The sequence below is a fragment of the Furipterus horrens genome, unplaced genomic scaffold (genome assembly GCF_987537825.1).
Source record: "Furipterus horrens unplaced genomic scaffold, mFurHor1.1.pri manual_scaffold_9, whole genome shotgun sequence".
Classification (NCBI taxonomy): domain Eukaryota; kingdom Metazoa; phylum Chordata; class Mammalia; order Chiroptera; family Furipteridae; genus Furipterus; species Furipterus horrens.
In genome coordinates, this window is record NW_028327179.1 from 17421697 (window position 1) to 17493785 (window position 72089).

At 37.3% G+C, this 72089-nt stretch overlaps 2 protein-coding genes across 3 annotated transcripts in view; both read left to right on the forward strand.

Annotated features, from left to right (window-relative positions):
- Positions 1 to 6145: 6145 nt before the first annotated feature.
- Positions 6146 to 49433, forward strand: TMEM196 (transmembrane protein 196). 2 transcript variants are annotated; one of them, XM_090287810.1, is made up of 5 exons: positions 6146 to 6292; positions 43390 to 43446; positions 44678 to 44932; positions 46093 to 46166; positions 49159 to 49213. In XM_090287810.1, exons 1-5 carry the CDS (start codon positions 6146 to 6148, stop codon positions 49163 to 49165), a joined length of 540 nt encoding a protein of 179 aa, XP_090143936.1. In that variant the 3' UTR covers positions 49166 to 49213. The 2 variants fall into 2 exon arrangements, with proteins under 2 accessions (XP_090143936.1, XP_090143937.1); XM_090287811.1 differs by lacking the exon at positions 46093 to 46166 and having other exon boundaries at positions 49159 to 49433.
- Positions 49434 to 65813: 16380 nt separating this feature from the next.
- Positions 65814 to 72089, forward strand: part of POLR1F (RNA polymerase I subunit F) — a 12680-nt gene continuing 6404 nt past the window's right edge. Inside the window, 1 exon segment of the mRNA XM_090287812.1 lies at positions 65814 to 66125. Coding sequence (XP_090143938.1) covers positions 65872 to 66125 — 254 coding nt within the window. The 5' untranslated portion in view covers positions 65814 to 65871.

Below are 72089 nucleotides of genomic sequence, written 5' to 3' on the forward strand. Positions count from 1 at the left end.
TGTATTCAACATATAGTTGGGTCTTTTGTTTTCCTTCAATTCTTTCTTTTTCTTTTTTGATTTTTTTTTTTTATCCCTACCTAAGGATATTTTTATTTGCTTTTCGAGATAGAGAGAGAGGAAGGGAAATAGAGAAGAACATAAATGTGAGAGAAGTATCGATCAGTTGCCTTTGTGGGTACCCAGACCTAGGATCTGCTTCGGGATGGGGTCCTACACCTATGGACCTGGCTTGCATGAGCCCACTCTCTGGCTGGGGGTTGAACTGGCAACCTATGCATGTGCCCCCACCAGCAATGCTCCAACCACTGAGCCATACTGGCCAGGGCTCCTTCTATTCTTTCTGATAATATTTGCCTTTTAGCTGTAATGTTTATTTCATCAATGTCAAATACATTTAATTTAATTATTAATATTGTATGTTGGCATGCCATTTTATTATTTGTTTCTTACATGTCTCCTCTATATTTTGTTCCTGGGTTTCACTTTTCTTGCCTTTTTTTGAATTTTAAAATATTTTTTAGGCCCTGGCTGGTGTGGCTCAGTGGATTGAGTGCCAGCCTATGAACCACAGGGTAGCCAGTCTGATTCCCAGTCAAAGCACCTGCCTGGGTTGCAGGCCAGATCCCCAGCTGGCGGCATGTGAGAGGCAACTACACATTGATGTTTCTCTCCCTCTCTTTCTCTCTCCTTTCCCATGTCTCTAAAAAATAAAATAAATTAAAAATCTTTTTAAAATATTTTAAAAAGTTCTAATAAATTTTCTGTTTTAAATATGTGTGCTTAGTTATAAATTTTGTGTTTTCTTTTTGTTACTTAAGAAAATACAATACATCCTTAACTTTCATAGTCCACTTATCGTCAATTATATATTATTTTATACAAATATAAAAATCGTACAAACATATATTTCCCATCCTTTTCATTATAGTGTGTTATATACACTGTATCTATATACATTATAAATCCTACAAGATGATATTATGATTTTTGCTTTAAACAGTTACATAGTTTATGAAGATATTAGGAAGACAAAGGCAAAAATATATACCTTTTGTATTAACCCATATATTAACTATTTCTGATATTCTTTATTCCTTTCTTAGGATCTGAGTATCGTTTTCCTCAGTTTGAAGAACTTGTAATTTCTTGTAGTTCATGTCTGAAGGACATGCATTTTTAGTCTTTTATTTAAAAAGATCTTTATTTGACCTTTATTTTTAAAGGATATTTTAGCTCTATGTAGAATTTTGGGTTGCTTTTTTAAAGCACTTAGTATGTTATTCCACTGTTCTAGTTTCCATGGTTTCTGATGAGGAGCCGCTGATTCTGAAACATAATATTACATTTTTTGTTATTTTAAGAGATGGTTTTTAGTTCTGGATTTCAAAAATTTAACTTTGCTTTGTTGTACCTTATTGTTAGCTTCTTTATTTTTTTCTGCTTATTATTGATTTAGCATCTCAAATATATGAATTTCTCTCTTTTGTAAGTTTTTAAATTTCAGCCATTACATTTTCAAATATTTTTCTCTACAATTATCTTTCCCATTCTTTTTCATCTATTCCAATTGTACTTATATTTGACCAGTTGATGTCAATTAACAGGTCCCTGGGCCTGCATTCATCTTTAAAACAATTACCTTGTTTATTACAATTATTAATTTTTATTGATCTGTCTTCTAATTAACTTACTCTTTCTTTGACATATTCACTTACCTAAGTCCTTCCAATATTATTTTATTTCAAAATTGTATTTTTACTTCTAGAATTTTATTTTTTATTTTCACTAAAATTTCCTGTTTTTCTGCTGATATAAATATTCATTTATTGAAAAATATCTTTTCCTTTAGTTCACTAGGAGTAATTATAATTGCTGTCTTAAAATATTTATCTGTTAGTTCCAACATCTGGTTTATTTTGTTAGCAGACTGACTTGGTTTTGTTCTTACTTTTTTTTTTTTTTTTTTTTTGTCACTGGAAAATATTCTCCAGTAGGTGTTATATTTTTTGTTTTATCTGATCATTTTCCTGGCAGTGCTGGAACTGCAAACTCTGTTCCTGCATGGCCGCTCTGGTCTCAGTGTTGAGTCTGTTTAAGACTAAAATGGACTATAATTTCTCTAACTCATAAGCACTGATGTTACTATTAGGTAATAACTTCTGAATGATATTATTACTATAAGAAAAAAACAGGCAAAAACTAAATTCAGGTTTAGTTACCTGTGCTTCTTGATCTTTAAATTGTATTTTATTTTTTAAAAGATTTTATTATTTGTATTCAGAGAACAGGAAAGAGAGGGAGAGAAACATCGATGTGCAAGAGAAACATTGATCAGTTGCCTCTCACATGCCCCTAGGTGGGGACCTGGCCCACAACCCAGGCATGTGCCCTGGCCAGGAATCGAACTGGTGACCCTTTGGTTCACAGGCCAATGCTCAATTCACTGAGCCACACCAGCCAAGGATGATCTTTAAATTTTAAAAATCCTCAAAATGTTTTTGTTCTTTCCCCTTTTAGTTGAATCACTTTATTAAAGCCTAGCTAAGTCTTCAGGTACAATTGTTTTTAACCGCATTGATAATAAGTATTAAAACATTAAATAGACTTGTAGCACTTAAGAACTTCTAAATTATTTGTAACAACTTTGTGAATTTTCTTTTTCTTAATCTTCAATACTATATTGGTCCTTCAGTCTAGTGCCTAGGCTCAACATACAAATTTAGTGTATAATAGCTTGAACACTGAGATCTCAAAATTACTCAGTTTAAAGTGCTGACCTTTCCACTTACTAACCCTATATGTGTGAGTGAATGAATTATTTCATCAACTTACTTCATTATATTAAGACAGCTGGTATTTGTTTACCAACTCCTAGATTTTCCTTCATTCATATATTACAATGTCTATAAATCTTATTCGGGTAAATACTTATTGGCAGAATTTAGGTCCTTAAAGACAGCCATTGTGAGGAATTTCATTCTGGTTAGCTGACATGTTTCATAACAATCCCTTTGAGGTTATCCACACATGTATATCCACAGTGTCATATACAAGGCAGCAGGTGGCAAACTTGAGGTTTTTGTTTGCTTGTTTTTTGTTTTTGTACTATTGCTCTTGTTGAAGACGTATTAAACAATGGATCAATGGATCTCATAAATAGCTCTTTTGGTACATTGTGGCATAAGAAAAATTAAACCCTCTAATTGGAGAGCCACTGGTATTTGGATAGCAATGTACTCATTTAGTTTAATCTTGAGTTACTATTTTATCCTCTAACTATTTCTCTAACAAATGGTTTTGAGAGATATAGGATGCCAGTTTGACCTGTTTTTTGCTGTGATTTCCCTGATTAAGAGTAAATATTAGCTGTCCTTACATTTACTTTGGGGGAGACCTTTACATCATTAAAAAGATCATGCAATATATATTTTGTCTCCCAGAACAGTTAATGTAATATTCTTTTGAAGATTTAATAACACTGATCCTCATGTTTAAAACACAAAACAGTAATTTCTTCTGTGGATAATACTTATTTTAATTTTATTCCTACAAATATTTATGTTGTAGCATAACTTATTGGTAGTCATTGATAGATGAAAATGAATTTAACTTCTTTCATGTACATTTGATATCAAAAATTTTAGATTTTGTAACAATAATAAAAGATCAAGCTAGAGTGCTTATATTGAGGTGTATAATTAGGTTTTGGGGTATTTAAGTAAACATAGTTCTATCTATTGCATTCAGAGATAAAAATTCAACCATAATACATTTTTTTCTCTCTGTGGAGTCCATCTGTTTTTAACACTACCTCTTGTTCTCTACAAAATTCCGTTCCCTTCCTGTAAGTTACATTCCTTCCTATATGTCTGCAGTCTATTTTAACAATAACTATAGTTTGTTATTCTCTTCTTAGTGGGAAATAATTTTTTCATAAAAGAATAGCAATGACTGAAGACAAACCCAAATTAGGTAGTGAGATGCTTCATGATTTCTGCATATATTGGATTGTTTAGATGACTTCTACAGGATTTAAATTTTTTAAAAAAACTGTGCTTCGTTAAAGCCAAAAACTATTTGAAGGATTCTAACATTGGCTTAGTGGACTGAGTTTTTAAGAGGTATAAAGTGAATCCACTAATTATTCAACATAGGTGTTTTAGTTGTTCTCCAAATATCACAGTGACTGAAGATCCTTTAAGGCTTAATAAGTTAAAATTTCCCCTTTCTTGCTTTTTAACTTCTAAGGGAAGAAGACTCAAATTTTTTTAAAAGGTAACATAGATATATCATAAGGAAAGCAAGTTATAGTGTAAATTGAATTTAACTATGCAATAAGCCCTGAGTCACTTATGCTATAGATTGTATATCAGTCAGCTTAGCATTCTCATCATTGGGGCTTTAAAAAAAGAAGCTTCTAAGTCAGAAAGGTGCACGCACTGCACTAGTTTGTGTGTATTCAGAGGTCAAGATACCCTGGTCTTGTTAATGTGTCCTAATTCAATCCCCCTTTCTTCTACTTTCCTTCAATCCACGTCCACCTAGGGAACCCAGTTTTTGAGAAAGATGATCCACACCCAACCACCTTCTCATTCCCCTCCTTCCCGAGTCTCCTTGATGGAATGCCTCGTGACTTTTCACGGGGTATAATCAGTCATGAAAACAGGGTCCTGCCACAAAGATTTGCAGGCATTTAGAGTCCAATATGAATCAGACTACAACACAAAAATTACCAACTCAAGGGTGGTTCCTGCTGTAATGAATCTGATGAGGGCAGACTGTCATAATTTGGCAATGTGCAAATTCTTGTTTTAGTAGTGTCCTTCCCAATGTAGTAAATGTACACATCTTTTGGAATACGAGTGAGAACACATGGTCCCACTCCTGCTTGGTCTGGCGACGCATCGCAGAATGTGCAGCAGTGTTTCTATGGGACAGCAATTGTCTGCCGGCCACATCCCCACCGAAGTGTGGCCGCAACTAATTGCATGTCCCCCACCACCCAACAAGGAAGGAAACGGGGGGGGGGGGCGGTTGGACGCTCCTTATGAGTAGTCTTGAGTCTAGCTCTTCAGAGAGAGGAGTTCCTTGGTGAATTTAGGAGTCTGGCCTTTCCCATCCCCTGGGCTCTCTCTGCCTTTCTTTGCCCACTGCGCCCCCCCACCCCCCCGTACACGCAGATAAGGTTCACACAGAATGAGCCCCGAGTTGACTTAGGTATCACTTTCCCTCCCACCTGGAAGAAGCCCAGGAGAGAGCGATTAGGGGAGATGCGGAGGTGGGGATCGCTTGCCTCACAGAGGTTAGGGTCCCTGGGGGAGACCAGTTAAGGGCCAGCCAGGAGTATTGGTTCTAGACCCACAAATAGACCAACCTTTTCCCTCCTCCACCAGCCACTTAAACCCCAATGAGGTCACTGCGATGAGAGAGAATCAGATCAAGAGAGAGGGGGAGGAAGAGGACAACGACGAGGGAGAAGAAGCCCAGACGGGAAAAGGCCATCAGACAAGGTCACTTCTTCTGGCGACCCAGCAACTGCGAGGAGCGTGGTGCTGAATATCATCCGCCCGCTCAGTCTGGGGACCGAGGGACTCGCAGAAGCACTTCGTTGTTACCACGCAGACAAAGGAGAGGAGACGAGCGGGAGAGGGCGAGAGGGGCTCGGAGCAGTTTGACTCTGCGTCTCCGGGAAGCAACGCTCGTCTCCTGGGCAAGGAAAGGAAGGGGCGCCTGGCGGTGGGAGGCGGGGGGAGCGGGGTTTCCCTGCGGAGACTCGGGACGCGGCAGAACTCTGGACAGCGCCTCGCGAGCGGGACGAGCCCCGGCTCGTGCAGTTTTCTGGCTCCTTTTTGGAAGCCCTGCGCCTGGGTTCCTGCGCTCTCCTGGACTCCGACCCCCGATCCTTCTACGAGCCCTGTCTGAACGTGCCAGGGGGCTGGAGCGGCTCTTTTGCCTCTGGCCCGGTCAGGGAAGAGGGTCTCCGGTTCTGGAAATCCGGTCCTTGTGGATAATGCTTCACTGGTGAAGAAAGAAAAGTTTGGGGGCCTGGTAGGGGGAGGAAGGGGTAAGGAGGATAGTGGAAGAAAGAAGGTGGATGGTTGGTTTCCCACGCTGACCTGGAAGGAATGATGACCAAGGAAGGATGTGCACCAGCGGCCAGATTATTGGGAGCCTCTTGGTGCTCTCGGTGCTGGAGATAGGGCTGGGGGTGTCCAGCGTGGCCGTGGGGGCAGTCAGCTTCAGCCTGGCCCTCCGACAGCACAAGCCGCAGCTCGGAGACTCGTCCCCGGTATGGAGCGGGGTGTGTGTACGTTGAGCCATTTCACTCTCTTTACCTCTTTAAGGTGATGGTCAGGGCGTGTGCGTTAGCCTAGTCACCCCTCCCTCCCCCGGGAAGAACATCGTAAATCTCCTCTGGCTTGCATGTAGCTGTGTGTTGGCCGCGTATATGCCTCTTGGCGTTGTCTTTTCATTTAGCACTGTAATTGTTTTCTTTTTCTTTTTAATACCTTGGCTGAAGACCAAATTAAATGCCTTTGTTTAGAGTTGGGGAGGGGACCGTTGTCACCAGCTGAATTTGCAAAAGACTGACCAGGAGTGCTGATTAGGCGTCACACCTGTCAAGGGCAGACTCAGCCTTCTTTCTTTGGCCAGGGAAATCAAAATGAAAGTGTTACATCATTTTCTTGTACCAGGAACAAGCAAGGACGGACTTAGGCATGTATTGTTGAGTACACTAAAGGAAACACCAGTATGACGAAAAGGGAACCGTGGTGTGGGTGTGAAAGGAGCCTTTTATCCCAGACAACACTGCTCTTGATTGTTCCTTGCTCGCTTTCTGTACTTCGCGTCTAAAAACTATTCTGTGAGTTCTAGGCAATAAGAGAACGACAAATGGTATGGTATTTAACATTCTCACTGGAGAATAACGCAGCTCAAGGAGTGCCTAATGCTCAGAGAAGATGTCATACTTTTCTCTAGGTCAGATGGCTGACCCAAGGAGTTTCTTGTTCATTTACTTTAGGTGAATCTCCAGGAAAGCCTTAGAGATCCATTCCATCCTCCAAGAGTCAATAAAATAACTCAGCACTATTCCTAGTAGGGACCTAATTGTGAAAATAAACTTTTCTTCTCCTTTAAGTTATATAGCTGCTATGTCCTTCTGGGTCTCTAGTTAGATCTTTCTTTAGAGAATTGAATAGGATGTTGTTCTATCCCTGATAATTGATAGGTGTAATTAACAATCATGACTTAGTTACTTGTGCTTTAAGTTACTGAGGGAAAAATGAACATTTTTTCAAGAAAAAGTATTCCAAAGTAATTTATTTTTAAGAGAAATTCTAGCATTCATAAACCAGTATAATTCTGTTTTAGAAGTTTTGTTTTAATATTTTAATTTTTCAAAGTGAAGTGAATGTTTTTAAATTGCAGAAGTTAAAATGAAAAAGAAAAATGGTGTTCAATTTTAACATTGAATTCTTCCAAGAATCCTTGCTCTAAATTCAATAAGTTACTACAACTTCTGAATAATAATTTTTTATTTATTATGTAACTTTGTCAATGAATATTTTAAATTTATATATGAAAGTCTAAAAGGTAAAGCTTAAATCTAATTTTACATCATATATGTAGTAGTGATTATTTTGAGAGTTGTAGTTATTATTAACAGAAATAGTCTGACACTAAAATGTTTATTAGACAATTGTCAAAATGAAATGCAATGTCAACATGTAAAACAAGGGGAAGAAAATGTGTTCTTTTGATGGCTTATGAGGGGAAAGCCATTTCCTCTCTGGAATTTAAGGGATTGAGTGAGGGAACTTAGGTTGTCCCTAAATAGTCTTAAAGTATCCAATTTATAGTCAAGAATTAAAAAAGAGTTAATTTGCTTGACATCAAGAAAAATAATTAAATGATTTTCTCACTTTTCCCAAACTACTTACTATTATCTAGATGAGCTGACATATGTGTATATAAAGAAAATAAAAAACTTGAATCTTACTGAAAAGCAAATAAAACAGTAATACACACACGCACATATACACATATCTCATCATTATCATAAATAATTATTTCCATTTAAAATGGTCCTTTAGAGTAACCAAAATTTGCCTATAACTTTAGAACAACAGTTTTGAATTCTATTTAATTCAGTAAAAAAAAAATTATTTTTAACTGCATGTGGTTGAATGAATGGATTTGAAACAAGAATGCCAAAAGAGTTGGTCAGTTTTATAATTTCAAGTTAAAAAAGCAAATTTGTGAAGCAATCAATATCAAGTTGTGATAATTTTTTATCAAATTCTAGCCTTGCTGAATTGATTTTTTACAATTATTTTTCAGAAGTCAGTTGTGATACAGTTTGGATTCTCTCAATTCTGCCAATGATGAATTCATATAACCAACATTTATAGAGGGATTACCATGTGCAAGGCATTTTACTATTTTACACAAAGACTCGAAATGAATCAGGATGACTAGTGGAGGAAATGTGATGGGTACATCAGTAACTTTATCAGAGACAGATTAGAGTTTGGCCTCAAAGAGAGAGGGGGACAGATAAAGGGAAGAGAAGTTGGGTTGGCCAATGAAAACATCCATGTCAGAACTATTATTTTTCTCTTGATCTTGCAAGTTGAATGGGATTTGGAATTAATGTATCACAGTGTTAAGTAATATATCACAGTGTGAAATCTGGAGTCTATCTGGGTATGAATCCAAGATCTGCCATTTGCTATCTGGATGACTAGCCAAAGTTTCTGCCTACGTTGTAAATAGTGTTATTAGAAGGCACAAACAAGGCTCTTAGTTAAAAGCACAGCATGTAACAAGCACTGAATAAATGTAAGCAGGTAATGTTGGGTGTACAGACTGGCAAAAAGGGCTGAGAAAAGAAAATCTTCCAGGCAGCATGGATGAAGGAAAAAACCTGGGGCAGGGTGGGTTATCTTCCAGGAAGAATAGGCTTTGCTATTTTTCTGGGGCTTAGGTGTGTGAGGGAGAGAGGAGGTTTGGAAGAGTGGTTAGGGCCAGATCACAGGAGGCTGTGTGTCAGTTCAAGGTGATAGATTTATTCCCTCATATTTTTAAAATTAATAATAATAATGACTATTATTAGTTTCCAAAAAGACTCCAGAGAGATGCAGAGGAAAAATAGACAGAAAATTATGAATCTCTCTGGCATTTTATCAATTAAAAATTGGTATTATTTATGAACACAGGATGGTATTTTATAATAACCTGTCAGAATAACCATAGTCTATAATCAGAGTGTGTTTTGATTGGTGCCATGAAGGGTTTTAAACACATTAATATCATTATTACAAATTTCTAAATTAAATTTTAGAAATCAAGGGAAATAAAAATTATACTATGAAAAGATTGCTTTTTATATGTGGAACCCAATATCATACGCTCTTTTATCTAGGTCAAATGCACTAAGAATTCACATAAGTATTTTGATTACATGGACCCAAAATATTTTTAAAAATTTAGAAGATAGTTTAAAAATAAAATAGTATCAAGATAAAGGACTTCAAATCCATGAGATGGCTGTTTATACAGATTATTTCCAGTCATTATTTCATAATCGGGCAAAGGGTGCTTCTACAGTCAGTTTAAAAGATGTGGGCATTTAGAATGAAAAAAATATTTTAACTAAAATTTTTTAGAGATAGAAAGCTATAAATGCCTTTGTAGTATTTTGCCTCATCTTGATTCTTTGTTATAGCTGACATAGTCACCTCATTAAAAGCATAAAAGAAGATAAAACTGTTAGATAACAATGAATGAACCATTGAGTAAACTGCCCTGGAAAAGACATAGTCATGTGAAATATAATTGATGTGTAAGATTTATTAGCAGGGAGTTAAATAGACAAGGCTATGTTTTCAAGTTGCTATGTGATAGTCACTTTTCTGAGCCTCCAGTGCTACTTGTTATCTGTTGGGGCTAGATTAGGTCAGTTAGATAGTTAGCAATTAGATAAGTTAGCCAAGCTAAACTATTTTGGTCACCTTCAGTCACCTATTTGTTGACAATTTGCTTGATACAATCTGAATAAAATCAAAGTCATTCATTTGGAAGCTTTTGCCTAAAATGTTCAAGGTGGCTTTCTGCATTGACTTAATTATTAGTCAGACCATCCAACATGTGCTTTGAATATGGCCAAGCAATTTAACTTCTTGTATATTTAATTAGCCCTCAGGTAAAATTTAATTTTATTGGTAGATAGGGACATAGCCTAGCTATCCCAACTAAAATTCTTGGTTTTAAAATTCAATAAAAACTAAAATATATTTGATTCATATGCATACACCCACCAAAAGAGGGAAAACCCAACAGTTTTCTGTTCAAATGATTTTGACTCATTAACTTATGAAGTGAATAAATTTTCATTCTATTATATATATAATAAAATATATATAGTAAAAATATATATGAAATGTTATTCACTTAAATAGCATTTTTATACCTAAATAACTGAGTCCAAATTTGTTCGAAATACTTCATCGTCTCAATAGTTTAGTCAAATTACCAGATGGTCATTCTGCGGATAGATGTTTATTTTAACATGCCAAATGGACAATGCCGTATAATTAGATGACAGTATACAAAGACTCTGATTGTCCTTCCAAGAGGAAAAGAGAGACAAAGAGAGGAAACTATGTGACTACTTTCATCTGTGATGTTCAATGTCATGCAGTCCTTCTCACGAATGCAGAGCTAATGGGTATATACTTTATTCAAATTGAATGATAGCTCTGATTCATACATCTCACTCAATATAACTATGGCACTAGGTAATTTGTGCATCTTCACTAAGTCAAGGAGAGAAATACCAGTACCTATTTCATGGGCTGCTGTGAAATTGCAGTGAAGCTAAGACAATGTGTACAAAGCTGTCAGGACCAAGCCTGGCACAGAGTAACTGCTCAGTGGGTGCCAGGTGCTCTCTTTCTCTGCTGTCCTACTGCTGCTCCATGACTGTCTGGGACCTACAGCACACCAGCGGTGTACTACCGCTCAGCATTTCTCCAACGCCTTTAATAGACTCCAGTATGGTGTATCTTTTTTTTTTTTTTTCATTGTAGTATGTGTCTACTTAGCTTTTGATTTAATTCAGGTAAATACCTCAGCAACTACAAAAATGTACCCAAATATCTACATTAGATAAAACTGAATGGAGAAACAGTTGCTGCTGTGAAACATCTCTCTCTCTTTGTTTTCTTTTGCAAGTGGAGAGGATGATAGAAACTCTGTCATAAAAACATTTGGTAATCAGATAAATTAGACAGTTATCTAAGTTAAGCAACTCAAACAGTGGGGATGTCATAACTACTATTTATGTCATTAAGTCCTCAAAAATATATAAAACCATGTAACTTTTGTTAAAAAGTCCAACTAAAAGTACAAATGAATACTCTAATAAAGTCATGAAGGGGACAGCAAAACAGAGTTTGTGGAAGGTTGAGGAGACTGGGCTGGTTAGATTGAGGACGTGGTCACATAGTAAGTAAAGATCTACACCATTGAAATAGGATGGGACCTGCCTTAAAAGTGTCCAGAAAAAAAAAAAAGAAAGAACCAGCAAGATTAGTCTGCTTTTGATTCTCGACTAAGCTTGATAATCATGAGGCAAAAGCAGTTGAACCAGACATTGCTGCTCAATAACAAGCCAAAATACCAGCCCCCAGTTCCAAGATGTGTATCCTGGATCAAAAGAAATACTTGAGGAAAATCTTGAGACCTGAGGGAAGCGTAAATCTACCATCACAAAACTAACCCTGACTTCAAATGACTTTCTTGTTGATGGTGGATTTGGAAGATCATAAGTTCCTTTTGTTCAGTTATTCTTACAGCTGCCTGGCATATAAAAATAAGAGACATTTATTTCATTGGACATGTCAGAATGATACAAAGAGATGAAAACAGGTTTTGAAGGTATTAAGACGGGTTCAAATTTTAGCTCTGGCATTTTCTAGTTCTTTAGGTTTGAGTGAGTGATATTATCTCACTGAGCAACCAGCTAAGTCATCTGTGAAATAGCACTACTATTACAGATCTCATGGAGTTATTCTAAAAATTAAATGTAATACTTATATAAAGGACTTCATACATATTAGGTATTCAATAGCTGTGTTTGGCTCACAACAATGGCTGCCTGCTTTTGTCATACTTCGAGAAAATTCGTTTTCCATATGTGGTTTTTATTTGTGTATTATAGACATTTTATTTTTTTACATTTCTGAAAAGTAGCACATTGTGAGACCATTGATGAAGTTGACCTTAGACTCAAGGCTTGGGTACATTCAGGTCATGTACCCTCTCTTAGAAAATACATGCTTTTTATAACCAGTTTGGGGCATTAGCGGTTAATTGTCATTAGTATGCATGTCCCAGGGTCCCAGGAATATTTTCCAGGTTGATATTGGGATAAAGAAGAATAACTGTTGTTTACTAAATAGAGATGTGTGCTTGATTTTCTCATTATTTTTGGCTGGGCTGCTGGATACCTTTAATTCCTGAGGAATTAAAATAACAATGGTAATTGTGACATAAGTTATAACAGCAATGGCAGCTTATGTTTATAGGATACTACATTGTCTATGAATTTCAACTGTTTTCATTATATCATTTATTTCAGCAGATGAGTTTCTTCACTGAGGGATGAGAACCTAAAGGATTTAGGATTCAGGGACTTAAAATCTGAAAGTGAAATCTGTTAACAGGAGTAGGATAAAAACCTAAATCACCTGAAGGAAGAATGTATGTGTGGGCGTGGACCCGTACACACGGGCGGGGGGAGAGAAAGAGGGAAGCAATTTCTCCAGGAAGAGGAAGTTCACAATCATCATTGATATGCATTCGAAGCTGCATTTAAGTCACTAATGCCCTGATTTGGGGGCAAGCTCACAATGATGTGTCCCTCTCTCCACTGCAGCTTATTTCCATAACTGGCTGGCTTTCAGAAGCTGCCAGACATGTTGGGTGGACATTCATTTGTGGTGTTGACAGTTCTGGGAAGAGCAGAACTTCTGTCCTCTAGTCCCCTGGAGCCTCTGGCTACCCTCAGCTCTGTGAGGATGGGTCACAAGTCATAGACTCAATGTTGGCAGGTTCCCAAGGGTTAATTTTTTCCTTTCCTCTCCACCAAATTCATCTTCCACATTTTACACTTTGTTGTATTTTCTGCATGTATCAGGTTGTGTGCATTATATTTAAATGTTGCCCAAATATATTACAACACTAAGTTAATTTTACTCATATATGACATGAAAGAATCTGAAACACAAAAATATAAATACAAATCAAACAAATTTGGAAAACTAATTTGGAAAACTAACTTAAGTCATATAAAAATAGTTATTGAGATGTAATTATGAAACATAGCACACACAGGTCTTGTGTTTTATATATATATATATATTTTTGGGGTCCATGTAATCAAAGTACTTATCTGAATTCTTAGTGCATTTGACCTAGATAAAAGAGCATATGATATTGGGTTCCACATATAAGAAGTAATCTTTTAATAGTATAATTTTTATTACCCTTGACTTCTAAAATTTAATTTAGAAATTTGTAATAATGATATTAATGTGTTGAAATACCTTCATGGAACCAATGAAAACATACTCTGATTATAGACTATGGTTATCCTGACAGGTTATTATAAAATACCATCCTGTGTTCATAAATAATACCAATTTTTAACTGATAAAATGCCAGAGAGATTCATAATTTTCTGTCTATTTTTCCTCTGCATCTCTCTGGAGTCTTTTTGGAAAGTAATAATAATAATTATTCTTATTAATTTTATATATATATATATATGCATATATATATATATATAAAGTTTGTTACTTTAGTACTTCGATGTTCAATATCTGTACCTGGATGTTCAATATTGATTGCATCTTCTTTTACTTCCTTCCAAAGTAGGAATCATTACCTTCAACTTATATAAGTTTGAATTTTAAATTTTATTTATTTGTTGTGTATGGCTGAAATAACAAAAATTTGAACTCAGGAGATAAACTCTTCAGATTTTATTGCCGCTGTTTATGAGACATTTATTTTGTTTTGTTTTAAAGACTCACATAAATTAAGACTACACAGAAGATTTATTTGGACGATTAACACCTAAATATACTGCAAGTTCAAAGTCCCACTCACCCAAATTCACAAGTTCAGTTATAATTTTCCTTGCTATTGTTGAAATAGAAACAGCTCTAACAGGAAAATAAAAACCTATTTGGTTAATGTACTCAAAATATTAAACAGATTATTTTTTTAAAAGAAAAACTATCATAATGCAGACTTGGAACCGAACACAATGCATAATGAGTTAAATACAAGAAAGGTTGCATTACGTGAACATTGAGGCAGGGTATGTAGAGCAAAGGCATTCTGAGGATCAAGGCCCATCCTTCTGTGCAATGAAAGATTTGGGTCTTGAGCCAGTGGCAAGGTTCTGAGGTTTTTGGACTTGGATCTATTTAGAAGAGCTTGGCATGTCAATCAGCTACATGCAATGTTTTGACAATTTCTTCTGAAATTCATTTTTGTGTATCGTTGGTTTTATTCAGTTACTTGACTGTCTCTACAAAGGTAACCCTTAGTGCCTGCTGTGTCCCTTTTATCACTGTGAGGGTTTTTATTTTCTTCTCTTCCCTTGAGTGCTTTTGGTCCAGTTTCTTTGTTTGCTGTGATTGCCTCTTAGCCCATGTTGTCTGCTAAGCCACCAAGGTGGCCGGCTGGTAAAGGAAGACTGTTTATCATGTCAACCTAGCTGTGGTACATGTTATCCTCTTGGTACCTTATTTTTCTGTGAAGGTGATTATATTTGTAAGATGTTGTGGCTCCATTGACAAAAATGTACATTGACCCTTTTCCAGTTGAACTTTTAAAATTTTGAGAATTTCAAAATTTTCTGGAGTGGAAGAAATATGATATATGGATCTATGTACTTTGCTTTCTCTCAGTGTTCTGTTTGGGAGTAGAAAATGAGAAATTGGTTCTAGCTTATGGGGGAAAAGGACACTGAATAATCAGCAGGGGTTGCCATGGGCTAAGAGAAGAGAGAAATATAAATAGAAAAGTAAATGAGTGCCTTTTAAAAAAATAATAACTTTAGGCTAAAAATGCAAGAGAATTGAAAGAAGGGAGAGCAAAGGCCATTGAGATCATTAAATCTAACAAAGGCAGACCAAATCCATGGAACTGAATTGCAGGGTGTACAGTTCAGATCCCAGGAACCTCAGGGGTAAGGCTCATGGAGATGGGGCCAAATCAATGTTGAAGTCAATGGCAAAGGCTCTTGTTGGGTTTGGCCTGAGCGATGGGCTCTGCACTGGGTTGGAATAAGTCCAAAAAAGGAATGGGAGTGTAGTGTGGAGAAAAGGCTGTAGAAAATCAGAAGAGGTTACTGTCCCCAATCTCATGAGCCAAATGCTTATTTCCCTCACTTCTCTTTCCAATAAGATTGTTTCTTCATCTATAATCTGTGCTCTGAGTTAGGTTCTGAGGATCTAGCAGTGAATAAAAATAATCATGATCCCTGATCTTCTAAAGCTTGGTTTAAAAGAGAATATAGGCAGTGATCAAATAATGCACAAATTAACAATTACAGGTTGTGATATGTTAAACAAGAGAAATACAGGCTTATGAATAATATAACTTATTGATAATAACAGAATCAGGAAAAGCATCTCTAAGAAAGCAATATTTTCTAAAGGATAATGAGGCATTACTCAGATGAAGAGGGGGAAGAGCATTGTTCCAACCAGAGAGGAACAGGGTGGGTAAAGATGTTGAGATAGGAAAAGTTTGGTGTATTTGAGAACCTGAAAACAGGCCAGGATGACTAGAATACAGCAAGTGAGCAGGAAATTTAGAAGGCACTGGTTGAGGTGCAGAGGCAAACAGGTAACAATCAATGAAGACACACACATACTACTGCCCTGGATGGGTGGCACAGTTAGTTGGAATGTCATCCTATTTACCAAAAGGTTGCGGGTTCGATTCAGGGTCAGGGCACATACCTAGGTTGCAGGTTTGATCTCCAGTTAGTCACATAGAGGAGGCAACAGATTCTATCTCACATCTCTCTCTCTCTCTCTCTCTCTCTCTCTCTCCATCCCCCTTCCTCTCTAAAATCAATAAACATTAAAAAAATTTAAAGACACATGCTACAATATTTTGATTTTCCCCTAATTATAATGGGATAGTAGAAGCCACTTTGGGCTGCAGTTTAGAAAACACCTTGGAGTCACACAAGAAGTTAAAAGTCTAGTCAGGAAGCTGCTAGGATGTAGAATAAAATGGTTACAGGGATAAGAGTGAAAGAATAAAATAAAAATAGAGAAAGCACAGATATTTGAAACACAGAGTTGACAAGACTCAGATTAGATGTCATTGTAGGGCGAAGTAGGAAGAATGAATCTCAGGTTTTGGGATCCAGCAACTGATGGGATCCCATTTACTATTAGAATTAATTAGAATTAGATGATTAGAAATGGAAAATTCCTGTGTGTGCATATAGGGGGTGGGTTACTGTATACAGTGGGGAGAGATCAAGGATTTATTTGTAATCTGTTAAATTAGAGATGCCCATGAGATACCCAAATAGAGAGATGCCAGGAGTATTAGATGGGTCCAGAGTTCAAAAGACAGGACTGTGCTGGAAATAGGAAGATGGGAGTAGTCTATAAGTACATGGAATACATGTTGAAGTATTTAAAACCATGTGACTGGTGGGCCCACCCAAAACAATATAACAATATTCAGAAGTCAGGTAGTGATTGGGAGGCAGGAAGAAAAAGAGGCTGAGAATTTGTGACCACAGAAATACGTTGAAGGCCAAGAAAGCATGGTATTCAAGAAGCCCAAAGGAAAGGGCTCTGTGTAAGATGAGGACCGAAAGGTGGACGTCATGGCCTTACGTTGGTGGAAGTAGCTTAAGTAAAACAGTGGGCAAATAAGCCAGCCTGCTGTTTGCTAAAGGGAGAATGGGAAGTGAGAATATAGAAATAGTTCAGTGTAAATGCCTCATGGTGATGGGAAAATGGGTCTGTGTAGAGAGATTCAGCAACAGATGTCAAAAGATGTGCAATCGAGGAAGGTTTCTATTTATAAGGGAGATTTTGGAACGCTTTTGCATGCGATGTGAATAATGGAGTAGAAGGGGACAAAATAAACAGAATGGGTGGTGGGTGATTGAATACAGAGCTGAAGTGGAGGTTTCATGTTGATGTTTCATCTTTGTCTATTGTAAAACAAAGAGAGAGCCAGATGAATATGAGTAAAGAAGCAGATTTTTTCACACTTAAGGGTGAGTGCTGAGAGGAGTCTCCAAAGGCTTCTGGGTTTTCTGTCTAATCTGAGATCTGTTGATAGCTAAGCGTAAAGAAAAACTAGAAGTCTGGTTTGAGGAGAATTTTGTTAAAATGTTTTATCTCCCTGTTGGTTGAGAATTATAAGTTGCACAATAAGAACAGGATAGAGACACAGAAATAGTTTATTCCAAATTCATTACTTCACAGATAAGCAAACTGGAAGCGAGAAAATTAGCACTGCTAATCTAGAACCAGGACAAGAGTCCAAGACCTGGTCCAACACTATTTCCACAGATGCCTCAAAATATTAAGTATCCTTGAAATAAGTGCTCAACCAAAAGGAAAATGAAGTTATCTGGCTACTACCCCAAACTGAATAAGAATGATTTCAAATTACTGGCACTGCTAAAGTATCATGGAAATATAATTAGCATTTCAACAGATTTTAGGGGTTTCCTTCCATTTGGGAGTTTCAAGGAAACAGCTTTCTACAGAAATAGCAGTGTGTTCTCCATGGTGCTTTTCCAAAGCAACTAAGACATTGAAGCTAATTTTCAAAAGTTCACTAGTATTTCCAAACCCACAACAGCTAGTGATCAATTTAGGTAAGTGAATTTCCTTCAAGAAGACTTTAAAAACAGATTCCAAAGCTCATTTATCAAGCTCTACACAGGCAATGTTGAAGTCCTGCAGTTCTGAATATTTTCTGACTGTTTTCTTTTTCATTCAAACAAATGGGAATCAAAATTAACACTCAGATTTAGTATACACTTTGCCTAAATTGGCTAAGGACAAGTTGGTTTATATGTACATTATGCCTTCATCTAACACTTAAAGAATTTGTCAACACATTTTATATAAAGATAGATGCCTTTAAAGGGGTCACATGAACAAACAAGAAAAACAAACAAAAACTCATAGACACAGACAACAGTGTGATGGTAGAGGGAAGGTGACAGAAGAAGATGTGACCTTGAGTGGTGGGCATGCAAGGCAATGTACAAATGAGGTACCATAGAAACGTGCACTTGAAACCCACATAATTTTATTAACCATTGTCATCTGAATAAATTTAATTTAATACAATTTTGAAACTAAAATAAAAGAGCCACATTTTTTTTTTAAAACGTGCTCTTTTTCATAAATGTGTTCTTAGCCATGGATATAGAAGATATTCTTACTAGTGGTAAGGTGAGCTGAGTTTTCCAGTGTAATATTAAGAAATTAAAATATCATTGTGAAAGATAAACAATATTCACCACCTTTATACCCAAATCAGTTATAGTTAGAGAATATTCTGAAAGCAACAGTTCTTGTGGAGAAAGAAGTTTAATTTTAACTCATAATTTTGCTAATCTATTTCCAGCTCTAGCCAAGAAGTGGTATCATCAAACATCTTAGGCCCTCAAATCTTCAGAATATTCTCTTACAGGGAGACTTGAGGATTTTATGCAATATGAAGTTGAAAGTATCTATTGCATTAAATGATACAAGTATGAGAGTTATTAAGGCCATCAGAGAGTAAATAGAACCCTCATATAACTGAAATTAACCAATCTAGGAAAGCATTGGATCTCCTGGTGATAAGATATTTGGGGAGAACTTGTTTTTCTTTGATTTATGGCCATAGCTGGCCTTTGGTATCATCTAGATTTGCACAGTCACATAGAGTGGCCATTAACCATATGTGGCTATTGAGCACTTTAAATGTGGCTACTCTGATTTAGCTGCACTATAAATATAAGGTACACACTGTATTTCAAGGTCTGAGTATAGAAAACAAAGAATGTAAAATAGCTCAAGTTTTTAAAATGTTGATTACTTAGAGAAATGATGAGTATATTGAGTTAAATAAAATCTATTATTAAAAGTTCACCTTTTAAAAATATGTCTACTAGGAAATGCAAAGTTATATATGTGCTTGCATTTGTGGCTTACGTTAGATTTCTACTGAACAGCTCTCCTTAGATACATTATTTTTTATCAAAAGAAATGACCAGCTGGCCAGGAAATTCTGCATGCTTGGCTTACCTAATATACGAACAATAGCTAAGGAAAGCCTTTAAAACCATGTGCATTATAAGCGAATTAAGAAGACTGAACTAGCTTAGTTGGCTGGTAGTGACCTGGAAGTAGCTGAGTGTTATTGTACAGCATTTCCCAAAAAAGGACAACTAACTTACCCGCTCGCATGGCACAAGCCTCTCCACCTTTATTTTTGTAATGATGAAATCAGTTTTTGTGTGACTTTTTAAAAACAGGATTTCAAGTGTCATTTGGCAAGTACCAGAAGTGTTTGGGAGAGGAGAGGCTTTTTCCCACTTCGGCCAACCCTGAACTTCCTTCATTCACTTATCCACTCCTCAACAGATATTCATTTGAACTTCTTACATGTGCAAAGTCCTGTGTTAGAACTAAAGCTTTAAAAACTTAAAAAAAAAATGAGTCAAAACCTTTTTGGAATGACAGGTATTTAGTGAATAATTACCATAAACTATGATCAGTGCCTCAGTTGTTACAACAGACATGAGTATAATATGTTTTGTTAGGTTTTGACTAGGAATGCCTAAGAGTAGTTGAAAAGGGCTTCACAAATAAAGTTAATATTTACACTGGATCTTGATGTTTAAGAAAGAATTTTCAAATGGATAGAGAAAATAAACATCTATTGGCACCTGCTGTGTCCCGCAGCCAAGGCTAAGCACTCTCCCGGGGGTTGACCCTTTGAGTTCATGATCATGTGATGTTTGAATTTCTGCATTCCTATGAAAGGAATGGAGAATATTATTTCATCATAAATGGTATGTTTAGTGTCACAGTGCTATGACATGTGTCTGAGGAGATACTGGAGAAATACCTGGTACAGATGGTAAATACTGGAGAAATATCTGCTAAAAATGAGTAGGGAAAAAATAAGGCCATTTAGATCAGTGAGCAGAGAATGTCAGGACAGGGCGAAACTCACAAATCCCATCCAATACAACTTCCTTCTTTGAAAGATGAAGCCCGTGGACTGGCCTAATGTAAGTCAGTGGCAAAGGAAGACTGAATGGGAGCCTGGGGCTTGTGCTCTAAGTGCAGAACGTTTTTCTCAGCAGTGCAGAGCCACAGCTTCTTAGTCCATGACTACAGAAAGTTGCATCAGACCTAATGAACGAAACAATCAAACGAGCAAAAGAGTGAAATAGAACCAGAGGCATGGAAACAAGGAACAGAATGATAGCAACAAGAGGGAAGGGGGTAGGGGGAGAAGAGGGGAAAGAAGCGGAAGAGTTTAGTCAAGGAACTAGTATAAATGACCCATGGCCATGGACAACAGGGTGGGGATTGACTGTGGGAGGGGGTAGAAGTGGAGAACCCTGGGGGAAAATAGGGACAGCTGTAATAGAACAACAATAAAAAGAAAGAAAGAAAAGAGTTTCTGAAATCTCAAAGGAAAAAGAAAAAGAAGTTGCATTTTGCTAACAACACGCATTGAACCCTACTCATCAGTTACTGCAAGCTCTCAGCTTCTTTTTACAAGATTGCTTTCTGCATTCTACTACTTAGAGCTGGGGGTATAATATTATTAACTTTTTTACCACATAACTTCCCCTTTTATGTTCCGATGCTTTTCCTTCTTCTTTCATTGCTTTCCTAAATATTTGTTCCTTTAGCAGTACTGAACTGAATAAGATAGTTATTGTAATACAAAGCTTCAGAATATACAGGATCTTCCCAATATATCAATTTGGCAAATAATTACTGGCCTAACTTAAATGAAGCACTGTTCTGAGAATTTGAAGATAGATAATACACTGGACTTTGACTCCAAGGTCTTTAGAGCTCATGAGGGAAATGATCTTGCATACTAAGCACTTGAATTCTTCTAAGTGCTTTACACCTGTTATTTTATCTAATATTGATAGCAATTTTATGAGGAATGAACTCCTATGTATCTAATTAAAAAGAACACTGTGGCAACATAATTTGAGAACTTTCTCAAAGTGACACAGCTGGTAAATGATGGAGCCATGTTTCCAAACCAGCCAGTTTGACTCTAGATCATTGTCTCTTAATCACTAACATATATACCTCCTACTGAATATTAAAGAAATACAAATAAATATAGAATGCAATGTATGCTGACCCCATGGATGTGCAAAGGAAAGTGAAGAGGGAGACAGATGACTTTGTGGAGGACGTGTCTTTGGGGACAAGCTTGGGTAAATGGAGTAGAGATGGACCAATGGGAGGTGAGGAGAGAATGGCATTGCAGGTTGGTGGAGACACGACCCATGGAAAGCCTGAGAATGGTACAGAGAATGTCGGTTTCAGAGCACAGGATGTGCAGGCAGAAAACAGCTTAATGAGGTAGGCTGGACCTAACTGTGAGGAGCTTGCGTACTATAATATGGAATTTGAATTATATATTTTTAAAAAATTCGACAAGCATTAAAAAGGTTTTCAGGATAGGAACAACATAAGTCAATGTATCTTATGAATAATTACCTACTGAGCAGTGTGGAGATTTCCAGCCAGAGGGCTTATGTACATCTTTCAAGTTAGAATTTAGAATCAGAATGAAGGATAACTTCAGTGGCAATGGAAATAAAAGGGCAAATTTTTATGAACCATCCATCTGGGCCCTGATTACAGGCCAAGGAGTTTTTACAGCCATTGGAAAAAATGAACAAAGGAGTGAGATGCTAAAAACCATGCTTCGAATGGATTTAGAATGACATTAGGGAAACCGAGGGCAGAGAGGCCCTCTAAGATAATCCAGGTGAGGCCTGGGGAGGGCCTGAACAAAGTAAGACGTTTGCTGTGAATGTAGAATTGATGGCACACAGTAATTGATTTGATGGGAATGATATAGAAAAGGGGGAAAAATCTAAATGCCTCTGAGTTTTCAGAGCATAGTGGTAACGGTGATAAAAAGTAGGAAAGTCATGACCAGAAGCAGAATTGAGTTACTTTGTGAGTATTTGGAACTGACAATATCCCTGTGGATCTATTCATTGACTCCCCAGCTTCTGGCTGTGAGCACACTGAATCTCAGAATGATTGTAGACTGAGCTAAAAATAGACGAAGATTTTCTGATGACCAACATCCTGTGTTATTCTCTCATCTCTTGGAACATGGACCCACTTTAGACATGATATTTTGCCTTGAAATATTACATTCAGAGGCAAGTAATGTTGGTAACACTTAAAAGACTTCCTTTTTATCAAATAAAAATTAATACATTTGATTATTACTTTGTAGAAAGTAGTCCGCTTATAAGCATTAAAACCTTGATAATTGCAGCTCAGTGTAGCAGCGCTAGAAGTCGGAGAAAAGAATAATACCCAAATCCCTGGGCACATATTGATTTACTGTCAGACAACCCACCTCCATGAAGGAGGGAACATGAGCAATATACATACAGTCTGGCCTCAGGCAAGATTCTGTAAATGAGGAAAAAAAAGAATATGTAAAATATTTTTTAATTTGTCAACAATTCAGATGCTGGTCTGTACCCATAAGATGCTGAAAATATTATACAATATTTATAATAATTATTAATAACCCATTTAGTTATGTTTTATTAGGTATTAGAAATTATACCAAGTTCACGAGCATCATCTCAATCCATGTAACAGCACTAAGATAAGTATTAGGATACTTGTAGTGGTAGATCTGTTTTACAGATGGGAGACTTGAGACTCAAAGAGTTTAAGTAGCTGCCTGACATCCCACTAATATGTTTCATAGCCAAATTGAAAGCCCATGCATTCCCGACTCCAAAGTCTGTGCTAGTCACAGTTATGCTATCTTTCATTCATTTCTTTTAAGCCCTGGCTATAAAAAGCAGTGCTGGTTCTACAACCCATACCCTAGTGGACAGCACCCATAGCTTAATCTTGATTCAGAGTGATGAGAACTGACCTGAAGCTGAAATATGGCTCCTCTAATGCTTCAGAGTAGCCAACAGCTCAACCTGAAAAGCCATTGCAGATGCCCTTCTCCCTCTTTCATCTGATCTGCTAGCTGATGTCAAAACACCATGCTATCTACCAGGGCAAAGGGGTTAGGTTCTCTTCCAATGTTTATGTTTCCGCTTCATGTGGTGTAGCAGAAAAAACATGCCCACCTGCTTCTTCTTAGTTCTTCCCTAAAACCCAAAATAACCAGGATGTTCTTTTCCTCAAATCAGATTCTCTCTTTATTTTCCCTCCAGAAATCAGAGTAAAACTTAAAATTGTGTTGCATGTTTAACGTTCCCCTCAACTTGTTCCAAATGTTAAAGTTAGTCCTCTCGGGCGCCTTTGGAAACAAGACATTATTCAAGGAAATGAGCATTGGGAAATTGTAACCTTTAAAACTAATATTTAAAATGACACAATACATGCTATTTCCTCCTTCAGAGAATCTGACACTTTATTTTGGGTATACATTGTACAAGCCTCACTTTATTTCTGAGGGAATAATTTTATTGAGTTCTGCAAAGTACAGAACAATCTGCATAGGAAACAAATTGGACAATGGATGGTGTTTGTTTATAGACTCCTAAACATTGCAGATCCCCTATATTTTAATCCCTGTTGTTCTATTCGGGAGTAGAAATGTCCTGGAATATCCAACACCAGAAGCTTATTGCTTAAAAATATCTATCAACCAACAGAAAACTTCCACTAGTTTAGGACATGTGTTAATTCTTCTGAAATACAAACACCTATAAGGAGGGTAAATGTTATGGACCAGATATAACGATGATCAGGGACCTCAATGGTCTGGAAATTTACCTGAAAGAAATCTTCTCTTGACTGAAAGGTCTGCCAGTTTATTGATTTGCTTTCCAGGCAATTACATTGCCGACACTTTTTTTAAAAAAAGAGATTGAGAGAGAAAGACAACAGAACATTCAAGAGTGATTATGAAGATGGCTGAGAAATCAGGGCATGCTAGTCCATGAGAAATACAGGGTTAAGGTGTGCTTGTCTTAAAATGTGGACAAATGGGTAGATACCACAAGGATAAAGACTTCTGGCTTAATGAAAGACAGGACTTTCTGAAAATCCAAGTTACTTAAAGATGAACAAGGCAGCCTTTCTTAATGGACAAGATTGATACTAAACTGTAGACTTTTGCCCAGCAAGGAATGTAAATAATAGAGTGATGCTGGTCACATTATGATTGTGTTACTCACCAACATCCTAGTTTACTAAGTACGAGAATTGTTTTGTGAATGTTGTTTATTTGGAAGTGGGAACAGGGAGTAGAAGAAAGGAAGGAAGATAAATGGAAGAGAGGAATCTGGAGGAGCTGTTAATGAATACAAGGGCAACTCCCCAAAACCCTTGACCTCCTCTTTCATTGGAAACAGAACTCTCCAGGACATTTAGCATTGCTCTGGATTACTACCAAGGGTTCTGACATACACATAAAAAAGAAAATTATGTTTTCCCCATGTGGATACTAATTATTTGTGTGTAAAACCCACCCAAGTTGTATGTTGGAATTTAAATGGATGCCCATTGGGGATTCTGTGACTTAATTCAAATATATATTCACATGGTGGGAACTTAAAGCCAGAAAGGGAAATATTTTTAGTTCTTTCTATATTACACTTTATGTCCTCCTCTGTTTTTAAGAAAGGTTGCCTCTGCTGGTTTATTTTCCATCTTGTTCATATTCATTAACTCCTCTGAATGCTAAAGCCATAATCAATGACTTATATATACTGCCACCAGAACAAAATTCTTAAAATATAAAATAAAATATTCTATTATTTTATATAAAATTTTACTCTAGAGAATTAGGAAATAAAAAAAGCAAAAATAACATTGAAATCACCAATGATCCCAGTACACAGAGCTAATCACTGTTTATATTGTGACATATTACATTAGCTTTGTAAGTAAGAAAATATTAATTTTTGCACTATAAAAACAGGGTGTATAACATTTTGCATTCTGTTGTTTTACCAAACTTAAGGCAGTGTTATAGGCATTTCATCGTGACCTAATATATTCTAAGAAAAGATTATTTTAGGGACTACATTTTAGTTATTTAGTTCAGCTTTCTTTAAGGTAGTTTATACAATTATTTAAGACTCATATTATCTACACCTCCTAAAAAATATTTGCCTTTGCTTATTTTAGTGGACCACTGCAACTTTCTACCTTACTTCAAAGCTAAACAAAATGTATTCTTTATCAAAATGAACTCATTTTTTCCTGTCTCCACATTGGAGAGTTGAGCATCCTTAGAATTTTGATATTCATTTTCAAGCTTCAAATTAGAAGTCTTCCATAACTGCTTATTTCCTTAGACGTGGTAATACCATAATCAGAGAGTCAGCCCGAGACTGTGGAGAGTGCATATGCTCTAGAGTCAGACAGTTTTGAATTTAAATCTGATTCTGCCATTCACCAAGTAGATATTGGACAAGACCACTTACTTTTCTCTGAACTTCCGTTTCTTATTCTGTTAAATGGACTGGTTTTATTGATTGAGACAACATGCTTGAAGTGCCTTCATTATTGTAAACCAATACGAATAAGTTAATACTCAATAATTGTTTAAGTTCCCTTTCATTTACGGCTTGATAAGCCATCCTATCTGTATTTACCAACCTCGTCATCACATTGTTTTGCTTAGCCACACAATGAACACCTCTAAGATTGAATGGCAGAAACTTTTCTATTGTAATTATGTATGGTATTTAGTCTAAAGGGAAGGCAAAAGACTTTTAACTCAGGAGACACAGGAGGGCATCATCATAAATATACTTGAGAGAGGAACTGGTAGAAATAAATATATTACGTTAAAAGATTGATTAATTGAACAGAGAAATCACTCCCCCGCTGTAGACCGGAATTTTAGTGGTAAATTGAAAAACAATCCTGTAAATTAATTGGTAGCTACTGCCACCAAGTGGTAGGAAAATACCTCTTTAAAGATTGGAATCTATAGCCTTTAGGCGGAAAAGCTCCCTTATCACATTTAGTAATTACCTGGCGGATTGTCATTTATTCCATTTCTTCCCATTGCGTCATAGCCAGGCAAGCTCTGATCTTCATTAGTTGGACAGCTGTCTTTGGTTTCTGTTACCACTCTACCAAAATATCCTTCTGTCAATAGATTAACCTTAAGGCTTATTTTGATCTTTGCTTCAGGAGCTGCCTCTAATACAGAAAGAACAAGGAAACATAAGGGCAACGAATACTCTAAAATAACATGTAAAATAATAACTAGGAAATCCTAACATAGTTCAGCCTCTAGACTTAGGCCAATATTTGAACCTTAGGTCAGCCATTACCAGTTGTGTTATGAGAAAAGATTGGTCTCAGGATCAGTTTTCTCAGTTGAACATGAGGATTAAGTTGGATGATGTATGTCCAATATTTAATCCAGGGCCTGGTCTCTAGCAAGTGCTCGATAAATGTTAGCTCATTGTTTTTATTACTGTGCCTATTATGCTGCATTTCATTCCCTAAGCCTACATATTTCTTGTCATTACAATAATAATTAATATAACCCTACCTAACCCTAAAAAGGTACAAGCGAAGAAGGTAAAATCACCACAACAGCAAACCTTGCCACCATGAGAGAGATGTTCTATGATTTCTCAAGTTCCAAAGAGAGAATAACTAAGGAGAGGAGCTGGGAAAGAAGGAACTCTAAATTCTCAATCTAAATCTAGCAGCGGTTTCTTCCTGCTCAGGTTCTGGGTAAGGCAACCACATCAACTTTTATCTCCCCTAACTCATACTGTGCTCTACGGAATATTAATTAATTAGCCTTTGGGAAGTTGCCTACAATATAAAGTCCATATATGGATGCCAATTATAATTTTATACACTAAGAACCATAAAGTGTTATGTATTGTTAACCTTAAATAAAAAGAAAGGTAAAAATAGCCAGGCCGTTTCTGCAATTGCAGTAAACTGTTATCTGGCACTCTACATATTCAGTAGCTTCAATTAACCAGTACATCCATGCATTTATAATCAATACATTGTCTTGATTAATTTATGGTCACAACAATAAATAGCCCAGGACACCGAGGAGCCTAAAATTAAAGTGCTTTCAGTATCATCACAGAGAGATTGCATAGTGCCTTATGTCTGTCACTGAACTCCAGTTCTTTGAAAATTGATCATCTAGTCATGCAGTAAATTACCCTCAACCAGGGGAGAGGGAGAGAAGGGGGATAAGTAAGGGAAGGGATTAGTCAAAGAACCTGTATAAAAGACTCATGGACATGGACAACGGGGAGGGATATGATTGCGGGAGAGGGGGTGGGTAGGGTGGGGGAGAGAAATTGAAAAACCAAAAAAAAAAAAATAAAATAAAATAAAATAAAATAAAAATTACCCTCAATCAGAATGTCATTTATATTTCACAGGATCCTACTTCAACCCCTCGTCAGAGTTATAGCAATTTTTCCTCTACACCCCAAGAGATGGTCATTCAGCCAGTCCCCAAACAGGTCCAAAGGGAACTCATTAATGTTATGAGGAAACCCAAACTATTTTGTGGACAGGTCTATTCATTAGAAAAATTTTCCTGGTAATGATTACCCCCCCCCCCATGTAACTCATATGCATTATTCTTAGGTCTAAAATTTAAATTCAAAAATAATAGTCAATATTCTAGACTTCTCCCATGTCCCAGGTAGGCCAAAGAACCAAACTTTTGGTACTATTAACTTCATCCCATGAATCTAAACATCCTGCAACACAAAATGTACCTGTTCTGTATAGCTTATCTTTGAGAAGGAAAACTCTGACTAGAGAAGGAAAACTCTGACTAGAGAAGGAAAACTCTGACTCCAAAAAACCTCCGCTGCCTTGCGGCATACCTCTTCAGGGGAAAGGCTAAGGGAGTAAACCCCGACAGAAAATCCGGAGCCAGAGTCCCTAAGGCGGTTTGACGTTGTAGTCAACACCGGCAACTCCTGCGGCGCACCTGAAGCCAAGCTGTATTGACTCTGTCTTTCCCTTGGACCCTTCAGCTGCGAAGAGAGGGGGTTCTGCTGCATGGGCAACAGCAGACCCTCCATATCACCCTGCCCAGGCTCTGTAGCTTCAGCTTCACTGGAGAGGACACTCCAGCGTCATCGCAAGATGTCGATTCAGCACGGGAGGAGACAGATACCGTGTCACTCCCGAGTCGGACTGCACAGCCATTCTCGGCGGTGCAGATAGACTCTTAAGAAGCTACACCATCGTCTCTCGAGACGGACGGCTGCCGACGATCTTTGTAATCTCATGGACATGTGTTTTTATGGTCTTAGCACTTTAAAATAAGTAAAAATAAGAATCCTTAGGATATTCAATTTTTAAAAAATCTGGATAGAAATCAAAATGAAATAAAAAGAAATCACCATTTTTATTAAATCAACTCACAGGTTTTTTGAATAGATACCCTGAAGAGGGACTGCTGGCTCATATGATAACTCCATTTTTAGTTTTCTGGGGAACCGCCATACTGTTTTCCATAGTGGCTGCACCAGTCTGCGTTCCCACCAGCAGTGAACGAGGGTTCCCTTTCCTCCACCGCCTCTCCAACACTTGTTATTACCTGTCTTGTTGATAAAGAGGGACAAATATATGGTGATGGAAGGTGGTTTGACTTGGAGCGGTGGGCACACAATGCAATATACATATTATAGATCATAGAGATAAACATTTGACACCTATATGACCCTATTAACCATGTCACCTCAATAAATTCAATTAAAAAATCATCTCGCAGAATACGCCGAAGGATTATTTCAGTTGGAAGCAGATGAACATAAAAATGGCCTCTGGCCCTTTGTCTCCTACAGTTTGCTATCCTCCTGGGATCACCAGTCCTGGGTCCTTCAGGCGGCGTCATATGGAACATAGCCTGTGTGTTAGATGAGCCATGCACCAGCAAGGGTACAAGGCCATTGCCATGTATCTCACAAGTTCTTTGTTAACTTTTCTGTCGTGCCCCTTTGTTTTCTTATCAAGTTCTTTTCATAATACCAGCTCATTTTGCTTGTGTTGAGGGGATAAATAGAAAGGGGTTTATTTAATGTTAGGTTTTATCCACAGAAGGGCTAGAGATACAGCCAGGAAGCTGAGACTAAATATGATAGTTACTGGCAGGAAAAAAGGGAAAAGAATTTCAAGGGGAAGGTTAAAACTATGGTGATGAGTGGACTTGTATAACTGTTCCTCCCTCCACAAAAGTTTCTCTCAAAGCTTTTCATTGCGAACATTTTATGACTTCTCTCTTAGAAGAAGGATCCTTGGCAAGATGTTTCTAAGATACTTAGAGCAGTTGTGAAACAGGCTGTAATGTATAAATTATTTTTTATTCACTGTAATGTCACCTATAATACTAAAAATTCATGTATGTTTTTATACAACAAGCAATAATTAGGGAACCCCAGCCTTCAGTTCTCATTGAACGTATGCTACTGACATGCTGTGTGGGATTTTGGCATCCTAATTCCTATATCCACAAAATGGAAATATTAAAGAGGTAGTTTATTTTTCCAGCCTTCCCAGAAATGCTGAGAGAGAGAACCCAAACTATAAGTGTTAGAAACTTTAAAAAGTAAACTATGGAAATTTGAGAATTGATCTCAACAATACTTGAGAATGCATTTCCATTTGGGGTCATTTAATAGAAATCAAAAAAGGGACTGGATGATGAAGGTAAATGCCCATCTGCTAAGTAAACTTAGCATCTTGTAAACTTTCTTCCAGGAAGGCAAATAATCTTTGTGCTGAAGTATATTGACAGAGAGGGCAGCATTTAATATTTTTTTCAGAGACCATATCCGGAATGCTGTTGTGCTCCAAAATTCTTTCTTGCCACATTATTATATTTTTCCTGCAATCTTTGTGGGGTTTTCAGTAAAGGCACACCTTAACTCCGGGAAATAGAAAATCTGTCAGACATAATTTTTTTGCTCCTTTAAGAGCCAGAACCTATTGTCTGGGTCTTTTGAGTGTGTAAGTTATTTTTTATTCACTGTAATATCATCTCATAATACTAAAATGTCATTAAGTGTCTGTGCATCGACACTGGCATAATAAAGTTGCTGAGTAATGAAGAAATGAATCGGTAGAAGCCTGGAAGAAGGGTTCCAATTGTTTTATGATGGTCCTCTTTATTCAGAGAGAGCTGAAAGCCATCACATTAATAACACAAATCAATGAGGCTCAGAAACCACCATTCAGAGCTGTTCTGAAACAATTCAGAAATTCAGCATCTTTCCTGAATCCTTTATTAGCTTAAGTTTATAAATCTTCTGCACCGTTATTGCACTTCAATTGCAATAACGCCTTCCAAAATTTAGTCCTCAAAAACCTTACTCTCCCGATTCATTTCTCAGAAACTGCTCATTTTAACAGCCTGATTCATGTCCTTGTGAGATGTTTTTAAGGCAGTGAGAAATTTATAATCGGTTTTAAGTTTATACGTTTTCCAATAGCTTTTTATTGAGAATTGACTTAAGTCTCTCTATTTACCTTGTCAAGGCAGGGAAAGATGCAATGCATGTTTGTCCTTGTTTAAAACCAGTTTGAACTTAACTAAACAGCTTTGTGGAAGAAGGGACACTTTTCCCTTAGGAAATTTCAGATGACTTATAGTTAATGCTCTGCAACTCATTGGTTACCCATGGAGTTTGGAAACACCTTATTCTGGTTGACTCTTTCCAATCTCTTGGTTTTCACAGTCCATTTATGGTTACTGACAGGCTCTGGCATAAATATATTAAAAAAGAAAACAATAATTTTCTACCTGATCCAAACCTTTTATTATAAGAATTGTTGCAAACAGACAAAGCCTGGCTACATGCTATAAATTATAATGCTGACTCACAGAGTGGAAGTAAAAATGTTCTCTGTGTTTATTTTGCAAGACTGTAAATCAACGGGTGCAGGCTCTCTTTCTTACAAGACAGAGGGAGGCAGATAGAGAAAGGGATGAACAGAAAAATTTGGGCAAGAAAACTTCCTTTTTCTTAACACCCTTTAGAAAAGCAATTCTCTCATACCTTGGAAGCTCTAGGTGGAATACTGATGACCCCATCTTTGATTAAATCTTGGTGTTCTGATCACCAAAAATGATTCACCATCATAGAAAACCAAGAAAAAAATTAAGCTTAAAGGACCTTAAAAACCATATATACAACCAATTCTTTGACAGGCAAAATGAACCTGTCAAAGATAAACCACTTAGAGCTGGCCATGCAAAGGCATAAAATATCTACAATAGGACCCAGAGAAATTAACATCAACTTCCTCTAGTTTTGTGGTTGATGGGGATAAGTATAAGCAAAACACTCTTACTTCTGCTAGAGCATTCCTGTTAACTGGCTGAATATCTGGGAATGGAGAAATAAGTGTTCTCTATGGGAATTTAAACCCTTCAGGAAAGAAGAAGCTTGGTTAATCATGTAAGCCTAGTGTCTAGGGTCTGATTTAGGCATTCACTGATGCTCCCTTTAGAGCTACCACTCTCATGGTGGGTCCCACCTCCAGCCAGGTTATGGTAGGGCTAGCTCATTAAGCCAAATTATTGAATAGAAAATTAAATTAGTCCTGTGATTCTATAGCTAAGCTTCTCAAACTATAGGGAGCATAATAGCTACCTAGGACTTTATCCAAGATTCAGATTCTTGGATTGCACCCCATCAAAAATTGATTCAATGGGAACCCAAGACTCTGAATTTATAACAAATACCCCTGTGTCATTCTGAAAAAAATCATTTATGAATGTCATTCTTTGAAAAATTCTTGTCAATGTTTTGTAACTCAGGTCATTTGGGCAAAAAGGAGTCCAATTGTTAAGACACCCAAAACTGTATTCTCAAAGACTATCCTTGGAGAACAAAATGGGGGAGGGTATAGATGAGCAACTTTCATACAGTGCCTAAAGCCAAGAGTGTTGAGAGAAATCTTGTTAATTGAAACTGGGTAGATACATATTCAGATGGAATTATTACATGAAACATATATCCTCAAATGAGGAAAGATTGCTTTGTTTTGAGATCATGCAAAGGATTTCAAGTACATAAATTCAGGAATATTATAATTATGACATAAGCCCTAAGGTCTGATGGAGTTATTTTAGGCACCTTGCTCTACCTACCATAGTATGAAGGAACACGTGATGATAGTAAACACCTGCATTGAGTCATAGCCCTTCTAGGATGGGCCATGGCTTATAATCAGGAAAGGAGGTACTCTTTTCCTTCTCTAGAATCCCTGCTTCAGATATGTTTCATTTTTTTTTTGGCAAAAAAAAAAAAAAATAATAATAATAATAACAAAGCAATTTTTAAAATTGTATTCTGATATTTTAATGTCCTGACGCTTTCTGTGATCTCTTTTGATAGTTTTTACATTATTTGATCTTGAGTAAAGGAAAAGTACCTGGATTTCTTCCAGAATCAAATTTCTGAATGAGGTTGGGACAGTATGTGCATCAAGGTTAAAGGGGAGACTGAGCTGCAGTCACTAAGGACAGTTTCCTGCAGAACACATCAGCTGCTAATAGGTAACAGCATCCAGAGGAGAGTGCTGAGACCTGCCCAACTTCTAGTTTCACCAAAGCGGAAGGGGCTGTTTTGTGCCTATTCAGAAGCCAAGCCTGGTGTTCTCAGAGAAAATGAATCAACAGCTGGAAAATATACTCATAGGCTACTTTCCCAAATTATTTTCTGTCTCACATAATTAAAAACCCAAGCTAACATAATGTGACATATCAATTATACTTCAATATAAATTTTCAATAAAATATTTTAAAAGATCACAAACTTCTCTACTTTGGGAAGTAACTTCTCACCTTTAAAAAGGTTATGGCAATTATCGATCAGTGCCAAGCTAACATCTTTTTCAATAATTTTTTTGTGTAGACAGGTCTAATGTTGACATATAAAGAGCATCTGAGATTTGAGAAGGACATTTTTAACCCAACAAAGCTATGATTGTGATGCTTAAAAGGTCAATATGATTCAAATTACTTTAAAATGCTGCCATTCAGAAGAGAATTAGCTTAATCTTATCAGCCATGAGTATTTCAGACAAACAAAAAAGAAGTTAATTGGATTTTACTCAGTGAAAAGACTAATTGCACCCAGTTATGTGTCTTGAAATTGGCTAATTTTTATTAATTCATCCATCCATCTACTTATTCATTCATTCAATTTGAAATTTCATTATGTCATCTAGAAACCTGATTTCAACAGAACAGCTTTGTCTGAGGAGTTATGGCAAATTTGGATATAAAAATTGATGATTTTTACCATAACAGTACCAATAATGGCAAATTGAAATAATACATTCAATTCTTTTTTTGTATAATTCCCATAATTTTGTATAAATTCCATAAATTCTTTTCTTCATTGATGTGCTCATCATGGAGCAAAAGTGTTATTTTCAATCTATTTCTTTTTCTAAAAGGTTGAGAGACTCAAAATGCATTGCACGATAAAAGCTTTATTTCAGCTACTGTCATGAATGAGTAGAACTACAAAATATTTTCTAAATAAAGATGAAAATGAGGCTACATCTATTTAACATGTAGTGGTTTGTTTTTGTTATATTTAACTGAGAATAAACCACATTCAGCATTCAACCTCAATTCTCCGTGATAGGCTCCATTTATTTTAGAAGGACTGAACTCCATTCTTACAAACTACTCGGTGGCACTTCTGAATTTGTGCCTGAAAACTCTGACCATAGGTTTCAAATTCAATTCAGTTAAACACAAAAACCAGCCCTGTATAAAGGCAGACAAGATGATGGTCTTAGATATTGATACTGAAGAAACACTAACCAGACCTCATTGACTCTAAAATGTGAGCTGCCATCCTCCTTTCCAAATACATATTCTAAGAACATAGGTTGGGGAATTTTTATTAGTATTTTGTTTACATATCCACAAGGAGCATGGAACCTCGAGTCATTCACTGATGTATGCATTTGCTGAACATGTCCAGGAAGATGGCAGACCATATTTTGGAGTCAAGGAGTTCTACTAGAGTTTCTTCAGTCTCAACAGTAAGTCCATCATCTTGTCTGCCTGTATACAAGGCTGGGAGTCATTCACTAGTAAGGATGAACCTTGATGGACTGTTGTGTCCTAATACCTTAAAAACAGTTTTGCCTTGAACACATAGAAGGTTAGTCGCTGAACTTTTTAAATAGTAACACCTATACATGACTCAAAGATAAATAACCACAAGTGTGCAATGACAATTTCACCCCCTTCACCCTGCTTCCAACACTTCTCAAACCCAGGTAATTGCAGCTCTTTGTTTCTTACAAGTTTTTCTATTTGAGCCTCACAACGGCTCTATACTTTAAACAATATATGAGTAATGTGTTACACAAATAATATCCTTATGGGTTAATGGGGAACTGTGTCTATATTACTTCCATGTAGTAGAACAAGGTATTTGGGTCAGGTCACTTTATAGGGTAGAATGTGAAATTAATTCTCCGGTGATTAAGCCAATTGTAACTTTAGTGTCTTCTCTCCTTGGTAATGGAGGCAGCTCATTGCTAATATATATATATATATATATATATATATATATATATATATATATATATATATATATATATATATATACACATACATATATATGGAAATAAAATAAAGCAAGTTAGTACAAAGTTATAGCCCTTTATTCTATCTCATTTGCACATATACTGGTACAAAAATCTGTTTGCAATGATGAAAGAAAGGCACTGGGTGAAATGAGTTAAAAGATAATGAAACGATGTCTATTTTTAAGATCCATTAGCGACCAAACAGCTCTGACACTTTGACCTTATGCTATAAGCAAGGACTTTGCTTCTCCCTTGAGGAGCACTTTATGTGGCTTCGTGTTTGTTCACGTCTCCCCAAGAGTGAGGAAGGGGAACCTGGGTGCCTCAGTAGTGAGCTCTAGAGCGAGCAGATCTGCTGTGAAAGCACCGTGGGACGCCCTGCATGCAATGCTGGACATTAGGAATGTGCTGAAGGTTTTAAAATAGTGGAGAGATTTAAAAATACCGATGCTGGAGTCCCAGCTTGGAGATTCTGATTTTTTGATTGTTCAAGGTATCAGGAATTTTAAAAACTAGTACACAGCTAAGAATCACAGTCTTCGGGCAGGCTTTCCAACTTGGTGAATTGTCCTTGTTTTATACAAATAATGTATGCTAGGATCACTGGAGACATGGGATCCTAAATAGAAGGAAGCACATGGCAGAAAGGATGGCCTTATGAGTCAAGCCAGGGTATCATGCAGGAAAATCAGCATCCTATCAGCACAGTATCAACAAAAATAGGAATTATTCATCACAAAGTGACTCTTTAAGAGAGTCTAGTTGTCATTCTCTAACCAGTGATTAAAGTAGAATAAAAATATTCACAAACTGGTGGTAGCAAAGCAAATCATCAAACTTTTAATCCAGACACATGGAATATGCACTATTGAAGCAGAGACAGATTTCTTCCATATCAATTTGTCAATCAAAATTTAATATTTTAATGTTAATAATTTAATGTTTCCCTGATAATTTTTCAATATGTTTTAAATAAACTGACTAAATTTGATGAAATTGTATAAATTTTTAAAGGTTATCAAAGTATTAAGTTCAATTTGTGGTTCAGCTCATTAATTCAAGGCGGAAAATGTGCCATTTCTATCCACTAATGAGTGTATCTCTGTAATAGTGAATTTCAATGAAAATGATCTCATCTGAGGTGGGTAAATGTCATGTGAGAAAAAATTTTAATAAGCTGTCTTGAAACAAGATTGTCCCACTGTCTGTGATAGTGCCATCTTCCCAACACTTGATTGTTCTCCTGACCAGCTGATAGAACCACTGCTTTTATCTGCTTCCATTATTACTATGGTTCCAAAAGTTTCCATTGCGTAATTTAAACTCAGAAATTCTACAGCAGCTTATTTTACTCTTAGTCATTTCCCAAAATAAAGTTTCTTGGGCCAAAGGAAATATTAATAAAGGACTAACTAACTAGCATGTAGGTCAGTGCTGAGAGAAAGAGGCAGAGAGAGGGGGAAAAAAACAGTGAGTGAGCAAGAAACAAAGAGGCAGAGAGAGGAGAAAACTGAGAAGGAAAGAAGAGGTTTTCATTTATTTTAGGAAAATTCTAAGTCCCTTTTCTTCCTTACCTAGCAGAGAGCCTGTCCCATTCTCTATTTTTCTTCTTATTAGGAAAATTGAGTGCATTCACATTTTGTCTCGTTGCTTACATTATTGAAATTATACCAATTTACTTTATAGCTTCATTTACTTCATTTGTTTTTAACTTTCCTGACATCTGTTGGTTCATTCTGTAGTGTGATTTTATGAGTTTTTCTTTTTTTTTCTGGTCCTCTATATTTTTTATTGAATTTATTGGGATGACATTGGTTAAAAAATTATATAGGTTTTAGATATACAGTTCTACAACACATCATCTGTATACTATATTGCGTGGTCGCCACCACAAGTCAAGTCTCCTTCCATCACCATTTACCCCTCCCCTTTACACCACTCTACTTCCCTCACTCCCCTTCCCTCTGGTAATCATCACACTGTTGTCTGTGTCTGTGAGTCTTAATGACTTCATTTTCTCACCCAGCCCTCAGCCCCCTCCTTTCTGACAGCTGTTCTCTGTATCCATGAGTCTGTCTCCACTTAGTTTGTTCTCTGTATCCATGAGTCTGTCTCCACTTAGTTTGTTCTCTGTATCCATGAGTCTGTCTCCACTTAGTTTGTTCTCTGTATCCATGAGTCTGTCTCCACTTAGTTTGTTCTCTGTATCCATGAGTCTGTCTCCACTTAGTTTGTTAGTTTATTTTGTTCATTAGATTCCACATACAAGTGAAATCACCGGATTCTTGTCGTTCTCTGACTGGCTTATTTCACTTAGCATGATACTCTCCAGATCCATCTAAGCTATTGAAAAAGGTAAGAGTTCCTTCTTTTTTTATGGCAGAGTAAAATCCCATTGTGTAAATATACTACAGCATTTTTATCCATTCATCTACTGATGGGCAAATGAACAAATTAGAAGTTCTACTTTAAATGAACAATTTTAAAGTTCTACTTTTCTAATACCTAGAACAAGTTAAGTCCTCTTTTATTCTGCTAATTATACAAGAATCTTACAACATTTTACTTACACCTTCTTTACCCCTAACCCAAGATCTCTTGTGCCAAAATCACCTGGGATATTCATTCTAAACAGATGTTAGCTTTTCCAATCAATACTTTTTTCTTTTCAATTACATTTTATTGATTATGCTATTACAGTGGTCCTGATTTTCCCCCTTTACCCCCCTCCACCCAGTACACCCCACTACCTCAGGCAATCCCCACACCACTGTTCATGTCCATGGGTCATGCATGTAAGCTCTTTGGCTACTCCATTTCCTATACTGTATTTTGCATCCTTGTGGCTGTTCTGTAACTGCCTATTTGTACTCCTTAATCCCCCCACCTCTTCACCCATTCCTCCACACCCCCCTCCCATTTTGTAACCACCCCAAAATGCTCTCGATATCCATGATTCTTTCTCTGTTCTTCTTTTCTGCTTAGTCTGTTTTTTTTCGGATTCAATTGTTGATAGATTTATACTTTTTGCCATTTGATTATTCATAGTTTTGATCTTATTTCTCTTAAATAAGTCCTTTTAACATTTCATACAATAATGGTTTGGTAATGATAAACTCCTTTCATTTTTCCTTGTCTGGGAAGCTCTTTATCTGCCTTTCAGTTCTAAATGATACCTTGGCTGGGTAGAGCAATCTTGGCTGTAGGTCCCTGCTTTTCATGACTTTGAGTATTTCTTGCCAATCCCTTCTAGCCTGCAAAGTTTCTTTAGAGAAATCAGCTGACAGTCTTTTGGGAACTCCTCTGTACATAACTAACTTTTTTCCTCTCACTGGTATTAAGATTCTCTCTTTATCTTTAGCCTTTGGCATTCTAATTATGATGTGTCCTAGAGTGGACCTCTTTGCATCCATCTTATCTGGGACTCTCTGTGCAACCTGGGCTTGCATGTCTATTTCCTTCAGCAAATTAGAGAAGTTTTCTTTCATTGTATTTTCAAATACATTTCCAATGTTTTGCTCTTTCTCTTCTCCTTCTGGCACCCCTATGATGTGAATGTTGGGACACTTGAAGTTGTCCCAGAGGTTGCTTATACTACCCTAATCTTTTTGGATTCTTTTTTCTTCTTGTTCTAATTTGTTGTTTTTTGGTTCCTTATGTTCTATGTCATTGATTTGATTCTCAGCTTCATCCACTCTACTGTTGTTTCCCTGTAAATTGTTCTTTATTTCAATTAGTGTATCCTTCATTTCTGACTGAATCTGTTTTATGCTATTGTGGGCCTCACTAAGTTCCCTGAGCATCCTTATAACCAGTGTTTTGAATTCTGCATCTGATAGATTGCTTATCTCCATTTCATTTAGCTCTTTTTCTGGAGTTTTGATTTGTTCTTTCATTTCGGCCATGTTTCTTTGTCTCCTCATCTGGTAGCCTCCCTGTGTTTGTTTCTATGTATTACATAGATCTTCTTTGACTCTGTGTTGGTAATGTGGCCTAATGTAGTAAGTGGCCTAATGTAGTCAGTGTCCTTAGGGTCCAGTAGCACAGCCTCCCCTATCACTCAAGCTGGGTACTCAAGGTGTGCCCTTTGTGTAGGCTGAGTACACCCTCCTCTTGTAGTTGAGCCTTGGTTGCTGTTGGCAGATCAATGGAAGGGATTTATTCAGGCCAGTCAGCTGCAAGGACTGGTTGTGACCACTGACCACAAACCTCCACCCTCCATGGAGGATCAGCTGTGCCAGGGCAGGATGGAATTCTGTTATTTCTCTAAAGGAATTACTAGAAGCTGTTCTTCCAGAACACAGATAGGGAGAGACATGAGATAGGAAAGGGAAGTAGAGCAAAAACATAAAATAAAACAAAACAATAAATCTTTTACATTAAAAAAAATATTGATTGGGACTTCCAGTCAAGATGGCAGCATAGGCAGACATGGCTTGCCTCTGTGCAACCACATCAGAATTACTACTAGCCCTGGCTGGTGTGGCTCAGTGGATTGAGCGCCAGCCTACACACCAAAGGGCACCAGTTGGATTCCCAGTCAGGGCACATGCCTGGGTTGTGGGCCAGGCCCCCAGTTGGGGGTATGTGAGAGGCAACCACACATTGATGTTTCTCTCCCTCTCTTTCTCCATCTAAGTTGGAATCAAATGAATTCCACTTGGAGGACTAACTAGTTTTATTACATAGTTGCACTTAATGCCCTACCTTTAAATCATTTAATTTATGTAATTTCATAAAGTAAAAAACCTCTATATTTAAAGTTCATCTTTTCAGAATAAAATTATATTTTCTCTTATAAAATTGTATATCTAAATATATGCATATTAAGCTATCATTTTTATTTCTTTTAACTAAATTATTTTCACATGTTTTATAATTTGCATAATGTGGTGAGTGCTTGGTACCCTAGATAAAACTATGTTTCACAACAAAAAAAGTATCGTGAAATATTATAACAAATTTCTTATTTAATAAGGTACACTTAATTTTAGCTGCAGTACAATTCACTAATCCCATAATTATTTTTCCTATAACAAAAATTAACAATGATAAAGGCAAAAGATCAATTATAGATGATCAGGTGTCCATTGAACACCTTGGGTTGGACTTGCAAGTATAATAAATTACACTAGCATTGAAAATCTTTTGAAAAACATCTCTATTTGATTACTAGAATTAATTAACTTAGACATTTAATAAAACCTCATATTATTTTGTGATTTGTGACCTTGATGTGTGACCTTGAATAAGGCTCTAACCCTGTCTGGACCTCTGGTTCCTCCTGTGCACTGTGAGGGCTAAATTAAATTATCTTTTAAGATCCCTTCCAGTGTTATGACTTGGGTAAAGACAGACAATGAAATAAATATTATTTGCTGATTTTTGTGCTTAACTTTTCAATAAACTATGATTGCTGAACTTCAGCCAAGATCCCTTAAAGCCTCTTCAGGAGTTCCATGATTTTAGATACTTCTGATTATATGGGTTTGTTTTTCCTTAGGGTTACAAGTTTCCTCTAAAGCATGTGGATTTTGGGTAGCTTAACAAAAGTATTTTGGGAGAAGTACTTACAGTCCATGCCTGATTGAGACTGAGAAAATATTGTTTGATGCCTCAGCTACCCTGCCTTCCCCGTCCCAAGCCCTGAACTTCCTTTTTTTAGTGGAACAATAGAGAGAAGCAATTTTATTACTACCTAGATGCTCCAACCAAGTGGTGGGGTGGAGAACTCTGCTTACGCCTTCAGAGGCCCCTTGGGCTTGGCTATGAATAAATAATGGCAATGTTTATAGATTTCAAAAGAGATCCAAGGAACTACTTTCAGATCATTTTAAGACTGAATTCCAGTTGAATTGACTTTCAGGGTGACCAGTAGGTTAGTCTGGGAAGCAAGCGCAAGGACATGCTGAGGCTTTGATATGAATCTTGAAAGCACTGAGAGGTACAGAATTGGTCCATTCTGTAATGGCTTGAGTTCAGCCCAGAAAGGTGCGAGATGAGATCAGTAAGAAAGAGTCCATACCGGACAAGATGATCTAGACTGAGCACATGAAGAGCAGTGAGAAATGGTCACTCAGGAATAGCTTTTAAGGCTTCTGAAAACAATACAAGTATTCAAGTTTTATTGAGTTCTGAGTTCTATCTTATCATGGTCTGATTGTATTAAAATGATTTTGTTAATTCTTTGTCATATGCTTTCTGAATATAAATAATCCCAACTTAATTTTTGCCTTTGTAACACATTTTTGACTATCAAAATTATGATTTTATGTATTAATATTTATAAGTATTTTCCTTTTTGTCTGTGACATTGCTACTATGTTTAAAAATCCTTCCTGTGCCTCTAAATTATATAAACATTTAACTTTATTCTTTCTACATTTATATTTTTATACATTTAAATATTCAAACTGTTTCCTAGACGTTTTGGTATATGATGTTAGAGTAGGTTAATAAATTGTCCTCATTCTGTTCATTGAATAAATCATTCTGATCTTTTCCTCATTAATTTGAAAGATTATCTACATTATATAACAAATTCTTACATATCCTTGTGTCCCCTGATCTGTCTTGCTGCTTCATCGCTTGCTTTGTAATCACTTTGTTCCCTTATATGGAAAACCCCCTTGCAAAGGGAAAATTCCCCTACCCGATATTTTCTATCCAACTTTATTGCTGCTTCTCACAGCATATAATTTATTTCAGATAATCCTTAAAGTATTTTGATGTGTATTTTTAAAAATCTATTCACATGTAAAATAATCAATTAGTTCTGACTTGAGACAGCAGATTTAAAAAGAAAAAAATCAAATGGAAATGAGTTGAACCACATTCAAACTAATCTTTGCTAATCTGAAAGCCTTTAGAAAACTTACTATGTATCAATGAATGATTATTTTATTTATATGGTTTACTATCATCCAAAAGTTTATATAAATGTGCATTCAAATGGCCCTAGATATTGCTATCCAAATTAAACCATTTACCTTTTTTTGACAACTAAAATGTCTAATAATATATCATTGAAAGTCAATTTGATGCAGCTAATTTTGCAAAGCTGTTGGGTCAGCAGTGTGCTTACTTACAGGGAGGTGGTTGCCATCAGTACAGTGTTCCCCTTGTCCATGATTTTGCTTCATGCTGTTTCAGTTACCTATGGAAAACTGTGGTCTCAAAATATTAAGTTATAAATTCCAGGAATAAAAAATGTACATGCTTTAAACTGCACCCCATTCTGAGCAGTGTGATAAAATCGGATTAGCTCTTGTGCTATCACAATGCTTGTGTTCAGGTCATTCTTATTGTACTGAATAATGGCCCCAAAGCACAAGGGTAGTGATGCTGGCAATCTGGATATGCTAGAGAGAAGTCCTAAAGTGCTTCCTTTAAGTCAGCAATTTCAACCTTTTTCATGTCATGGCACACAGAAACTAATTACTCAAATTCTCCAGCACACCAAAAATAGAGATTTTTTTTTTTTGCCAATCTGTCAAAAAAAAATAGGTGTAATTTTGATTCATTCATACAGGATGGCTATTGTCACTTCTTTTATTTGACAATCTAAGGGAAAAGAGGTCAGTGCCCCTGACTACTTAGTCAGGTATTGCATGTTTTAAAATTTCTTGCAGTACACTGGTTGGAAATCGCTGCTTTAAGTGAAAAGGTAAGTACAGTATAATAAAATATTTTGAGAGAGACTACATTCACATAACTTGCCTTACAGTATGTTGGCCTCTTTTATTATTAGTTGTAAACTGCTGTGCCTAATTTATAAATGAATCTTTGTCATAGGTATGTATGTATAGGAAAAAATAAAGTATATATATATATAGGGTTCAATACTATTTGTGGTTTCAGGCATCTACTGGGTGTCTTGGAACATGTCCCCTGTGCATGGGAGACTATTGTAGCTTCATCCCCTTGTAGTCTTCTGACATATTTACAAGGACAATATTTTTTGGTAGAGTGAGGAAATATCCATTTTACCTGATATAGTTTGAGAGGTATAAAGAATGGCTCTATAGAAAAACATCTCCCTCTCTGACGCCTTATCTTTTCATTTGTTCTAGATTCCCTACCAGGAGGCTAGTCCATTGGTTCTAATTGTTCCGTATGAATGATTGCATCCCACCACTGTTCTCCCAGAGAAAGCAGGAAGGGACAGGAAGACAGTGAACAAAACTCTAAATTCAATGACTTCACGATTTTGCCTGGTGCCAAAACTGATTAAAGTTTTGCTTAGATCCCACAGTGACCTATATCAACCTTGCAAAAAATAAACTTCCGTTAGTGTTTGCACTTTTATCCCTTCCTATTCTGGGATGGGGTATTTTCCTTTTCAGCTTTGAAAAGGGATGTAAACTTTTCCAGCATCCTTGGAGCAAATGTCATGAGTGAATTGCAAGCTAAAAACTAAGCACTCTCTTGTCTTTGGATGTGAAATAATTGTTATTCTTTTCCTTTTCAGTTTCTTCTTTGTGGCATATGTGGAATATTGTGCGCCAAAAAAAAATCTGGACTTGTCGTAAGTTTTTGCTTTGTTCGTATTGTGCATTGAAGTATTTGAGAAATCAGAGTTCAGGAATGGAAATGATGGCTAGCCAACTTTCATACATTAAATGTTACTCATTTAGGATTAAAAAAAGACTGACAAATTAATCCTGGCTTTTTTTATTTTCAAAGAAAACCATCAAGATTATTAGGGATTATAATGAAAGAAAGTAGGAACGAAAGAAAGAAAGAAAGGAAGAAGGACTTAGACACATTTTTTAAATACATGAATATGCAATCCTTAATGACTTCTGTGGATGACAGTCTACAATTTTCCAATTTATAGACACCAAACATACACATGAATCGTTCAATAAGTTGAAAAAGACATACCTTGAGTTCATGCGAAATTTAACTGTTTAGGTATGGAACTGGGCCTAACGATTATGGCCTTTGTTTGACTATGAAGTTAATTTTACACAGCAGCAAAACAGCTGTGTTGTCATAGTTACAGTTCATTCCCAAAGATTTTTTATTTAATTTTATTTTATTACTGTGAATGCAAACCTAAGTGTTTTCAGATGTTTTATGGTGTTATCATGGGTTTCGGGGGTATAGAAGTGCTCCCCATTAACTGTAGAATTGGCAGGAGGACAACTTCTGGGTGCAGGAGTGTGGATTCCCCATTGCTTTCCCCGTCATTTTATGAGAGCTTGGGAAAAGGGGGAAAAAAAACATGGTTTATTTTATTGAGTATAATAAGAAAGATCATAGACCTTTAAATATTGGCAAAAAGAATACCATACATGAACCCTAGGAAATGATCTTTGAGCCTAAAAAGAGTTTCCACGGGGATACCAGTTATCTGAAAAGGGTAAAGGATGAAGAGTAATGCAGCTAGTTCGTTTAACTCCTTTTCAATCACATTTTCTCTGGGAAAATATCTATTGTGACAAAAAAGATGAAGGCCTCATTGCTTTAGACGTGTGAGGTGTAATGTTTAAAAATTACCTAAAGGGAAACCTTTGGATATTTTTCTTTTCTTGGAGGATTGTAATTTGCCTCTACAATTCTTCCCACCCCTCTTTAGACAGGGCCTTCATTCTTCCTACACCTTTCCTACCGTGACTCTTCATGGCTACGGGGTAACAATTTCTCAGAACTTGAATGGGAGAAAGAGTTGGGACGGTGGAGGGGAACTTGTGAGGTGTTGAGTCAGCTTGGCTTTCTCAAAGTTAACACTCCTTTCTTTCTGTCCTAATCAGATGATCCTCTTTTCCGCCTGCTGCATCTGTGGACTCATTGGGGGCATCCTGAATGTCCAGTTCCTTCGGGCAGTGATAAAGAAGACCTCTTCCCTCTACCCTCTGCAGATCGCCTCCATGTCTCTTGCCTGCATTGGGATTGGGGGCTGCACCCTCTCTTCATGGCTCACTTGCCGCCTCGCCAGCTATGAACAGCGGAGGATGTTCTCGGAAAGGGAGCATTCGCTGCATCACTCTCACGAGATGGCAGAGAAAGTGAGTCCTGTACCTTGTCCTCTCACGGCTGCTGTGTGAGGAAGACCGCAGTCAAATCTAGGCGAATTGGCTTGGCGCTTTACAGGAGAATGTGAGAAAGTACATTTTATGAAATGTCGGTCCTATTGGACTAAGAATAGGACTTTCTTTTCCTTTTTTTTTTCTCTCTGCAATTCTGGGCACACCTATTTTCAACATAATGTTGTAGCTTCTCTATACAAAAACACAGTAGTATTTAAATAGGATTTCATAAAATATTAAATGCCTTATAAATATGGATTTTTATGTATTATACGGAGGAAAAACATGAAACACATTCTCAAGTCAATGATGCCAGTTTTAGAAATGGGATGAATTCGCCTTTCTAGCCCACCCCTTGTGTCCATAAGTAGATGCATTTGATTATGTAAATTAGATTTTCAAGTATAAAAGGGCCTTTTAACAAGGCGACAAAAAGCCTTGCCTATCAGTGCAGAAATTACAATTCACATAAAGCTTCATTTAATTTTCATCTACAGTTCATGCATATCTGGGTAGCTTTGCTTGTATTTTACACAATGTTTCTTGCATAATTGTTTCATGAAACCCATTCAAACAGGAAGTTAAATTTACTGCAGAAAAGGACAAATGATAACAGTGAGCTGTCTGTGTTTCTACCATATTTGCACATACTTTTAGATTTAGTTCCTGCAACTGGATCTATTAAGGAACAGATAAAGCATTTCTGACATAAACTCAGTAAGATAATGGTCATATCACATTTTACTTGTTATCACAGAGATAAAACTGCATCACTACAGAATAGAAGAAAGAATAGCAAGAATTGCATATTTCTATATAGTGTTATTTTGAAGAAAAAGTATTTATTCTGTAGTTTTATGTTTTTATCTTGTATACAATCTATGCATTCAAAGAAGGAGAGTAAATGCTCTTAAATTGTTTCAAGAAAGCAACTTTAGACTCACATGTGTCTTTCAGAAAAAGAGCAAATAGTACAAATAGTAAGACTGGTGATTTAAAGAAATAGGTTGTTCAAAATAGATTATCATTATATATTTGGATAGTGGCTGTTTCATGCTCTATTTTTTATACTGGTGTGATTTATTTTCTGTGTATATGTTTGTGCAATATTTATTGTATAATTGTTATATTTATATTAGAGATTGAGGGCTATTGAAATAACCGACTTGCCAAGCTGCCCGGTGGTGCCCCCGACACCAGAGTTACCTACAAGGTATGCTGATTTCTAGGGAGTTACCTGTGCTGTAATGTCACTGCAGGAAGTGCTGCCTCTTCTAGGAAGCCATGGGGTCAGCAGATCAGTCTGGATTGATGCTGGATGTGGCTCCTCAAAGTGTCACCTTCATGAGAGCTACTTTGAGGACCAGACATAAACTTACATGGCAGTTTTGAAGCTTGAAAGTTGGTTGAGTATTTAAAATATCCAGCCTGCCTATAGGCATCCAAACACACTTCTGCTTGGATGATTCATGACTCCTTTATTCTCTGCTACATCATTGATTCTGACTCAGTATCATCATTCTCAGTCCAGAGTTTTGTTTTTAATAATAGATGTACCTGATAAAGACAAACTGTATCTCCCTCATGCCAAAGCCGCATGAGCAGATAAGTCTGACACCAATGCAGTAAAAATCCTGTATGAAAACTTTCTTTTTGTAAAATTATCTGATTGATACCTTTCAAATTTATCTTTCACATTTTGGATTGCTGAAAATAGTTGCCATTTTTGGTTTGGTTAAACAATATAATTGGAAATACAGAAAGTCACGTAGATACTGTGACTCAATTGCAAAAAAATATCCATTTGCAAATACTCCCATTTGGTCAGGTTCATATTTAAAGTATAATCTTCTTGTTAAATTGGACATGCCTACTTGCAAATAAACTATGATACTCATCCATTTAAAAACTGATTTTCATTGTTATCATCTATGAGTGATTTTATTGTATCTATAATAGGGTGAATTTAATGAAGAAAATTTGTTTTTTTGTTAAGATTTTTAAAAACTGGATTTTAATCCTGCAATAAAATTGTTTTAGAATTACATTATTAATTAGTTTTTTAATAGTTTTAAAGCTGCATTATTAATACAATGTCATTTTAGGAGAAGAAAAGAACTAAGAAAGTTAATTCTTATACGTTCATTAGGAAATTGTATTTTTGTTTTAGTAGGAGAAATAGGAGAAGATGTATGAGTAAATTTTGTTAAAGATCACTTTGTTTTGGAAGAATTGTTTCTACTTATCTTGCCACCAACACTGAGATCTTGAATGAAACCTTAAATCAATTTTCTTTTTTAAAAAACATAATTTATTTATTTGTTTCTTTATTTTACTTTATTTTATTTTATTTTATTAGAGAGAGGGGAAAGGAGAAAGAGAGGGAGAGAAACATCACTGTGTGGTTGCCTCTCACTCACACCCCCAACTGGGGACCTGATGTGCAATGTAGTAATGTTCTCTGACTGGGAATCGAACCAGCGACACTTGGCTCGCAGGCCGACGCTCAATCCACTGAGCCACAGCAGCCAGGGCCTAAATCAATTTTCTTATTTGTTAACTTAACAACAGCCCAGTAATCTCAGTGTATTTTAGATGTCCTTCCACCCTACATATCTCTAGCAGACCCAGCTCCTCAATTAGCTGAACCATCGCCAGACCACAGAGGCTGGCCTCTAGCTCTAAAGGATGCTCTCTACTTCCAGTCAGAGCCTTTTTGCTAAAGGAGTTTGAGTTTTTAGGACTTTTAAAAAATTGTAATTCCTTAGTGCCTTACTAGGGGAGCTATAATGGATGCCCAGGACAAGACAACCAACCCCCTACAGCCTGGAAGGAGCCAGGGTACTTTGCGTGGAAAGACAGGTCTTGATACGAGAGGAAAATTTTCCTAACGTCTATTGTCTCCTTTCCCAGAATTTTCTTGAAAACAAAAAAACAAAAACAAAAACAAAAACTCTACCCCATCTTCTAAAAGACAGCAAAGTTTTCAAAAGTCATGTTCAAACACAAAGCCAATTCCTCTCTTCAAGTACCTCATGGCTCCTCCTAAGGAACATTCTAAACCATCCAATACAAAAAAAAGCAAGTGTTGCAACTATATTTTACCTTCTGTATTGAATTTTGAAAGAGAAAAGATGAAAAGTGAAGCATGGATAACTTGTTATTTTCAATTAAATATTTGGAAGAATGTCTAAAGTTTATAAAAGCAAACACTTTATTTTGTGATTATTAGTTCATCCAAACAGAAAGTAGATATAAACTGATAGGCATGAGATATTTGAGAAAATAAATTTCATTTGAATTATTCTTTACCGCTCTGTTGCAAGTAGGCTTGTTCAAGTGAGGAAAGATGTTGTTTTCTATTTTTAGATAGTTTTGCCTAAATTGTATTTATAATATGGCACATTAACCATTATAAATGTGAACAGGCCTCACATCTCACTACATTTTATTGTGTAGGGAAGAATTTAATGTTTAATAAAACATGAATTTAAAGCTCCTAACTTATTTTTAATTAACATATTTTCTATCATTGCAAATGGAACTTTTTATGTTAGGTCATCTTTTATATTTAAATTTTCATTGCTATCTCATGCAGTTTTCTTATTAACTTAGGAATTGATCCCTTAAAAAACGTGTTGTGTTCTACTTGTTTTTTTGTTACTGTATGAGTGACAGTGTCATAAAAAAATAAGCTTTCCACTGTGATTTATTAGTGAGCCATAGGTACAAATAAGCAATGATTCCCTAGTGTGATCCAATCCTTTTTCAGTTCTTAGCAAAAAGGGCCACATACTTTTCTATAGAATGAAGGCAACTCCTAGTTGGCTCTTTGTTAAGGGGCTCAGCAGACAAGCCTCTACATTAGAGAAACTTAGGCATATAACCATCTTCTTATTTGTAGGTGAGGTCTTTCCAAAATAGAGTTGAGGAATGAAAAGGGAAACTCAGGACTGGAGAGAGATTGCACTTTTTGGGGGGCAGAAGACTTTAGTCTCAGAGACTGTCACTTCAGTATTTTCATGTGCCCCGAGATGGCATGAAATGTTATTTCCTCAAATGCAACATCAGTACCAATCCCTGTCCTTCCCCCAAACCCAGCAAGTTCTTCAATGGCTTCAAATTTCTGTTTTGCAAACCCATTAATCAAATCAATGTCTTACTCTGAAAGAAACTGTAATTAATTAATGTTATTTTCCTAACAGGAAATGACAGACGGCATAAGCAATGGAGGACCCCAACTGATATTTAATGGAAGAGTGTAAGCAATGTTTTAAAGAACTGAACATTTTTTAGGATTTTCATGAGGCAAGGAAATACCAAAGGACTGGGAGATAAAACTGAAACAGTTCTTGTATTTGCCGTTCTCTCCTGAGCACCCACTATAATTATTCTTCCTCAATTTTGCCTCACTTACATCTTCAGCTTTTTTTATTGTGTGAAAAACTTTCCAGAAATCTTCTAGGACCATAATTTCAACATTTTCCGGATGGCTCTTGAAAAGACTTTTCAAGAAAAAAAATAAAAAGAAATAGATAAAACAGAAAGATACATATTCTATACAAACACTCTTTGACTAGCATGAGTGTTAGATTTGTCATGATGTATTTCATATAAGTAATCAAAATTGCAAATATAAAGAAATAACAATAACTTAATGAGTCTTTGTTTTGAAAGATGATGGTTTCAAGAACACCGCAATTCATAACCTCAGCAATGCCTTGTTGTAAAAACATTGTAATTATTTTCAACTTGAATAAATTATATTTCCTAATTTATTTGTAAATGACAAAAAACTTGAAGCATACAAAGAATTTTAGAGAAAGTATACTAATCTGTATGATATTTTTGCATTTTTGCACAAGAGTGAAAAGTTGTAAATTAATATTATTTAAGGCAAATAAACATGTATTGATCATATTGTGCAGATTGATCTGCGTTTTCATGAATGAGCCTAAGAATAAAAAGTATATGTGTGTATGTACATATATATACTATAAACATTGACAATATATACAGCACATATGTATAGATAGGATTCATGAGTGTGAATAGGTAGTAGAAAAAAATTTGTGATGCTGTGAAGATATTATCAAGATTCCATTCTCACAGAGTTTGGAAGGCAATTGTTCATGGCTTTTCTATGCCAATGAAATCACATATTTGAATTTCTATTAAATTTGTTTATTTTTATTCTTTTTAATATGTCTGCTGTGTGTACATATTATTGTGGCTGAGATTTTTACTGATCTGAACAGTGCAGTATAAAGATAAATTACTTAATTATTTGGCTATTTTACTGTTATTATGGTATTTATGGTAATAGCAATATTAATAGTGATTTATAAGCATAACTTTAAATTATATACTTCCACATTCATAAATATAGAAATAATTACTTATGATTATTCATGATAAATACATTTTAAACAATTACAGCCCAAGTAAATTATATGAAAAGGAGACATATGCCCAAATGATGAAGTTATAATTAGCTTTGCTATAATTTAGTGTTTTGTTTGCTTTATAGTTCACATGGACTAATACAGACAAACCATTTTTAAGAATGCGTATATCCAAAGAATCCAAAAAAGTTCTCTGTAGAAGGAAATTAAAAGATAGGCTTACATTTTCATAGCAAGATTCAATTCTTCCATGATGGAATGTTCAAATAGCAACCTATGACAGTATGCATAAGCAAGAAAATAGCATGGTCTTTGAAAATATTTATAAGAATATAACCTCTGGAAGCACATAAAGAACTGTGATATTTTAAAATATATAACTCTCACTGTATTGCATACTTTTATTTTTTCCCGAAAGCTAATCAATTTGCAACTCATTTTTCTGTGTTACATTACTGAACCATAAGTAAATCAACACCTTTAATATCCAGTATGAGGACATGTTATAATTCAGAGGCAAAATATGGATTTTAATTCTGCTAAAAAAAGGTTAATTCCAGTTAATGGTAATCCAAAGGTCTTTTATTTTAGAACATCATAATCACTTACCATTGTTAAATGAGCTCGTAAAAAATTCTTGGCTGTATATAGTCAAAAGAAATAGCTGGACTATGGTTGTGTGGTGTAGTTTTTGAAGTCTCCCAACTCATTTGGATAACTTCATTACCCAGTAGATTTCCGACATTGCCATAAATGCAACCTAAGATAGTGAATCATAGTCACCACTGTTCACTGTGGGCCATAGCAGGCATGATCTTTGTTTCTGAAAATCTAAACTGTACAATGCAGGTATTTCGTGGTTGTGGTCTTACTGAGTTTATTCAAGAATGTAGTTTTGTGCTGAAAGAATAACCACCTACTCCAATTTTAGATGGCATTTCCTTGTAAACACGTTTGTGCAATACAGTTATAAGACGTCAGTAAGATGTTTGAATGCCTTTGAAATAATTTATGGAATCACACTTAAAGGCCAAAAGTAGGCATATCACTGCTTTGATGTAGATTTAAGAAGAAGTACAGTCATCACAATTTTCTAAATAGTCTACAGTATATTTAACCAAGTATAGCTATATCTTTAAATATAAGTTATTTTAACCCAATATTTTCAGGAGTCAGTTATTTAGAGTGATATACTTGGGATGTGTAGTAATTCTTTTTGAGACAGGTAGGGAAATTTAGGAAGATATTATTGCAATACTTGAAAATTTTTCACAATACATTGAATTATGAACTAGAATATTTTTACATCACTACATTAGAATTTTAGTATGAGCCTACTCTTGGGAAAAAGTAATGTCATACTAAAATAGAAAAAATATGTGAAACTGGTGTGGTAGTGTGCTGTACAGACTTGCGACAAAACATGTGGTTATTATAGCATAAAAGAATAAAAATGGACTCATCTTGGAATTTTTCTTAACATATATGTGTGTGTATGTATACATACCTACACAAAAATATACACAATTGTTTAAAAGTGGAACATGGTATGATGACTCTATTGATATGTCCATGTAATAAAATAGTGTGTTTTGAAACTATATATGGTGTGGGCTTTCTTTTCATCATGATACAAAAAATAATTTCCTCCAATGACTTGATGAATGAATGTTCTGTTCTGAGTTTGACAGGGGACAGGAGGCAGAGATGGTCCCAGCTGGAGTATGGAATTAAGAAAAGGTACTATTTGAGATAGGATAGATTAGAGTATGCTCAAATAGAGAGAGAGTGGTTGATGATACAGGACAAAATGGGCATAATTGGAAAGTGAGATCCCTGAGGAGGCAGAAGGAAATAAGATCAAGTCACAAGAGACAGAATTAACTATAGATACGACTGAGATAACAGATCTCACAAATGAAACCACAATCCAGATGGCCCCTGATTTTCAATGACTCAATTTTGGATTTTTCAACTTTCTGATGGTGCAGAAGTCATGTGCATTCAGCAGAAACTGCACTTCGAAGTCTGAATTTTGCTCTTCTCCTGAGCTACGACATGCAGTGTGATACTCTCTCCTGATGCTGGGCAGCAGTGCCCACCTCTCTCAGTCAGCCACACAATTACGGGGGCGAAGAACCGCTACTCGGCAGCATCCTATACCACCAGTGGTTTTTGGATATTGTGCTTTGTGATTTCTCATCCTCATGCCTACACAATGGCCGTATATGTCTCCTGCTTCTGATGAAAAGAAGAGGAAGGCAATTACAGCTGCTCTTTGACTATAGTGGGATTACATCCTGATATTTTGAGTATTCTGAGCACGTTTAAGGTAGGTAGGCTCAGAGCTCTGATATTTGATAGTTCGATGTTTTCAATGCATTTTGCAAATGATATTTTCAACTTATGATGGGTTTAGCATGATGTAACTCCATTGTCAGTCGAGGGACTTAGAGGACTCTGCTAATCTAGTTGGTTGCTGCTGGCATTTGAGGTGGACAGGTGGTTCACTGTGCAGACTGTCCTATGTATTTCAGGTCATTATGCACCTCTGGCTCCACCCACTAATGCCAGGAGGACACCCCAGTTGGAACCACCAAAAATGTCCTAACACATTTTTACCTAGATCTTTGGTAGGGAATTATTGCCCCCTAAATTTAGAACCGCCCGAAATAGCCTCTGAACATGATCCAGAGCAGCCAATGTTAATGCAGACTTGACCTGCTCAGAATAACAAACTCACTATTTTAAGGTCTGCCTATACACTCTGATGTAATAGCCACTATCCTGTCTCATGTGATTATTTAAATTTAAATATAAATAAACACAAAAGCAAATATTCAGTTTCTTAGTTGAACTAGCCACATTCCCAGGGCTGAATAGCCATATATGGACAATAGTAGTAGCAAATTTCCATCATCTCAGAAAGTCTTATTGGACAATGCTAGTCAAAAGCACATACCATGGCTGCTGTGGCTCAGTGGATTGAGTGTCGGCCTGCTAACCAAGTGTTGCTGGTTCGATTCCCAGTCAGGGCACATGACTACGTTGCACGTCAGGTCCCCTGTTGGGGGCGCGAGTGAGAGGCAACCACACAGTGATGTTTCTCTCCCTCTCTTTCTACTTTCCCTTCTCTCTAAAAATAAATAAATAAACAAACAAATAAATATAAATAAATAAATAAAAAGATCACCTCTTACTTCAAAAAAAAAAAAAGCACATAGAGGGGCCCTGGCCAGGTAACTGCTGGTTAGAGCGTTGACCCAAGGTTGCAGGTTTGATCCCCAGTCAGGGCACATACAAGAATCAACCAATGAATGTATCAATGAGTGGAACAACAAATCAATGTCTTGATGTCTCTCTCCCTCTCTTCCTCTCTCAAATCAATCAATAAAAAAATTTTAAAGCTATTAAAAAACTGCACACAGAGAAGAAATGATTCAGAAGCCTCAGTATTTATACAGATTCTGCCACCGTCAACCAGTTATCACCATAACAGAATGGCAGAGAATTTGAAGGTGATGGGCCAGTTCAATTCATGTGCTGAACACAACTAGCAAAAACTCCCCAAAATACAGTGTAAGCCAAACCTGCAATAAAATTGAGAAATTGCTTTATAGATTTCATGGTTCAAAAAAAAATCTGTTCATGGAGAAATTTCACTAAATCACTAAATATTTTCTGTTTGACAGATAAAATGAGATGTTATGTAACTCCAATTTTTGAAGAAATTTATTCACCTTATTGCCATGCGTCAGTGAAAACGTCTACGTTTCTTGAGCTTGGGAAGGTGAGAACAACAATATGCCACTCTCTGCATTTTTCATTGATTTAGCTCAAAAGTAGCATGCTTAGAAACCATATGTCCCAAACTATTTCAAAAATTTTTCAAAGGTTGTTTAGCAAACACATTTCAGAAACTTAGAGAGAGCATCTTAAGTACCATTTGGTTAGAACACAGTTTTCAAACGAAGTTTTGAACTTGACATTACTTTACTCTTCTCTTCCTTAAATCATTTTTCTGGAAACATATGTAATATTTCTCACTCAAAGTATATGACAGCCAAGAAATTCAATTATTCCAAATCCATAAATCACAGGTTGTCAGTTAGTGATAGCAGAGGAAACCAATTCAGAAACTGCTTGGAAATGTATATGCCAGGAAAATTATTTATGAAATATAAGTCTTTTACCAGGAGTGTATTTCCCAAGAAATATACTATGAAAAGTCAAATTCTAGATTCTAAAAAAAAAGTTATTTTAATGTTTTAACAATTAAATATCATCTATATCAACTAATGATAGACAGATAGCTTTCATTTAACTGGAAATCTTTAAAAACCAGGATCTATATTTATTTTCTTCACATCAGCTATGAACTATTGATCTTAAAGTTTAATTTCTTCATTACTACCCAAAGGTTCTGCTTCTTTGCCACACAATATATTGCAAGCCCTAACCCCTAAATTTAAAATGTATTGTGTTACTGAAAATTGCCTGAGTTGCTCTAGATCTTGCCTGAAGCTTCATAGAGAAAGCTAAAATACTGTCAATCTGAAACAAATCTTCCTTTAACCACAAGGAATCAGGACTCATGACTGCTCCTTGTTATCAGTCAGTCAGGATATTGGTCCCCACCTTACTCAGTAAGACAGAGGTGCTCCTCATTCCACAATATCCTGAAAGAGGGCTAGAAGAAACGCCTTAGTGCCTTCAAGGTTACTGCCCACGATTTAAAAAAAAAAAAAAAAGCTACATTTTTCTTTGTGGATGGCTTTTTCAGCCAACACTATCCCTCACTCTGCCTCTCATTATAAGTCAGCCAAGCAAAGAGGTAACACTCAACCTTAACATATAAACACAGTCTACAGGTTCTCTGCTGTCTAGATGTCTCCTACCCTCATTACAATTCAGTCTTTTAAGATCTGAGCTTCCCTGGCTTTTCTGGCTTTTAGGTATATGAGGTTTGTCAAGAAGCTATCCAGCCATTTAATATGAAAAATAAAGACATCTGTTGAGGAAGATACAAGATACAAAAAACATGGCCCATAGGACAGTGATGTCTCACTCAGTCCCCTTCAAAGTAGGCACCTTGGAACATCACACAGTTCTCCCTGTGTCTCTTCCACTGTTCAAAACACTGCAAAGTCCTTTGTTGGAATCACCATCAGCTGCCCCCGCGCTTGAACCTGAGACTTTATTTTTCTAGTTGTCAAGCTTTGACTGCTGCACCGAGTTATTTCACTCTGGGCATTCAGGATTATTTAACAGGACTCTTTACACCTACATCAGCCCGGGAAAACCAGCCTTGGTCACTGGGCCAGCAGCACCACGTGACAGGAGCAGTCATCTGCACACAGCCATGTACTGAAACTGGAAACAGGAATTCAAAGGAAGGGTCTCAGAAAACTAAACAGAAGACTTGAGCTTCCTATTCCCTGAGTGTAAAGAAGGTGGAAAATCTAGGAGTTCATTGTAGACAAGCAGGAGCTGTGAGTGAGAAGCTGGGGCAAGACCATTTTCACCCTGGGCTTCATTCAGTAAGCTACAAAGACAACTAATTTTGTCATGAACAAAACTCCTTTTTTGTATGTAAGATATGATGATTTCTCATAGTATATATATTTTTTAATATCTTGTTTAGCCTACTTACCTGCACAATAGAACATCAAAGGAGGAGGTCTGATTCAAGCAGAGCTAACACTCGGTATCATACTAACGTGGATCTGGTACAAGACAGTGGGAATCACAATGAAAAATGTCAAGGGAAATTGAGACACAAGAGGATAAAGTTTTCATTAGTCAGTGGTTCTCCTCACCCAGAAATACCCTTTTCAGTATGAAATCAGATCTTTCATGTAGCCTTCCCTTGCAAAGTTGTGCAGGCTGTTGCATTCTTTTAGGACTGAGGAAGCCCATTCTTTGCCCCTGGATAAAAAGAAATTTATTATTGTAATAATTTCCAAAGCACAGAAATATTAAGAACACCCTGTGGCCTCTAATGAGGGAGTCTAAAGTATGATCCATTAGTATGCATTTTGTTTAATGACTTGAGACTGAATTATATTTCAAAATGCCCCGTGTCTAAATTTCATTCTTATCTACTTTCCACTCTCAAACTTTCCATATCATGTTGTTTGGAATATATTTAATGTCAAGGATCTGTGAGTTTGCGCGCGCGCACACACACACACACACACACACACACACACACACACACACACATTCTGCAGCCAGCAGGTGGTTTATTAAACTACAGCTTTAAAATAATATTCCAAAAAATAAAAAAGGAAACAGTGTTCTATTTTTTGTTCTACAATGAGCTAAAGACAGATGGAAGTAAATGAGGATATTCATAGGCCCTCTTAAAAGCACCATGGTTAAATTTATTGGCCAAATTCCTGGGGTTTGAAAACTTTGAAAGAGGGAAGTTGAAACACTATTGCAGTAAGATCTAACCGGGAAGGAAATGGGTTCTTACAAGAAATGCTGACCCTGGTTTTCATACAAAGATGGTATAAATTACACAAAGATGGCATTATAACCTCAGAAAATGGCCCACCCACTTCCGATACCTTCTTTACTCCTTCCCAGCCATCATTAATGCTCATAGCTAATGTGCTCATGCACATAGTCAAACACACATCAAAAGTTAATTTTATTATTTAAGTGAATCCTTTCAAACTAGAACCTTCCATCCAAACAGGCTATGTAATTGCCTCCTTGATTGATAAATACGTATCTAGATAAATACTTGCAACTTCAGGTGAAGCTATAACATTGATATGATTTTATCAAAGTCCATATTTGAAAGTTCAGGTTTAAAACATATATATGTTATAGGTATATATGATTATAGGTAAAATTAGGAAATACAATGAGGTCTGTCCGGAAAAAGTCCAGCCATTGTTTATACAATGAGAATAGTTTGCAGGACATCCATGTAACCGGGCAGCCAAGGAGCATGGCCCAGAATGCGCATGTGTAAGCAATGAGGACTTCATTTTAAGCATGGTTATCCATCTACAAGTTCAACAATCTAATAAGAGAGCAAGAAGGGCTTTCAGAGTCAAAAAATGATCCTAAGTCCTCTTTTGAAGGATTATAGGTAAAAACAAGCTGTCAGTAAATAGTTGCTTTGATTTTTGCCATTCCTACACTACCTCGTGCTGAAGTGAAACTTTACAAATTTAAAGCTCACGTTTGCCATCTGCTGACGTATTTGTGAATTACAAGGGGCCTGCGTCAACCAGTAGCTGGTGGATATACGTTTGTGTTCAAATTTTTGTTTTTTATTTTTTTATTTCCAAAAATTATTAGGCAAATTTTAAACAAGCATTTTCATCAGAAGCACTGTATTTCACAATTTCACTATTAAAAAAAATTCCAAACTAAACACGTTTATTTCAAACAACAAATTTGTGTTCAACTTATTTTAATTCTTCCTAATGATGAAGTTGCAAATTTGTATCTCAGTATACCTAGTGCATATATCCAGTGAATTTTATCAATAAAATATTTAAGAGGATACTACATAGAATCTTTGTATATAGATTGCTTATAATAGCAGTACATTGAAGAGGAGCTGAAATTAATCATGCAAATAACACCACAACAAAACAAAACAAAAAATCATTCCCAGAGGAGGAGCCAAAGTATTCTCCAGTTTTTATTCATTCTCCTATCTAACATTTTTCTTGTCAGTCAAGGGCTCTACCTTGCTCTTCATTCAAGAAGGTCATATGCTTTTTAAGATGGTATGTTTCATCCACATTGTCCAGTTAGTTGGCATATAATTGTTCATAATATTTTCTTACAATCCTTCATATTTCTTTGGTGTCAGTTGTTATTTCTCCTCTTTCATTTCTGATTTTACTTATTTGGGTCCTTTCTCTTTTTTCTTGATGCATCTGGTTAAAGGTTTGTCCATTTCATTTCATTTTTCAAAGAACCGACTCTTGGATTCATTGATCTTTTGTATCATTTTTTTTAAGGCTCTGTTGCATTTCATTCTGCTCTAATCTTAATTATTTCCTTCCTTCTACTCACTTTGGGCTTTGTTTGTTGTTCCTTTTCAACAACAAACAATGTATGAAGTTAGATTGTTTATTTGAGCTCTTTCTTGTTTGTTTTTTTTTTTTCCTTGTTTTTTTGAGATAGACCTGTAATGCTATTAATTTCCCTCTTAGGATTGCTTTCCCAGTGTCCCACAGATTTTGGATTGTTGTGTCCTCATTTTCATTTGTTTCAAGGTATTGTTTGACTTCTTCCTTGATCTTGTTGTTGAACTATTCATTGTTTAATAACACGTTATTCAGCTTCCATGGTTTTGTGTGTTTTCAGTGTTCTTCTGATTGATTTCTAGTTTCATAGCATTGTGATCAGAAAAGATGCTTGATATGATTTCAATCTTCTTAAATATATTGACTTGTTTTGTGTCCTAACATGTGGTCTATCCTAGAAGACATTCCATGTGCACTTGAAAAGTGTGTATATTCTGCTGCTTTGGGTTGAAATGCTCTGAAGATATCAATTAAATCTATCTGGTCTAGTGTATCATTTAAGGCTGCTGTCTCCTTGTTGATTTTCTGTCTGAAAGATCCATCCATTGATGTCAATGGGGTGTTAAAACCCCCGACTATGACAGTATTCCTGTTGATCTCTCCCTTTATGTCCATCAAGATTTGCTTTACATATTTAGGTGCTTTCATATTGGGTGTGTAAATGTTTACCAGGATAATATCCTCTTGTTTGGATTATTCTCTTTATTATTATGTAGCATCTTTCTTTGTCTCTTACTATATAGCCTTGGTTTTAAAGTCTATTTTGTCAGATATCAGTACTGCTACCACAGCTCTTTTTTTCTTTTGCATTTACATGAAATATCTTTTTCCAATCCTTCACTTTCATTCTGAGGTGGGTCTCTTGTAGACAGCACATATATGAGTCATGGTTTTTTTGTTATGTTTTATCTATTCAGCAGAGGTTATTCAGAGAGTAGTGCTCTTCTGCCTGACAGAGATGGCTCCAGCAGTATGGGGGATGATGACTCAGCACAGGGATCCTGGCGGCTGTCCCCTCAGTAATATCCCTAGAGTCACCAACCCCAGACTCTCCTCAAGTCTTTAGTCCACCCTGCCCCTGTTTTGCTGGAACCCAGGGTAAGTGGTTACAAATAAAAATTTTGTACATTAGCCCTTTAAGAGGCTCTATGGGTCTCCAGCTGTCTCTCCCTGGCAGACAGAAACCACACTGTTTTTCACAGCTGGATGTTATCTGGGTTTCTTTCCGGCTCTGGTGCTGAAGGCTAGGGAGCCCAGCTTGTGGTTTAGCCCCACACTTCTCAGGGGGAGCCCCCAGTTGCTGAAGTAGCCCTCCAGCACTTCAACTGCCACGCATGGGAGCCCAGACAACCCTCTCCTATCTCCTCTACACGTCCTTTCAGTCATGTTGTGGTGAAGTCATTTCTTCTGCCTGTCCATGGTTATAAGGTTTCTCTTCCACTAATGTTCAGTTGGTTATTCTACATGATTTCTCTACAATTTAGCTGTAATTCCATAGTGGTCCTGGGAGGAGGTTAGTGTAACTTCCACTTACTCCTCTGCCATCTTGGATCCACCTGGGTTAGATTCTTTGATTAACACCAATGTGTCCTTGGGCAGGTCACTCATTCACTCATTCAAGAAATATGTGCTAGGCACTAGGCTTGTGGCTGCTAACAATAGAGATAGGATTGCCCCATTCATGGGGCTGACATTTTTTAATCTTCACTAGAATCTGGTCTCCTTATTGATAAACATATATAGTAATTAAAATAGATGCATAAATATTATGTGTTGGTGATTTTTATACAGCATGGAAGGTTTGTAATGAAGCTTAACTATGATGATGATGGTGGTGGTTGTGAGGCTGATGAAATCGTTCATTCTACCAATTTTATAAAATCGACCATAAGGGTGATGAAACCCTTCCTATCAGTACTATTATTACTCTTTATCTAGTGGGAGGGCATTTAGGCACTTCCAATGCCCATATGGTATATGATAGAAGTAGCCCCTGATACTCTCTTAGACAAAAACAAAACAAAACAAAAAACAACCAAAGTATTGATATCAGAAGCATTCTATGCATTGGATGGCCATTGTGCAAGTTTTAGAATCTAGACAGGAGGCTGTGTGTGTCCTTCTCTCAGTCAGAAACCTGCACAGCCACCAGGAAAGCAAACCTCTAACCTGTGAGCAGATGAGCACATGGGACCACACCTGACCACAGATGTTCCTGGGAGTCCAGCTGAGCCCTGGCCAAATTTGTATCCACAGAATTATGAGCCAAATTAATGGGTACTCCAAGCCACTGAATTTGGGGATGGTTTGTTATGCAGCAAAAGCCAACTGATGTAATGGCATTTTCACCTAAGTACCTTTATATGAAACTCTTTTATGTAAGGCTTTACATATTGTTCAAATTTTCTGTCTAATTCCATTTTTTCATCAAAGTCTACTCTAATTATATCAGCTTTAAAAAGAGAAGGAAAACTGCGTAATGTCACACCCAATAAGTGGCAGAGCCAGATTTCAGACTCAAACAATATGGGTTAAGCACTCAAGCTCTTCACCTTGCACTATATTAAATGATCTAAAAATAGAGTATTTTTACAAAAACCAAAGTCTTCAACAATAGAGATCCTTTTCCTAATTAAGTTTCCCATAGTTTTTAGTATAAAATAATGTGGACTCATTACGATAACATATGAAAATTCAAACAAGTAATAAAAGCCATAAACTCACCCTTGAGATAACTATTATTAATACATGGTATTTATACATCCATATTTTAATAGGAAAAACTCATTTCCTATAAAAATTGAAGTATGCAGCACAAACTTCACTGTAATTTATTTCTGCAAACTACTAATCATTGCATATTTGATTGTTTTCCAGAGATTCTTTGATTGTAAGGAATACAAAGATGCTAACAGAATATGCTGTTTGTGTGCATATTGGAGAGGAAAACAGTAAAAAAGAAAATGCAGGCTGTTGTAAGGACAGTTATCTCTGGGGTAAGTGGACATACACTGAAAGTCATTTCTAACCTTCTCTTTTCTCCTTGCAGAAAGGACATTGGTTTTCTTCCACATACTTGTCTTTGGGTTGACAGCCTTTTCTTGAGACAGTGACCACCAATGCCTGACTTTTTGTGACACTTTGATCAAATTTAAGAGAAAAAGAAAGCGGTGCAGTCCAACTATAGGTTCTTGATCAAATAAACTTCGTGTATGTATGTGAAATGGGAGGTAGGTAGGAGAGGTATCACAGAACTTTTGTTTCCTTCTTCCCTGGGTGATAGGTAGAAACGGCTAATTTGGTAAAATTTATAATGGTGAATATTTACATGCAGGCTGAATCACATTTTCACTCTTTGAAATAATGCAGAGTGAAGATAGTGCCAAAAACCAAGCCAGAATTTTAAACACTAAAAAAAATTATCAAAATCAAACAAGGAAATCTCTACATTATTTGTGAACACAGAAATAGCTACAAAACTACTCCGTATTTAAAATTTGCAGAAAATCATCACTGGAGTGATTGATTTCAGGTAAGTTTCATTTTGACTGGATTATCCTGATGTCCAGCTTATTGTGGGTTTTTTGTTTGTTTGTTTTGGTTTTGGTTTTGGTTTGTGTGTGGAGTCTGTTTGTTTGTTTTGCTGAATTGCTTTTGGGCAAATTGTTTTCATTCAGATAACCTGCAGGTAACCTAGAGGCATCTTGACTGAAAGAAGAGGTTTAGATTTAATTGGTTTGAGGTGCCATCGAGGTATCAGGAAATTTTAAAGTTCCCCAGATTTTCAAGTTCCAACAGGACCATTGCAGGGCTCTGCAATGAACCAAGGGAAACCTGGTACATTTCTCATTTATGAACTTAACATATTATCATCGCGCTTTGGGAGCATGTTATCATATTATGCTGAATTTGAAGTCAAAAAATACTAAAGAAAGATTTTCCAGTCAGGGCACATGACTAGGTAGCACAATAGGTCCCCAGTTGGGGGCGTGAGTGAGAGGCAACCACACAGTGATGTTTCTCTCCCTCTCTTTCTCCTTTCTCCTCTCTCTAAAAATAAACAAGCAAACAAACAAATAAATAATTTTAAAAAAAGAATACTAAAGAAAATGCTTTTTACTTATCTCCTCGGAACCTCTTATCATCTCTAGAGTAGACAGGGCAAGTATTGTTGAGGCAGAATAGTAAGGAACTAGAAAAATTCCTTGGCAGGTGGAATGGGGAAACTGAGACAGATAGCTAATTCAAACTGGCCCCATCCAGCTGCCTCCCTCTCCCTTGCATGACCACTCCCTTGAGCATTAAGCCCTCATGACAATAAGGTTCTGATCAGCATCGCATGATTTTAGACACAAAGCCTTGGGTCTGTTTACCACAGAGAGACAGAGATAGCATCCAGGCCTCAATTGTGTTTCAGCTTCAGGCCAGAAAAGCAGCAAAACCAGATGAAGTGATGCCATGACTGGCATCTGGACCAGATGCGCTGATCAACTACCCCTTTCCCTGGCACCAACCAATTAGCAGAGACCACAAACCTGAAAGGACACATCTAGAAAGCTGTTGAATACTCTACCGAGATCCTTCCCCTGAGACCTCCCCTAAAATTCCTGCCTTTAGAAAACAGATCAAAACTCTTCAGGCAAAGGGCCCAGTGTCCCTTCTTTCCTAAGGTGCGTATCTTTGCTCCCCCATCCCCTGCTTAGTAACTTGTCTCCTGAGTCCAGCCTGGCTGGCTCACTTTTTCTGCCTCTGTGACTTTTTCTACAGGGCCAAGGTTCAGCTTTTCCTCACATTTCCAAAGGGTCAGGGCAGATCCGCCTAGGCTCACTCCTGTTGCTATGATCTTGCCTCTTCTCACTTAAGCCCTTCCTTTGTTCCACTGTCCCCAGATCTAATAAACATGCTCTCAAAATCATCTGAACTTGTATTGTGAAATCTTTCCTCCAAGAAGTCAAGAACCAAGAGACCACATAACCGCTAACATCATTGTCCCTGTAAGTGCGAAAAGAGGTTTAGAGAGATTAGAGGCTTTTTACAGTAGCTATGGGAGGCAGCAAGTGTGTTAGTCCTCACACCATTAATTGCTGTACAGTGCTCTTGGTGCTTATACACTGTAATCCACGTTATGTATTTGTTGAGTTGACTTTTTATTTCCTCACTTAGACTGTGAGCTCCTTATCACCTATTTCTTTCATTCATTTATTCATTTAAGATACTTTTTTTTTTTTTTTTCTGTAATACAAGGAGTTGCAGTGGCGAAGGACACAGATAATGTCCTTAGGAAACTTGGAGTCTTATGAAGGAACTAACAAACAGGCAATTAACATAAATCAAGTACGTACTTGATGGTGGTAATTTACAAAGATGAGGAACTACCCAATTCTTAATGGGAGAAGAGAATAGGGTGGTAGTAAACTCTACAGTGAAAAAAAGAATGTAAAATACAATGTCTGTCCAGAAAGTATCCATCCACATACTACGAAAAATAGAGACATTTATTGAGGATATCAGATACAAGAAACATTGTACACAGGACAATGATGTCTCAGTCCCCTTCAAAACTATGACCTTCTTGAGTAAGTCTGGTTCATTGATAGGAGTGTGAATCACATCGTTATCAATGGCAGCACAAAGTTTCTTCTGTTCTGGTAAGAGAAGCTGCAGAATGAATTTTGCCATACCACGTTTCATGCCAAGATCTATGTCAAAATCTCAGACACAGTACTTTTTGGAATCTGCAGATCAGCTTCTAGTTCTCACACTCACAGTCACTGATCTTTGTTGACTGTAGCCAGTACACGTTCAACATTCTCAGGTGTTCTGCTTGTTGCAGGCCTTCCAGAATGTGGATCACTTGCAGCAGATTCTCAACTATCTTTGAAGCATCTGTGCCACACTTCTATTTGCGCTGCACTCACTCTATGATCCGCAAAAGACTTCTGAATCATCTGAATAGTTTCCATGGAAGAATGTTCAAGCTTAATGCAAAATTTGATGCAGATTCATCGCTATACTCACTCAGGTATTTTGAATGTGATGACCACACGGTACACATGCTCAGTCAATGGCATCTACCGCCCCCACTGACTCGTACAGTGAAGTCATCATTGTTCACACATGCGCATTCCAGTCCCCTCTCCTTGGTTTCCAGGTCACATAAATGACATGCACACCGTTCTCATTTTATTAGCAATGGCTGGACTTTTTCTGGGCAAAATTTGATGCAGGAGTAGACTTTTCCCATATGAAAGAAGGTACCATATTCTCAGGTAGAAGGAACAGAACAAACTGGAGAGATTGAAAATGGTCTGAAAGTGGATTAAGGAGCATGGGTGGTGCCTAGCAGATAATGTAAAGTGTGATAAAAGAAATTGTGAGGGTAGATCATATAACTTAAGAGCTACATAATACAAACTTAAGGAATTTATATTATGCTGCAGAAAATGGGGCGCCTATGTGGGGTTTTAAAGAGTAAGTCATGGTCATATCTGTGTATCAGGGAAAATGTTGCTACTCCAATGTGCTCTCTTGACCATTAGGCTAAGCTTCTACACACTCAGTTCTGTAGTTTTGGAAGGGAGGACAAAGAGAAGTGTCTGAAAAGAGTGATGTTTTGGCTTCGTCCGCACAAGCACTGTGGTGGATTTGATGACAGGAACATGAGTCTCAAGGGGTGACAGCCAGACTGGGCCATTTGGAAACCCAGTAGTACAGTTTCCTGAATCAGTAATTACAGAAAGAGGAGAGAAGACGGATTGGAGAGAGTGATGGGAACCTTTTCATATTGTTGCATTTGAGGCGTCTGGGCTGCTTTTTAGGATTGGGTTCCCGGGATATATTCCATAAGGTTGTAAAATCTAGCAAACCACCTTACTACTGGAAATGACGAAAGTGTGAACTCCAATTAAATCCACATACTAAAGCCCTGGCTGCTGTGGCTCAGTGGATTGCGCGCATTGGCCTGCGAGCCAAGTGTCGCTGGTTCAATTCCCAGTCAGGGCACATGACTAGGTTGCACGTCAAGCCCCAGTTGGGGGCGCAAGTGAGAGGCCACCACACAGTGATGTTTCTCTCCCTCTCTTTCTCCTTTCCCCTTTCTCTAAAACTAAAATAAACAAATTAAATAATTAAAAAAATAAATAAGTAAATCCACATACTAAATCCAAAGAGAACTTTAGTGTAAACACAAGTTTGTCAGCCGTTTAAAAAGACGTGGTGTTTATTGGCCTTCGAGCATGCTCAGTAGGGAGCCACAGGCTCCTCGCTCCCTGAGGGGTCCAAGTGAGAAAAGGGGGTTGCCCCCTGCTGGCCAGAACTGCGTAGTGCGGCGCAAGGAGAGACAGTTCCAGGGGCCTGGGCCTGGGCCTGGTGGGTGACGTGCAAAGCTGCGTCCGGAAACAGGGGTTACGGCTGCATCAGTGGTGCGCGCCGTGGGAAACTGGCCAGGCGCATGGCTGCGGGCTGCGCGGAGGCGGCGCGGCCGAAAGCGGCCTCCGAGGGGCCGGCGGTGGGGCCCGCCGGCGTCCTGCCTTGCCTAGAGCTGCCGACCTACGCCGCGGCCTGCGCCCTGCTGCACAGCCGCCACTCCTGCCTCGTGGCGGGGCCGCACCGGAGGCACATCGCCCTGTCGCCGCGCTACCTGAACCGGAAACGCACCGGGATCCGGGAACAGCTCGATGCGGAGCTCCTGCGCTATTCCGAAAGGTGCCCGTCTCTTAGCCTTTTCCTTCGCGGTGAGGACAACGCCGTAACGTAGCCTGCTCCCTGTCACTGGGGCACGGCAGGCGGCGGCGGGTGGGGGGTTCTGACTGCGCGAGAAAAAGGGGGCGCTGGGGAGAGTCGCGCCGGCCGCCGCGAGCTTAGCCCCCAGGCGCCCCGGGGTTGGGAAAGGCCAGCACATCTCCGGGCAAGGTCCGCGCGGAGCCGCTTTCCTAGGAAAGAAAACGTAGAGGGGACGTGACGCGTGGCGGCGGAGGGTGTGGAGGAGCGCGCCCCGAAAGCTGGGTGTAGGGGTGAGAGGAGACCAGGGCTCTGGAGACCGGGTACGCCCAGTTCTGTGGGTTTCCCCGTCGGACAATGAAAGTTTGGCCCGCGGCACTTGAGTTGATCCTCTCGTTCTATAGAAGAGTAAGCCTTGGTCCGATTTTTGTTAGTGAACCGCGAACGGCGCTATTATTGCTGTTGGTCGTGGCCCCGGTACTTTCCTCGTCTCTTAGACCTGATCAGCGACGAGAGAAATACTATTAGTTGTATTATGTTTTGTTTTCAGTCTTGCCCGCCTGTTGCTCTTGGGGGTGAAAACAAAACCTTTTGATGCATTTAAATTAAGATATTTCTTAGATAATCTTAGAGTTGAAATGGTAGAGGCTCGGGGGAGGGGGCAGATGTCCTTGTTACCCTTCGGGAGTTTTATGAGCCCCTGGAAATTGCAGGACTTTCCTATGTCAGTTTTCCTGAGCAACGTGTCCACACCTTTCAAGGACTCCTCAACCGTACACAAGTTAAGAATCAAACAGAATATTCGGCAGCTTCCAAGCACCAATGCAACACTTTGTGTCTCTTTTGTATAGGAGGGACTTGGGGTCTAAAAACAAAGAAGAAACAAGATCTGCGCTTTCGGGAACTTGAAGCTCTAGTAGATACAAATGTAAGCCAAATGCAATGAAGTGTTAGAATTTGGCAGAATGCTAAATTAATGTATAATAAGATTAAGGAGTGGTGAATTGGATCTTAGGGCCTTTGAGAGCAGCATACTAGAAGAAGATGCTTTGAGATGGTAGCGTTCCAGGAAAAAACAAGTGGATGGTGGATGTGAAATAGAATGCTTTGACCAGAGAATTGTAAGCATTAAATAACTGGAGTAGGGTTTATGTCGGGGAAGACAAGGAGGGCAGTGGAGAGGAGGGCAGTGGGTCAAAGACAGGGTGGGGGGCAACCCAGAGGGGATGGCCAGGTGGCTCTTCTTTCCTGCCTTTGTCAGGTTTTTTTCCTTTTTGCTTAAAAAGGGTTAACAAGATACCTTCCAACTCTGAAACCTGGCACTCTATTAGGAGAGTAGTATGTATTCCTGATTTTGGGGACATAATCAGATTTGCCATTTCAGAAACTAAACTGCAAGTCTTGTGATTTAATAGTATTAGATGATGGTTTAAGGAGGGGAAGGCAGTAGACAGGAGGCCAGTTAAGAGAGATGGTGGTACAAGGTGATCATAAAATCTGCAAACATAGGCAGCTGTTGGATGTATTTTATAACTTTATATAACCAATGCATGCCTCCACTTGACAGGCTAAAGCAAAGCCACCCAGAGTGTCTCCCAATAGGAGTCATTCCACCAGAAAGACTAGGAACTGATTGAATGGTAATTTCTGTAAATGAATTGGACAGTGTGGCCAGTTGAAATTATAGAGCATGTTGCAGTCTGGACTGCACCCCCACCCCCCTTTATTAGTGGGTGTGCTAAAGACTCTGGTTTCTTCAGTGCAAGTGAGACACCACACACCAAACTGTGTGATACTAATGAGGGACAAAACATTGAACCAGCAGGAATTGTAATACATTGTATCAATCAACAATATATTATGTGTAGTGTTTGTTTCCAGACTGGGGCTATCCTGTAGAATCAAGAGGACTTTCGTGTTTCTCTCTGTTTAAGAAATGAGGGAAAGAGAGGAGTTGAGATACACATTAGTGTCCAAGTTATCTCAGCAGCATCCCGTTTGACAGACTTTCTACCCTTTCTGTTCCAGTTACAGAATTTCTTTAAAGGTATCCCATGTCAGTTTTGAAAAGTCTGCTTAGAGAAAGTACCGAATTTTTCGCACTGTAAAACGCACCTGACCATAAGACGCATCTAGGTTTAGAGGAAGAGAACAAGAAAAAAAATACTCTGAACCAAATGGCGTACTAAAATATTTAATAAAATATAACAGAATACTATTTCAACCATGTAAAGTGACCAGCAGTCAACAGCGGTATTAAGAACCATCGTCACTGTCATTAACAAATGAGGGGAGACTTTAAGGTTCGAGTAGTCTTCTAGTTTTCTGGGAACCCCAAAAACTCATCATTGCTAGTGTCAGAATTTATGAAGCTCAGTTGCTCACAATCACTGATATCACTTTCTTCACTATCTTCATACTGACCAGACACCCTGAGATTCAGCAGTGAAGTGGGACATTTAAGCATCCCCAGGGGTTTCGTGTAGGCCCACCGCTTCCTCTTCTAACAGCTATCGCCACCGCTGACAGGTCAGGTAACACACATCACCGATCTGTGACGCAGTGTTTGCTCCATAAGATGCACAGACATTTTCCCCTCAATTTTAGGAGAAAAAAAGTGTGTCTTATGGAGTGAAAAATATGGTAGTTTTCTAAAATCACATTGTAACTTCTGACTGTTATATATTTGAGAGGCCATTAATAAAAAATCTTATTTTTCTTGTATATGACAGCTCTTGAGTTATTTGAAGGTGGCAAATACGTCCCCTCCCCTAGTTCTATAGAGGCCTTAATTGTGCAATCTGAGCATCCCTTAAACTTTATTTAATTTTGTTCTCCAAATACCCTAAGTGAGGCTACCATCCTGACCTGAAACCTAACTTAGGATGGTATCAGAAAAAGAAAAGTAAAAGTAGAAAAGATAAACATTGTTAAGGTGTTTGTCAGTCTATAGCTGATGACTTTTAGTAAGCCTCATGCTATGATTGCTTTCCCAAAGGTTCACACAAGTCCTTTTGGGCTTAAGCGCTATGGTCACATTTCCCAGCCAATAGTTCTGAACTCTACAGAACCTCCCTCTTACAGTAGTTTGCAGTACGGAATGAAACGAAAACACTCTTTACTGTGCTGAAATAAAACCTAACAGATAATATACCCGCCTACACAATTGCAAAAAAAAGAAAGAAAGAAAAATACATAGTGCTTTAATCTAGTACAGTAAAATGCATTTCATGCTCAAGCATGATTACCTGGGAAGACTGAAGTATTTTATAGTTAGATGCTTCCCACACATATACCTAGAATCGTGAATGTGTCAGTTACAAATGGACTTTGTTGCAGGGGTTTTGAGTTGACACCTCAGATACCAGTATCTCCAGTGGTTCAGTGCTTTTCTGAAATGGTGGATAATTCTCAGTAAAGTTTTACACAAAACAATCTATCTGTGTACTTACATATTAGCTACATTCCTTAAATTTTTAATGCATTTAAAACCATGCAAAAATGACTTTGTATTAATATTTTTTAAGTTAGATTCTATGCCCAGCTATTTCTAAATCAATTTATTCCTTCATTCAAAAGTGACGTAGAGCTAGGAACATTTCTTCATTGTACAGAACTGCGCTGCTCTCTGGCAGAATGTCTCATATCCCTGGCCTTAGCCAGTGATTGTGACAACCATGATGGGTACCACCAAGCCCCAGATGCCCCTTAGGATACGGCAGTAGTCCCCCCACTTGAGACTTACTGTTTAATCAGTCTTAATTTTGTTTTCCTTTCTTAATATAGCAATTACCCCTCCTTTCTTGCTTCTCTGTGTTTTCTGAGCCCCTACTGTTGTTTTAGTGATGGTATAGTTCCTGCTAGGGAAAGCCACATGCAGAAATTAATACCGCAAAATAGTGCTTTCCAGAGTAAGTCTCTGAGTTTAAGTTTCTCATAATTTAGTAGTTACTACAGTTCCCAGTGGCTCCTGTTTTACTTAAACAACTGCCATAGGGAGAAATTCTTTCTCTTATTCTATGTGAATTATTCTAGAACAGCAGTTCTCAAACTGTGGGTCACGACTCCTTTAGGGGGTCGAACAGCCCTTTCACAGGGGTCGCCTAAGATTATCGGAAAACACAAGTATAATTACATATTGTTTTTGTGATTAATCACTATGCTTTAATTATGTTCAATCTGTAACAATGAAAATACATCCTGCATAACAGATATTTACATTACGATTCATAACAGTAGCAAAATTACAGTTATGAAGTAGCAACGAAAATAATTTTATAGTTGGGGGTCACCACATGAGGAACTGTATTAAAGGGTCGCGGCATGAGGAAGGTTGAGAACCACTGTTATAGAATATTAATTGAGTTCAACAGAAATGTTCTCTGCCCTCAAGGGGTCTTATGTGGAATCCAACCATATATACAGATAGATTCAATAAAATGAGTAAGAACAGTGGTTACGCCATGCTTGGAGTGATTGGTTTCAGCCTTGTCTGGGGGGAGTCAGGAGAGTCTTCCGAAACAAGTGCTGGGTGCAGTGGAGGAAGCCACCAGGTCTGCCTCTGTAGTAGTTATCATTCCTTGAGAACTTGGAAATGACATTTTGCAATAATAGTTGCCTGCTAATCCTGACTGTCAAATGTATAGTGTCAGAATTATTTCTCCATAAATAATTTCCACTTACTAGCAGAGTTACAGTTGGAATTTTTCTCTATTAAGTCATTGGCTTTAATATTCAGGGGCTTCAGCTCTAACCTAATACTTCTCTTGCTATATGAGGTCTGTCCAGAAGGTATCCAGCCATCTAATATGAAAAATAGAGACATTTAATTGAAGAAGATACAAGATACCAGAAATATTGTACATAGGACAAGGACACCTCAGTCCTCTTCAAAGTAGGCACCTTGGGACCTCACACAGTTCTCCCAGTTGCCATCAGCTGCCCTGTCGTATTTTCCTGAATCTCATCAACAATCTGAAATCTCTTGCCTTTCAAAGGTGATTTTAGTTTTGGGAAAAACCAGAAGTCACAGGGCACCAAATCTGGGCTGCAGGGAGGCTGAGTCACCTGTGTGATTTGATGTTTCGCAACAAAACTCTGCATGAGACATGAGACTTGATGCATGAGCAGGCTCGTTGTTGTGATGAAGCTGCCCATCACCAGTTGCCCACAGCTGCGGCCTTCTGAATCATCCGAGTGATTTCTCGGAAGGAATGTTCAAGCTTAACGCAAAATTTGATGCATATTCATTCCTGTACTCAGTCATGTTGAATGCAATGACCACACAGTACACATGCTCACTCAATGGCATTTACCACCCCCACTGACTAGTACAGTGAAGTCATTACTGTTCATGCATGCGCATTCCAGTCCACTCTCCTTGGCTGCCAGGTTACACTGATGTCACACAAACCATTCTTGTTATATTTACAGTTGCTGGACTCTTGGGACAGACCTCATATGCCGTCTAGTACGGGAATTCAGTTAATTCTGTATAATACCAAAATTGCTTTGATTCAGTCATTCTCACAAAAATACACATTTTTTTGCCAAGTCTTTTTTTTTTTTTTCTTCATTTCTGGCATGACTAGAATCCACATGAGTAGCAAATAGGGAAGAAACGTCAACATTTTGCTCATGCATATTTGGACATTTCTGGTCACCTATCTTAAATAATTATTTTGGCCCTGGCCAGATAGTTTAGTTGTTTAGAGCATCGTCCCGATAATGGCAAAGTCATGGGTTTGATCCCTTGTCAGGGCATAACAATAATCAACCAATAAATGCATAAATAAGTAGAGCAATAAATCAGTGTTTCTCTTTAAAAAAATAAAATAATTATTTTTAATTTATTCATTATATTTGAACACTTGACACAGTTGCAGCACTAAAATTATTACAAACTTGCCACTTGCTATATAGTGTATTTGGCTTGGGTGGCTAAGTTTA

Excerpts from the sequence above, each read along its gene's own strand:
- TMEM196 (XM_090287810.1), top strand. The coding sequence starts at position 6,146 with ATGTGCACCAGCGGCCAGATTATTGGGAGCCTCTTGGTGCTCTCGGTG. Across the intron at positions 6,293-43,389 it reads AGCTCGGAGACTCGTCCCCG|TTTCTTCTTTGTGGCATATG; the intron begins GTATGGAGCGGG and ends TTTCCTTTTCAG. Across the intron at positions 43,447-44,677 it reads AAAAAAAATCTGGACTTGTC|ATGATCCTCTTTTCCGCCTG; the intron begins GTAAGTTTTTGC and ends TGTCCTAATCAG.